Source organism: Dasypus novemcinctus, chromosome Y (assembly GCF_030445035.2).
Source record: "Dasypus novemcinctus isolate mDasNov1 chromosome Y, mDasNov1.1.hap2, whole genome shotgun sequence".
Taxonomy (NCBI): Eukaryota; Metazoa; Chordata; class Mammalia; order Cingulata; family Dasypodidae; genus Dasypus; species Dasypus novemcinctus.
The window spans coordinates 23796226-23868314 of NC_092216.1; the positions used below are offsets into that span (position 1 = coordinate 23796226).

A 72089-nucleotide genomic window follows, 5' to 3' on the forward strand; every position below is an offset into this window, starting at 1 on the left:
AATTCCAATGTCCTGAAAATGCCACCATATTACACCTATCCTTCTCTCTACCATCCCTCAGAACTTCTGGTGGCCACTGCCCTTACATCAATGAAAAGAGTTCTTCCATTGCTGTAATAATAATATGTCTGTAGAAGACTAATAAGTCTATTTTAGTCCATTGTGCATTCCCCAGTCTAGAGGATTTGGAGATGGTGATACCCACTCTACTTCTAGTTAAGACCTCTTAGGGTGAATGGATGGGACTATCTTTCTTGCAGTTGCAGACGCTCTCTTTCCTTGGGATAGTCATTGTCCATCATAATATCTTTGTTGTTTGTTCTTGGTGAGTCCAATGAGTAAGTGTTGCAACTGCTGAAATTTACACTCCACTGGCCAATGGATCCAAAGATTTCAGTCTCTGAAACATATATTTATCAAGTGTAGTGCTAATTATAGTTTCAACTAAAAGGAGCAGAAGAGTCATATGTAGAGGATCTAAAAATGAATCTAACTGTTATACTGAGGGACATAAATTCCAAAGTAAGGCTCACTGATGGGGTGCTGAATTCCTGAGCTGTTTGCCCTGCTATAGTTTCTGGATATCTCAAGAGCTGTCAGACACCCAGCTATTTAAGGTACTGTTGATTGTGATAGTCACTTTCTTCCATTGCCAGAATAGTAATGCCTACCTCAGTACATAGTTGCATTTCCATATTTTTGCTTTTTAATAAATATTTTGTCTTTCTTTTTTCTCAGCAGGATTCATTTCAAGAGATTTTTCTTTGAATTTACTAATTCTGTCTTCTTCCCCATCCAGCCAAGTCCTGAATCTCCTGGGAACTTTTCATTTCATGTATTTTAGTATTCAGCTCCAGTAGTTCTTTCAGCACCTGTTAAGATTTTCTCTTTTTACTAAGATTCTCATATCAGTTATTAATTCTTTTCCCAATATCTGTTAGTTATTTCTCAGATTTCCTTTTATCTCCTTGAGCACTTTTAATATTATTTATTAGAGGCTTTGCTCAGTATGTACAAATTCTTGTCTTTTTCTTCAATGTTTTCTGAATTAGTATCCTTTTCCCTATATGGGCCATGATTTCCTGTTTTTTGGGGGGGTGTTTTGGTATGTATTTGTCATATAGTCTTTTCTACGCACTGTATATTTAATATTTTAAAAGCTTAACTCTAGAGTTCATCTCATGAAATGTCTGTTTCTTGCTGAAACTACTGCCAGTAAGATATTTTCCTGAGCTTCACCCTTTCTATCAGAAAAGTCTGCCCAAGGCAAATGTAGTGTGCATGTTTCCCCCTGCCAGTCTGGACACTGTCTTCTTATAGGGGTTGCTTGTTTGTTAGTTTGCAGCTTCCAAGGAGGTAGAATCCTCTCTCTTCTGAGTTTGAAGCTGCAGGCCTTTGCCCTGCAGCTCTCTGCCTCTGTAATTTCTTATATTCCTTTCATTGTCTCAAGCTTTTTTGCCTGGATGACAAATTCTGGGAAAAGGGGTATGCCAGAGAAAACTTTCTCAAGTCAGTCTTTACCAACTGAAACAGAGACTGATCTCCACCCAAAGGTAATATATTAGCTTCAACATGCCTTGGGGAGAGGATCAGGAAGGCCACCAAATATCTCCTCGGAAGCCTTGAGGAAGCTCAGTATCATCATGGCTCTACTGCATCCACCCCAGTCTAGGGCAGATTTAAACAATAATTGCCACTACTCTGGTTCTGTCATACTGAAGCAATGCTGTCTCAGATCTCAAACCCCAGTGATCCAAAATCTCTAATCAAACGATTAGATAGTTCAGTGGTTAGTGTTGCCTACCTCTGTTCTTAGGGAAGAGGAATTTTATGTCTCTTGCTATCACCAGTAGCACTCCAGGGGCTGAGCCTCCTAGTGGCCTGCCATAAGAGGAGGATGCATGCCAGGAGTCACCACACCTGGAAAAAATAAATCTATAATTATTCTTCTCTGGGTTTCATTTTAATATTTTAGGAAGACAAAGGATTCTACACCAAAAATGATAAAACTGGCTTTTAAAACTTACCTACATATGCCTTTGAGTTACTCTCTAACATAATTTCATTTCACCAACAAGAACTTCCTTTAGCAATTTTGTAGTATAGGTCTCTCGTATTTTTTTTATTTTATAGAGGAATATGTTATTTTGTCCTTCAGCCGTGGAAGATAGTTTTGCCAGTCGTAGAATTCTTGGTTCACATTTTATTTTTCTTTCAGCACTTTAAATATGTTATCCTGCTGTCTCTGGATTCCCCCATTTCTGATGAGAAATTGGCAATTATAAGTCAATTACAAGGGTAATCCAGCTTGATATCACCTTTACTGAATGTATAAAACTATTAGATTGCAAATCAGCAAGGAAATAGAAGACTTGAATATCCCAAGTAGACATAAAAGACATGCACATAATGGGATCAAATTTGTCTGGTGGTAACTTGAGGGACTTGCTGTCCCAGAAGTTGCCTTGCATATGGAATATTGGTAGGACAGTCAAGTGGCCACCAGTGACAAGGGATTTCTGGCTGCAGGACAGATAGCGCATTTTTTGATTTAGTACAATTATCAATATTCAATAAAACAACTTTTTTATCTCCTCAAGAGAAATTGCACCCATTCCACTGTAACCCCCTCTTCCATAGCCCTTTTCCACCTCTAATATTATTTCTTTGAAATTTGTTCTATGCTTTTTATAACTCAATATCACACAATAACATCTTTTTGTGTCAATCTTATTTCAACTTGATGTCTTGAAGGCTCATCCATATGCTACTATGTTTCAGAACATCATTCCCTTTAATTGCTGAATTATAGTGTATTGTGGAGATACGCCATATATTGTTTATCCATTATTTATTATATATCCATTCATCTGTAGCTTCCACATTTTGGTTATTGTTAATAATATTGTCAGTAACTTTAATTTACTAACATGTTATTGAGGACCTTGCTTTTAATTACTTGATGCATATAACAAGAAATTGGATCACCAGGTCATATGTTAATCACACACAAAATTTTCTGAGGAAATGCTACACTGTTTTACACAGCTACTACACCATTTTATAGTCTTACAAACAAAAAAATGAATGTTCTTATTTCTCCAAATCCTCTCCTACATTTCTAATTTTCTAATTTTTTATAGTACCCATTTCAGTGAGTATGTAATGGCATGTCATTGTGTTTTTTCTTTTTCTTTTAAATGTTACATTAAAAAAATATGAGGTCACCATATACCCCCAAGCCTCCCTACCCCACTCTTCCCACATCAACAACCTTTTCCATCATGGTGGCACACTCACTGCACCTGGTGAATACATTTTGGAGCACGGCTGCACCATGTGGACAGTGTCTACATTGTAGTCTATAATCACCCCATTCCACCCAGTGGGCCATGGCAGGACAAACAAGGCCCAGAAACTGTCCCTGCTGCACCACCTGGGACAACCCCAAATCCTGAAAATGTACCCACATCATATCTCTTCTTCCCTCTCCCTACCATCAGTAGCTACCTTGGCCAGTTTCTCCACATCAATATTACAATTTCTTCCCTTACTAATCACAATAGTTCCCCAGCAGAACACCAGTAAGTCCACTCTAGTCTACAATCTATTTCTCCATCCTGTGGACCCTGGGATGGTTAAGCCCAGTCCCCCTCTACATCAAGAGAGGGATTAGATTCCACGTGGATGAGGATGCAATTCTGCATGCAATTGTAGGCACTCTTGGCTCCCCGGTGTGATGGTTGATCTTTTTCACCTCCTTGTTAGCTGGCCAGATGATAGGAGTTGCAAGTCTGCTGTTGCTCAGGGTCTGGTTGGGCCCATAAAGATATGATATTGAGCATACGATATTGAGTATGGGTGTATACTCATTGTGCTTTTGATTTTCAAGGATCTAATAGTTATGATATTGAGCATATTTGTATGTGCAGTTTGAAATTTGTTCATCTTTTTGAAAATGTCTGTTAAAATATTTTGCCCATTTTAAAATGGGTTGTCTTCCTGTTGTTAAGTTGCTGATTTTTATATATTGTAGATATTTAACTCCTATGGACTATGTGATTTCCCAATATATTCTCCCATTGAATAGGCTATGTTTTTACTTTTATGATAAAGTCCTTTGATGCACAAGTATTTTAAATTTTGTAGAGGTCATATATATTCATTTTTCCTTTTGTTTGTCTTTTTAATGTTTAGTAAAGAAACCATTGCCTAAAACAAGATCCTAAACAAGCTTTCTTATTCTTTCTTCCTGGGGTTCTAATGTTCTGGTTCTTAAATTTTGGGTCTTCAAATAATTCTTATTTAATTTTTCTATATAGTATAAGGAAAGGATTCATTTTCATTCATTTGTTCATGAATATCCAATTTTCCAAGTACTATGTGTTGAAGAGATGACTCTATACCAATTGAGTGGATTTCCCACCCTTATCCAAATGAGGTGACATAAAAGTAGGGGTTAGTTTCTGAACAGTTGATTTATTTCTCTGGGCTATATATCTTTCCCTCTGCTTGTATGATGGTATTTTGATTACTATTTCCCCTTTTATTTATTAAAGAAGTTGTATAATCATGTGTAATATACAGAATTCCCATACCACTCCACTACCACCTTGCCTTATTGTGGAATATTTTTTTATAATTTGAAAGCATATTCTCAAAACATTACTGCAAACTATAACCTACAGCTTACATTTGGTGCATTTTTCCCATAAAACACCCTATTATTGCCACCATGTATTAGTATTATATATTTGTTTTAGTTCATGAGAGAATGTTCTCATGTATGTATTTTCAGCCAAAGTTCATCATCAACCATACGGTTCACTGTGTTATACAGCCTCCAGCCTGGAATAACCTATAATAACCTATCCAAAGTCTGCACTCAGTGGTGCCTAGTGTCATTTTACAGAATTGCTTCTGTCATTACCTCAGTCAATTTTAGAGCATTTTCCTTACTCAATTAGGAAAAAAAATCCTATCCCATACTCCCTTACTCCCTTATAGCTCACTACTGTTGACTCTCAGCATTGATATAATAGTTTTTTGCCATTGCTGCAAATATATTACAATATTACTGCTACTATAGTCCATAACTTACATTAATTGTATTTTTCATGCAGTACCATATTCTTAAGAGCTTGTAATAGTGGCATGTATGTGTTCTATTTCATAGAAGAACATTCTTGGACTTGTGCTATTAATCAAATCCTCATCCACCACTGAGTTCTCTGTGTTAGTTCCTAGATTACTCTCTAGTTTTCTTTCAATTGGCATTTATATCCCTTGACTACCCTTTGAGCCACAATCACATTTACAAATCAGCAGTGATAGTTATAATCACTGTACATTACCATCAACTCTATCCATTGTCACACATTTACAGTCAACCTTATTAAAAATTCTACATACATTATCAACTCACTCTTCTCAACCTTTACCTTCTAGGAACCTCTACCCTAGATTTTAACTCCATAATTTTAATCCTTGTATTTAATTTATATTAATTAGACCATACATCTTTTGTTCTTATATGTCTGATTTGTTTCACTCAATATGATTAAGGTTCATCCATATTATCATTGGTGTCCTGACTCCATTTCTTCTTACAGGTGAATAGTTTTCCATCATATGCCTATACCACAAATCATTTACCCATTCATTGGTTGATGGACACTTGGCTTGCTTCATTCATTTAGCAATTGTGAATAATGCCACTGCAACTATTGATGTACAAATAGCTCACTACACTGCTTCCAGTTTTCCTGAATATAATCCCAATAGTGAGGCAGTTTGACCATAAGGCAGTTCTGCATTTAGCTTCCTGAGGAACCACCAAACTGTCTTCCACAGAGGCTGCATCATTGTACATCCCTAACAAGAATGAGTGTTCCTATTGCTCTACATCATCTCCAGCACTGTAGTTCTTCGTTTCTTCAATAATGGTCATTCTATATGTTCTGAATGATAATTTTGTAGTTTTTCCCTATTTTTTCAATTTGAAAAGTTAAAGTTGTAAATTAAGTAAACAGTCATGTACAATTTACAGGATTCTCATACTTTTCCCCACAAGCACCTTACATTGTTGTGACACTTTTATTACAAATGACTCAAGAACAGCTTCAAAATATTACCATCTCTATAGTTCATAGCTTATATTTGGTGTATTTCCACACAAAACATCCTAATATAAAGGCCATGTAATCATACTGAATTTTTGTTGTTGTTCATGAGAGATTGTTTTCATATTTTTACTCTTAACCTCAAGGTTCATTGTTTTGTACAGTACCCTGTATTGTCCAATCCATCCAAAGTATACATACACTCAGTGACTCTCAGTACCATCACAGACCTTTCCTATTATTAACACAGAATGTTTTCCTTACTCCAAAAGGAAAACTCCTGTATCATCTTACATCCCTCATTATTGGCTATTAGCATTGATGGAGTACCTTCTTTACTATTGGTGTAAAAATATTACAAAACTACTGTTAATTTTATACATTACATTAGATGCATTTTTCGAATATATGTCCATTTTCTTAACACCTTGAAACAGAGGAACACACTTGTATTTGTACTGTTAACCACAATCATCCTTCACCCCTGAAGTCATGTTTCATAGTCCCTGGATTATCCTCTAGCTTCCATTCAATTGATGGCAACCTTCATAGACTAGCACTTTCAGCCAAAATCACATACACTTTATCACGTTGAGATATTTCCTTCTATTCCCATCTTTGAAGTGTTTTTCTATAAATAAAGGGTCCTATATTTTGTCAAGTACCTTTAATGCCTCAATCAAAAGGATCATGTGATTTTTCTTCTTCAGTTTTTTAATGTGCTGAATTACACTGATTGATTTTCTTTGTGGTAAACCACCCTTGCAAGCCTGGGGTAAAATCTAGTTGATCACTATGACCAGTCCTTCTGTTATGCTGCTGGATTCTTTTGGCAATAAATTGGAAAGGATTTTTGCATCTGTATTTATTTGGGAAATGAATATGTAATTTTCCTCTATCATAATATCTTTATCTGGCCTTGGCATTAGGATAATTGTTGGATTCCTAGATTGAGTTTGGTAGCATTAACTTTATTGAATGTTGGGAGAAGACTTAAAGCAAGATTGTATAAAATAATCTTCGAATGTTGGCTAGTATTCAGCTTTGAGGCCCTTTGGTCATTGGTCTTTTATTTTTTTATATTTTTTATGACTTTCAATCTGTTTACTTGTGAAAACATTTTTAAGTCATGTATTATCTTCTAGAGTCAGTGTAGGTTGTTCATGGATTTCTGGGAACATGTCCATTTCATCTACAGTGTCTCGTTTGTTGGCATACATTTGTTTGTAGTACCCTTTTAGGTCTTTTTACTTCATTTTTCTCATATAATACATTTTATTTTTTAAAAAGTTTTAGATTACAGAAAAGTTTCATGAAAAATATAGGGGATTCCAATATACTCCACTTCTACCCCTTCACATTTTTCCCTATTAATAATACCTTACATCAATTGATAAGCAAATTTTGAAACATTGCTACTAACTAAAGTCTATAATTTACTTTATGGTTTACAATTTGCAGTGTACAATTTTATAAGTTTTGACAAAATGTAAATAGCCTGTAACAGTCATTGCAATGTAACAAAGAACAATTCCAATACCCTCAAGCATGCCCTATATTCCAATTACTTTTCCCTTGCTCTCCTCTCAGCACTGTCTTTATATCAATGTTATAGGTTCTTCTATTACTACAACGATAATTCTACTTTGGTCTGTGGTTGCATTCCTCCCTTATATTTATTCATTCCTCAATCTTGAGGATATTTTCTCCCATTAAGTAGGCCTCCTTTTCACTTCCTTGACAAACTCCTTTGAAGCATAAGAGTTTACATTTTGAGGAGGTCCTTTTTATCTGTGTTTTCTTTCATTGCTTGTAATTTCAGTTTAAAATTTATAAAACCATTTTCTATTACAAGATCACATAGATGTCTCCCTACATTATCTTCTAGCATCTGTATAGTCTTGCTTCTTATATTTGGGTCTTTGATACATATGTAGTTAAGTTTTGTATAAGGCATGAGATATTGATCCTCTTTTATTATTTTGGGCATGGCTATCCAATTCTCCAAATACCAATTAGCTGATGACATTATTCTGCATCAGTTAGTGGGCTTAGTGGCTTATTGAATATCAGTTGGCCATATATGTATGGGTCTATATCTGAACTCTCAGTTTGGTTCCATTGGCCAGTATGTCCATCTTTTGCCAGTATCATGTGGTTTTGACCACTGCAGCTTTACAGTATGCTTTAAGTCAGGTGGAATGTTTCCTCCAATTTTGCTTTTCCTTTCAACTTGTTTTGGCTAATTTGAGGGTGACTTACCTATCCTTCCAAATAAATTTGATAATTGTCTTATCCAGTTTGTAAAATGTGCTATTGGAACTTTATTAGGATTGTGTTGAATGTGGAAATCATTTACATAAGATGACATCATACTGATATTTAGCCTTCCCATTCATTCACATGGAATATATTTCCATTTATTTCAATCTTCTTTGATTTCCTTTAGCAATGTAGTGTCATTTTCTATACTCAAGTCCTTAACATCATGAGTTAAGTTTATTTTTTGATATACAATTATTTATTTGCTACTGTATATTAATTTTTTTCTTGATTTCCTACTCAGATTGCTCATTTTCAAGGTAAAGAAATAATACTGAATTTTGTGTGTTAATCTTTTTTCCTGGCTACTTTGCCAAACTCATTTATGAGTTCTAGAAACTTTGTTGTAGATTTTCTGTGACTTTCTAAGTATATAATTATGTCATCTGCAAATACTGAAAGTTTTACTTCTTCCTTTGGATTCACTTTATTTGTGAATTTGGATTCACTTTACTGCTTTTTCTTACCTGAGTGCTTGAATAAATACTTTTAATGCAATGTTAAATAAGAGAGGTGACAATGGGCAACCTTGATCTTAGAGGGAAAGCCTTTAGCATTTCACCATTGAGTATGATGTGAAATGCTAAATGATATGTCCTTTAATATGTTGAGAAAACTACCTTCTAATCCTGTCTTTAGAGGTGCTTTTATCAAGAAAGGATGCTGTCTCTTGTCAAATTCCTTTTTTGCATCGATAAAGATGATAATGTGATTTTTCCTGCAGTCAAATGATATATTACATTAATTGATTTTGTTGAACCACTCTTAAATACCTGGAATAAAATTCACTTGATCCTGGTATCTAATTCAATTGATGTGTTATTGAATATGATAGCAAGTATTTTTTGAGGATATTTGCATCTAAGTCCTTTAAAGAGATTGGTGTGTAGTTTTCTTTCCTAGTAGCATATCTATGTAGCTTTTGTATTAGGGTGATGTTGACACCATAGATTGAGTTAGATAGTGTTCCCTCCTCTTCTTTTTGAAAGCGTTTGAGCAGGATTGGTTTTAGTTCTTTCTGGAATGATTGGTAGAATTCATCTGTGAAGGCAACTGATCTTAGGCTCTTCTTATTGGAGAGGTTTCTGGTGATCAATTCAATTTTGTACCTGTGATTTGTCTGATGAATTTATCAATTTCTTCTTTCATCAAAGTAAGCTGCTTGTATATTTCTAGAAATTAGCCCATTTCATCTACATTGTTCACATTGTTGGCATTTAATTTTTCAAGTATGATGCTCTATTTCTGTGGGATCCATGGTAATATCCACTCTTGTTTCTGACTTTCTTTGCATCTTCTCTCTTTTTTTCATGTTTGTCTAGGTAAATGTTTGTCAATTTTATTAATCCTCTCAGAGAACCAGCTTTTGTTTCATTAATTCTAATTGTTTTTTATTCTCAGTTTCATTTGTTTGGATTCTAATCTTTGTTATTTCCTTCTTTCTTCTTGCTTTGGGATTAGGTATTTTTTTTTCCCCCTCTAAGTGTGTAGCAAGGTTCTTGATATTAGATATTTTCTATTTTTTCATCTCAGCATTTAGGGTATAAATTTCCCTTTCAGCACTGATTTACCTGCATACCATTAGTTTTGATATGTTTTGTTTTCATTTTCACTTTTGTGAAGTAATTACTGATTCTCTTTAATTTCCTTCTTGACTTACTGCTTATGTTAGAGTTTGCCTAGTCTAGTTTGGCCTATTCTAGTTTTCCATCCTTTTTAAATTTATAGCTGCATTCTATTGTGTTCAGAACAAGATTTTTGTATAATTTCAATTTTCCTAAATTCACTGAGATTTTGTCTTATGACCCAGCATGTGATCTATCATGCAGAATGATCCATGAGCATTCAAGGAAAATGTATAAGCATTTGTTTTGTGATATAATCTTGTGTGTAAGTAAGTCAGGTTTAGTTTCTCTAACATACTATTCAAAGTATCTGATTTTTCATTTAGCATTGGTCCCAATGTTCTGTCCAATGGTGATAATGGTGTATTGAGCTATGATTGTAGAGTCAACTATTTTTCATCTTCGTTTTCCCAATATTTGCATCATGTAATTGGGGGTCCCTGGTTAGGTACATAAAAATTTAGGATTGTTCTTTCTCCTTGGTCGAGTACACATTTTATTAGCTTATATTTTCTTGCTTTGTCTTTTACAACTTTTTTGCATTTAAAATTTATTTTGTTCTATATTAGTATAGATAAGCCTGCTCATTTTGGGTTAATATTTGTATATAATATTGTTTTCCATTCTTTTACTTGCAACCTTCTTTTGTCCCCGATTGTAAGGTTAATTTCAAGTAGAAAGCATGTAGATGGGTCTTATTATCCTATGTATTCAGCCAACCTGTTCTTTGATTGGAGAGATTAATGCATTAACATTCAGTGTTATTATACTATAAAGGCAGTACTTACTTTAGTCATTTTTCTTTAGGGTTATATGGGTCATAGTTTATTTTCATTTCTATTATCCTTTTAGTTAATCTTACCCATAATCTTCCTTTATACACTGTAGGAGTTTGAGATTATTTATGAATCCCTATAAGAGAAAAATATTGTCTGTAAACTAATCTATTCCTCTCGGTATGTTACCCTTTGATTATGTTAAATTCATTTGAGACATCTCTGGTTAGGTTACCTGTTGTGTTTGCTTTGAGGAACACAAACAGGTTGTGAGTGAAAGGTTGGAATGATTTCACATACAAAGAGTAACCAAAACAAGAAAAAAAGGCAAACGTAACCATACTATCACTTCCTGCAAGCTAAACCAACAAGTTTTGAGAGATCTGTATGAAGAAAACCACTGTCAGCCTGGACTAAAGGGGACAGGGAGGAGAAGGATGGAAAGGAAAATGGCTTTCAGAGGAAAACTGGAAGCTGAGGTCTAGAATTAAGACATTTCCTTAGGCCATGAGACGACCCCCCCCCCCCATGTGATTGGAGAGGGTGATTTTCCCTCTAATTTTGATAACGGTAGCTATTCCAGCCCACTCTTCACAGATTTTTTGAAGGACAGTCTACAGAGAGTTTGTTGCAGATTCCCTGGTGGTTGGGGAGAGTTAAGTCACCACCCCACTTCTCTGATGTTGCCGGGCCTAATCCCTACAGGCAGGGGATTGGGGTCACTACCCTACTGCTCTGTGGGTTATGACCTCTTACCCATAGATTGGGAGAGTGAGGTGTCCACCCCACAGCTCTGAGCGGGTTGGGCTTGTATGCCAGAGATTAGGGAGAATATTGACATCTCCTCACTCTAATAAGGTTGTTGAGACTGTATCCTGGAGATTGGCAAAGAGTGACTATCGCCCCAATATTATTGGAGGGTGATATTTGGAGCCCAGTCACCACCCAGATGCTTAATGAGTGTGGAATAAAAATCATGGCCACTGGGCAAGCCTGTAGAAAGGGTGGGCCATCATGAGGCCCCAAGGAGTAGAAGAAACCATCATCTTATTATGACGCTCAGATTTTGTTTCTGTCTGTTACTTCTACTGTGATTTCAGATGTGCTGTCTTCTATGTTTTTAAGTCTTTCCTCTATCTGATCAAATCTGCTGTTAAGTGCTTCTAGTGTATTTTTAGTTTCTTGCATCATGCTTCTCATCATCATCAGCTCTGTTATCTTTTTATGTATGTTTACAATTTCTTCTGTAGGCCATGCAGGTTTTCAAACTGTTAGGGATCTGGGATGCATGTTTCCTTCCCAAATTATCCTTGTGAAAATGCAAATGTTTATTCTATATCTGTACCCTATTTGTTTATTGGAAGCATATAATTTGTCAAGCTCCACAGATCTAGAACTAGAGGTAATTAGGACCCAAAGAAAACTGTTCATGCAACTGATTTTATGTGACTTTTTAGGCAGTATTACCACTGAAATTATGTACAGATATTTGGAAAATTATAACATCTTTTGGGGATTCCCTAGGTGGAGTGTGGCAGTAGGAGATTATTTTTAATCCCAAAAGGAAAAATATTATGTGTGTATGTTAATCTTTTAATATTTCTCTGGTTGTGATATCCTTTGATTATATTAAATTCAGTTGAGGTGCACTTGATTATATTATCTGACATAATTGCATCGAGGACCTCTTGATTCAACCACATCAGTAAGTTAGTCTGATATAAATGGACACTCACACAGACATATAGAGAAGAGAGAGCTCTGTCATTTCTGATCTGGCCATGTGACATTATGAAGAAAGTTCAAACACCTGAAGCCCTGGGGACAAATGAAAAATTTTACCTGATAACTTACAATTAACCTTGGGCAGAGAGTGGTAAAAGACATAAAGCTGAAATCAAGAAGAAGTGGAGCTGCTGAACCTGAGAGTGGAAGCCCAAAGGGGAAGACTGATACCCCTCAGAGAGCACCTGCTATCTTGCTTCAACATGTGGTGGCTGACTTTGATGAAAAAATACCTCTTATGGTACTTTGAGTTGGACTTTCTATTGTCTTGGGGCTGTGTTGCATCATAACCTGAAATCTGCCCACTTCCCTAGCAACAGCTAACAGCACAAAACCACAAGTCCGCCCACAAGTTTCTGCCAATCCCCAGCCACCCCATAGCCCTCACTCCTCCTGCTCTACCCCGCCCTCCTCATTCTCTATATAACCCACTGCACTTCCTTAATAAACCGGACTTGCATACCAGACCTGGTCTGCCGCAGCCTCAGACGCCTTTGCGGCCAGCTGACCCCTCCAACCCCCCCCCGTCAGCGTCGGGGTGCAAGCCGCCCCAGCCACAACTGGCGCCCAACGTGGGGCAGTTCAAGTCCGGTCCGACGTGACCACTGCCTCACCCCCGTGGGACCTCGCTCCCACCCCTTCGCCGCGCTCTCAAGGTAAGGACCCCCGTTATCAGCCCCTGGCAGAAAAATGGGTGGGCGTCTATCTTCCCGCCAAGCGCCGCAAGTCAGAGCGCTTGCTGGCCTCCTAGACACTAATGGCATTAGGGTTTCCCTCCGCCACCTGCAAAAGTACTGGGATCTCGTCCTGCCTTTCAATCTGTGGCTGGCCACCTGCCACCTTTGGAGCCCAGACACTTACTCGCATCTCATTGACCACGTCACCTCCTCTATGGAGCATGAGGGCAGGTCGTTTCCCCCTGGCCTCCTGCCCACGCTTGTGGCCATCCGCGCCTGCCTCCTTGGCGCGCCTGCCCTGAAAGATGCTTACCAGGTTTCCACCGGGGCTGCTGCGCGGCCGCTCGACTGCGACCCTGATAAGGGGGACACTCCCGACTTAGATACTGAGTCCTTATCTAGTCAGCTCAATGCCGACCTTGAGCTCCATCCTCTTCGGGACGACCATTATCAGGATGGCGAACTTCCTCTTTCCTCTCCGCCTGAGGGGGGGAGGTCCCTGCCTGGTCGCCAGGATGGCGAACTTCCTCCTTCTTCTTCGCTTGAAAGGGGGAAGTTCCTGCCTGGCCACCAAGATGGCACACTTCCTCCTTCTTCTTCGCCTGAAGGGAGGAAGTATGGGCCCTCAGGCGGAAATCCCACCTCTCTTTACCCGCCTCTTCCGGTCACTCCGCCATCTTGGCACAGACCGGAAGGAGAGCGTCCGCCATCTTGGCGCAAACCGGAAGGAGAGCCTCCGCCATCTTGGCGCAAACCGGAAGGGGAGCCTCCGCCATCTTGGCGCAGGGCGGAAGGAGAGCCTCCGCCATCTTATAAATCACTGGAAGCCTTGCCGCGGACATTTTGTCCGCCGGAAACTTCTCCGCAGCCATCTTGTTTGCAACCGGAAGGAGAGCCCCCACCATCTTGTTTGCAACCGGAAACTCCTCTGCGTCCATCTTGTCCCCCCTCTCAGACAACATGGCCGCCACCTCCTCCTCCATTGGCCGCTCCACCGGCACCAGCGTCCAGGCCTTGGACCAGTTCAGACACATGGCTGGGCCATTCCGGCCCACCCATGACAGGGGCCACCCCTCACCTCTTCCCTTTGAACCCAGTACCCTCTCAAGCGCGCCCCCAGCAATGGCTCCCTTTCACCACTGATGAAATTAAAAACCTTAGACGCGCAGTTAAAGAGGATGGCATCGGGAGTCCGTACGCCCAACAGCTGCTCGAGGAACTTCGGGCACAACTTGTTCTCCCCTATGATTGGATTTCACTTGCCCGGGCCATTCTGGCCCCAGGACAGTTCGTGGAATGGAGATGCCACTTCCAGGCAGAGGCTGAGAGGCACATCGCCGAGAATGCCAGAGCAGGTATCCAGGACCCCCCAGAGGCATACACAGGCATTGGTACTTTCACCGATCCTGTGCAGTACTGCAATGCGCCCACTGGTTTTTGGCTCCGGCTTAGAGAACTAGCCCTGCGATCCTTCCGCAATGTCTCCGCCACGAGACCTCAAAAGCTCGCCCAGATGACCCAGGGCAAAGACGAAGATTTTGCTACCTTTGTCGCCCGCGTCATCGAGGCCTGCCAGCGTAAGGTCCACGGAGAGGAGGCCCAGGTCGCTCTCGCCAAAGATCTCATCGTTGAAGGATGCCTCGATGCTTGCCAGCAGATTATCCTCACCATGCGGGATAAGGGCATCCATGACTGGGTTTTGGCTTGCCGCAACCTTGACCCGCAGGCCACTAGCCTCGCCAAAGCCATCGCCACGGCCCTAGCCATTTCTTCCAGATGCTTCAGATGCGGTGAGATGGGCCACTTCGCCCGAGACTGCCCACAATTGCAGACCAAGAGACCATCCCTCCCAGCATCTGGCAGCCACCCTCCATCCCGCCCGAGAGGGCCTTCCACCCCATGCCCTTGATGCAGAAAAGGATATCATTGGGCCCGCAACTGCCGCTCCGCTCAAAGCCCTCGCCAACCTTTAAACTCCCAGCGGGGCAAGCCTCAGCCCTCCCCAAAGAGGCCACCCACCAGAGAGCCCCCAAGCCTTGATGTGGACGGTTCCCATCAGAAGCTCCTCCAAGCCTGTCATGGAGCTCAAAATCGAAGGGCAATGGTTAGAGGGACTGCTCGACTCCGGTGCAGAGGTCTCCTGCATTCCGTTTGAAATCGCCGCCTTCAACCACTGGGCTCTTGAGCAGGGGCCTCAGGTAATTGGGCCACAGGCTCCGCCGAGTCCTGGAGATGCGCCACTCCTATCAAATGGGAGGACCGAGAGGGCTGGCATGGTCGCTTCTGCCCCCTCATCCTCTCCACCATTGGTGGTATTCTCTGGGGAAGATATCCTCAGCCAAATGGGAGCCATCCTCACTACTGAGGCCCTCTCGCTCAGCCTGCCCCCCCCCCCATAGCGGGGGCCACTGCTCCCATCACAACGCCTGACCCTATCCCTCTGGAATGGGACACAGAGGAGCCCATCTGGGTCGAGCAGTGGCCCTTGCCATCTTACAAACTGCAAGCCCTCTCCACTCTCGTCGAAGAGCAGTTACGGGCAGGACACATTGAACCTTCCACTAGTCTCTACAATTCACCTGTCTTTGTTATTACCAAGAAAAGCAGTGGCAAATATCACCTTCTCCATGACCTATGTGAGGTCAACAAGCACATCAAGCCAATGGGATCGCCGCAGCCAGGGTGCCCGCACCCCACCACTGTCCCTCAGCACATGCACGCGGCCATCATCGACATCAAGGACTGCTTCTTCTCCATTCCTCTCCATCCACGAGACTGCCCACGGTTCGCCTTCACGGTGCCTCAAACAAACCATCGAGGTGCAGCCCAGCATTACCAATGGAGAGTCCTCCCTCAAGGAATGCACAACAGCCCGGCCATCTGCCAACTCTTTGTCGATCGCGCAGTCGATCCACTCCGCAAGAAGGCCCACAGGCGCACCCACATCATCCACTACATGGACGATCTGCTCATTGCCGCTAAGGATCCTCGTGAGCTGGAAACTCTCGTCTCGGAGCTTCTCCACAATCTCTCACAGATCGGACTTACTGTTCAGCCTGACAAGATTCGCCTTCAATCCCCCTTTCAATTTTTGGGGTTTCACTTTCACCACCATGTTAAGCCAGTAGCACCAAAGCTACAGGTGTCGCCCAAGATGTCTCTAACGGAGCTACAGCAGCTCTGCGGCCAAATCAATTGGCTTCGGTCAGTGCTCCCCATCACCACGGCTCAACTTCAGCCTCTTTTCGAGCTTCTCCAGACTAAGGATCTTCCAGCCGACGCAGTCACCCGCCCCATTGTCATCACTCCAGCAGCCCAAGCGGCTGTGCAGGATGTCAACGAGGCCCTTCAGGCCTGCCGCCTCGAGCGCTACGCCCCAGGACTGCCAATCCTCGCATTGGTTCTTCCCACGCCAGTAACGCCCACTGGACTCCTCTGGCAAGATGGGCCACTGCTCTGGCTACACTCTTCCAAGAGTAAGCTCCCAAAAATCTGCCCCTTCACAAGGGCATGGATCACCCTCGCCTCCAACCTTGTAGGGCTATGTGTGCATACCTACGGAGTTCCTCCTTCCACAATCGTCTGGCCCTTTGACTCCAAGGCTACTACCAACCTGCTCATCCATGATGTGGACATGCAAGTGCTCGCTGAAACTTTCAGAGGCTCTTTCGACAACCACTATCCTCATCACCGACTTCTCCAAGGCCTCTTGCGACTCGCATTCTCCACTCCGTTCCATCCATTGCCGGCCAGGAAACCTCTTCCACACGCAGTAACGGCCTTTACAGATGCCTCAAAGACCTCCTATGCTGCGGTCATCTATTCACCTGGTTCCCCAACACCACGAACCCTTGTGTTTTCGAACGCGTTCTCCGTCCAAGTCGGAGAACTGCTCGCAGTCGCTGTTGCTCTGCACACCTGCCCCAACCAGCCGCTCAATATCTTCACAGACAGTTTATACACCCTGCAGGTGTGCCATGCCTTGCCTCTTGCCACCTTCTTCCCTACAGATACAGCCACCGATACGGCGCTTCAGTTCCTCCAGCACCAATTAGAAGCCAGAGACCACCCTTGGTTCATCACTCACATCAGAAGTCACAGCGGCCTCCCTGGCCCGCTAACCACTGGAAATCAAGCCGCCGACCGCGCTGTCCAGCCATCACCAGCTCAGGCGTCACCAGCACAGCACGCTGCGCTCGCCTGCCACAGCATGCCTTGCACATGCCAACCACGGCACACCGCACTTGCCAACCACAGCGTGCCCTGGCCGCTTTATCTTGGGGACGTTGTCAACCAGGCCAAGCTACTGCATGCGCAGTTCCACTTCTCAGCGCGCTCAATTCATAAGCTCTTTCCCAATCTGCCCATGGAAACCTGTAAGCACCTCGTGCGCTCTTGCCGCACCTGCGCGCCTCTCTTACCCCTCGGCCCATTACAGCCACAGGGCGTCAACCCGCAAGGTCTTCGCCCAAACTCCCGATGGCAAATGGACGTTACTCATGTCAACTCTTTTGGAAGACTCAAGTTCCTGCATGTTGCCGTCGACACCTTCTCGCACATGTGCTACGCTCTGCCCCTTCCAGGAGAAACAGCCAAACACGCCATCCGTGCGCTACGCCAAGCCATCCTTTTTATGGGCGTTCCATGGGACCTCAAAACAGACAATGGCCCCGCTTATCGGTGCTCCGCCTTTGCTGCCTTCCTACAAATGTACAAGATCACACATCATTTCGGGGTTCCCTACAACCCACAAGGACAAGGCATCGTCGAGCGCATTAACCAACAGCTCAAGCTCCTTATTCACAAAGAGCAAAACGAAGCTCCTCTAAAGCCACCAGGAGACGTTGTTACCGCCTGCTTAATTCACTTGAACTTGCTCACATTTGACAAGAAAGGCCTTTCTCCCACCCACAAGCATTGGGGCCCCATGTGGCGTCCCACCCAAGCCCCTCTTGTCCATTGGAAAGACCCCCAAACTAACCGCTGGCAACGACCAGCCCCCCTCCTTGCCCAAGGGTGAGGTTTTGCTTGTGTCTTTCCAGATTCTGAGCCGCAGCCCCTGTGGATCCCAGCTCGTCTGATCCGTCCTGCCACAGTGCCTGCAATGGACCACACCCCTTCACCCGACGATCTGGCACCCTTCACCGCCGTCCGATGCACGCCGGTGCCAGCACCTCCAGAGAACGCTGCGCCTGCGCCATCAAGCAACGGTCCACCACCGAGCACCCCCTCTTCATTCGCCCCCCGAGATGACTACGCCAATGGAGCAGAGGACTGAAGCTCGTCTGTACCCAGTCCTTCTCCTCCTCCTTCCTCTTCTCCTGCCTATCTTCTCCAACCCCTCACACCAACCCTTCAACTGGACGCTCACCCTTTGGCAGCAGGAAAAGCTCCTCACTGTAAATGTCACTGCAAGTGCTCCTTCCTTCACCGTGCACATCTGTAATCTCACCAACCTAGCTTACACGTCCAGTTATAGCAGTGCCTTCGATAGCTGCTCCCTTCATTGCTATACTTCACCCCCATCGTGCCGCAGCAGGCGTACCCCTGCAGCCACGTATGGTGCGGGCCTCCCCAAAAAGTGCCGTGGCCCCAATGATAACCATTTCTCAGGTTTCTACATCTGTCCATCCACCGCCAGAGGATGCCATGACCCTGCACACTATTACTGCCCTTCCTGGGGGTGCGAGACCATCGCCTACGGATGGTCCGGTGCCCCTAACAAAGACCCCTATATTAAGCTCATCCACAGTGGTGCAAACTGGCGCTCTGTCACCCTACGAGTCAAAAATCCCCTAGATCCAGTCTGGCTGTCTGGCCGCACGTGGGGAGTCCACCTGTATGCAACCGGCTACGACTACGGTGCCTTTATCATTATTAAAAAAGAGCCGATTCCCACACGTTCCATCCCAGTGGGCCCAAATCAGGTTCTCAATCCTCCACAGGCACAGCCTCCCTCTCCCCCCCACTCTGCCTCACCCTCTCCCTCGCCCAGCACCCCCCTCGCTACTGCTCCCCTTACCTCCCACAACCCCAAGTCTCGCTTACCCCCTACTCAGTATTCTAGCCCTCTCATTAACCTAATTAGAGCCTCCTACATCTCTCTGAATATCTCCCACCCCAACCTAACTGCAAACTGCTGGCTTTGTCTCTCTCCCTCTCTTCCTCTATATGAGCCCGTTGCCACTAACCTCGCCTTCACTGAATCCTCTGAACATAATCCTGCTGAATGCAATTGGAACGCCTCTTCTATCCCCTTAACCTTTCAATCTGTTTCCTCCACAGGGCGCTGTGTTCATTCTCACCAAGGTCCCCATCCCCTCCTAAATGCCTGCTCCAACTACTCCTCTCCCAACATTTCCGCCAAATTCTTAATCCCCCTTAACACCTCCCAATGGCTTTGCACCTCCACCGGACTAACCCCCTGCCTCACCGTCGCTACCCTCAACGCCACCAATGAAACCTGTCTACTCATTCTCCTAGCCCCTCGAGTCCTTTTCCACAGTGATGAAGAGTTCTTCTCCACCCTTCAGAGTCACAAACTCCCTGCTCACCTCCAGAAGAGAGAACCCTTCACCATCCTCACAGTTGCTACCCTTCTAGGTCTCGCCGGGGCAAGCACGGGAATTGCCGCTCTTACCACACAATCCTCTTCCCTTTCCTCCCTCAGGCAAGCTGTCGACAGTGATATCTCCCACCTCCAAGTCGCTATCTCCCATCTTAAAAACTCTCTCAATTCCCTTTCTGAGGTAGTTCTCCAAAACCGTCGGGGCCTTGACCTTCTCCTCCTCAAGGAGGGAGGCCTTTGTGCCGCCCTTGGAGAAGAGTGCTGTATATACGCCAATTCTACTGGGCTTGCCGAGGACAGCCTAAGAAAGGTCCGAGAAGGACTAGAGCGGCGCCAAAAAGAGCGTGAAGCCGCTAACTATTTTTCCGGAGTCTTCCATACCCTCCTGCCATACCTCCTCCCTCTCCTAGGCCCGCTAATAATAATTCTCCTAGCTCTTACCATAGGGCCCTGGGCTGTCAAGAAGATCATCCAGCTCGCCAAGGACCAAACCAACGCAATCCTCACGTCCTTCATGGGCATTCAGTACCATCAGCTCGCCACTGAAGACAGCCCCCCCAACGAGCCCTGCTCAGCCCGCCCCAAGAAGAAATCAAGAACAACCCAACACCTAAAAACCCCGCAACGCATCCCATTGCTCCCCCAGCCCGCACGTTCCCCACCTTAACAGCCAACTTCACTCCCCTCCCCAGCTGCCGCCACCCTAGAACTGCTTAACAATCAATAGGGAGCAGGGGGCGGGGCAGGCCCGAGTCTGAATGGCAAGCGTAGCCGCACCTAGTGGGGGAAGTGCGCAGCCCACCACTCACGTGTAGCACAGCTGGTCTGTTCTGCTTGCCTGCCACTCTTTGGACTTGCCACTCGCCCCCTGTTAGCGGCCAACATAGCCAGCACACGTCCATAAGTACACACCCAAGTAAACCTCTCACCTATACCCCCCCTAATAAAAAAGAGAAAAAGGGGCAAATGTTGCATCATAACCTGAAATCTGCCCACTTCCCTAGCAACAGCTAACAGCACAAAACCACAAGTCTGCCCACAAGTTTCTGCCAATCCCAGCCGCCCTGTAGCCCTCACTCCTCCTGCTCTACCCCGCCCTCCTCATTCTCTATATAACCCACTGCACTTCCTTAATAAACCGGACTTGCGTACCAGACCTGGTCTCCGCTGCATTCTTTCTCCCCTCGCTGCACGTCCTCCATGCCTGAGAGCCCCTCTGAGGCTGTCTGCTGCAGCCTCAGACGACTTTGCAGCCAGCTGACCCCTCCAAACCCCCCCGTCAGCGTCGGGGTGCAAGCCGCCCCAGCCGCAGGGCTGTATGCTTTTACCCCAAATAAATATTCTTTTAAAAAACCAACAAATTTCTGGTACTTTGAAACAGCATTCCTTTGACTGACTAATACATACACTCTCTTCCATCCCCCTCTCTCTTGTTTTTATGTGTTTTGTTTTGTCTTGTTTTTCATCTCAACCTACAGAACTTCTTTTAGTATTTCTTGAAAAGCAGGATCACTGCTGACAATTTTTCTCAATTTCTGTACTTGTGAATATTTTCATCTCTCCCTCATTTTTGAAGGACAATTTTTCTAGATATGGGATTCTTGTCTGGTAACTGTTTTCTTTAAACAGTTTAACTACATTATACCACTGCCTTCTCACTTCCATGGTTTCAAATAAGAAATCAGCACTTAATCTTATCAAAATTATGTAGGATGGATCTCTTTTCTTTTGCTGCTTTCAGTATTTTGTTTTCATCTTGAACTTTTGACAATCTGGTGAGCATGTGTCCTAGGGAAGGTCTGCTAGGATTTATTGCCTTTGGAATTTTGCTGTGCTTCCTGAACATGAGTTGGGAAATTTTTTTTATCATTATTTCCTTCAACACACCTACTGCCTCTTTTACCTTCTCTTAAGGCCTGGGATACACATATGCATATGTTTTCATTTTGTGTTATTCAATTCCCTATGCCCTTATTGATTTTTTTCCATGATTTGTTTTTCTATCACTTCTACTATCTGTGTGATTTCAGATGTACTATCTTCAATGCTGCCTATTCTTTCCTGTGCCTGCTCAAATCTGATGTTATGTGCTTCTAGTATATTTTTAATTTCTTGTATTGGGGCTTTTATCATCATCAACTCTGTTATCTTTTTAAGTATGTTTACAATTTATTCTGCATGTTCCCCCCATATCTTCTTGATATCCTTTATTTTTCCTTTGTTTCTTCAATTTTGTTAAGGATATTTGTTTGGACATCCATAGTTAGCTGTTCCATGTTTTGCATCTCCTCTCTCCATTTTAGTTTGTTCCTTAGACTGGTCCATTACTTCTTGTTTCTTAGTTTGGCTTGTCATTTTTTTTCTGATGTCTAGGCATCTGTTTATATTCATGTGCTTACTCAGTTGGTTATTTTCTCTTTCTAGTCTAGGATTTTATGCCATGATATTTAGAGCGAGGAATCTATCATTGATATCCATGAAAAGACAAGTTATGACTAAATGACACCAGGAGCTTGCATTCAGAATATAGTTACAATAGTACCATACTGAATACAATGAGGAAGAAAGAATTGATATAAAAAAAGTGAAGTGATGAGAGTTTACATAATCGAGACTTGTTTCTATGTTGTGTAAGAATCAGACCATTGTTTTAAGAGTCAGGAAGATAGAATCCATATGTATAGAAAGAGGAGAAGTAGTTTCATTAAGCAGAGAGCTTTCATCTACATCCTAATAAGAAATAGGCTATAAGTAGTTACAGAAAACTACTATCAAAATGCAAAGAAGTATTATGCCATATATATTACAGCAAGAATTTACATTCTTATCCCAGGAGAGGAGGTCAGTATTCATAAATCCTGAATATATTTCTTAGTAAGCCTGAATACCTAAAATTGATTGTTACAGTTTCTACCATATCTACAAAGGCGGGGGGGAGGCAGCACATGGTTCATCAATCCTAGATCCTGAATTTTTTTTCCAATACATAAACACAGATTGCTTCAACCAATGATAAAGTATATGTATCTAAGGACAACAGAGAGTTGATAGCCTATTACCATTAAGAAATAGACCATTGACCATACATAGGATGATGTTATTTATGATGCTCCACAGGGATCCATCATCCATATCCAAGGAAAGATAAGGTCAGTGTACATAAAGCTGTTAGAGTCAGCATAGAACCTTTAAAGAGAATAACCTTCATTGTTAGAATCAGAAAATTAGTATAAAATCCAAGGAGAGGAGTTAGCATTCCTGAAATAATATTCTAGTATAGATTAATGTGCCTTTCTTAGCCATCAGGAGGTGAACTCCATATCAATAGAGATAGGTGGACAGAGATTACAGACCCAAGATGCTCAATTTAAATTTTAGTAATCAGATAGTAGAAATAGATTTTGGTTGTTACATACAGAATCTATATCCTAAAATGGTGGTCTTTCTTCCCTGAGTTGCAGAATGATAGCATCTATATCTTAAAATGGTGGTCATTGTTCCCTGAGTTAGAAGACTGACATCATTTTCTAATAGAAAATCTTGGCCACAGCCAGGATGCTATCAACCATATTCAAATAAAGAGGAGTTTAACTTCTTTAAGCCTGGACCTGGAATTCATACATGAAAGAGATATAGGATGATTTGTTCAGCTAAGAAATTAAGATCAATTCTAAGAGAAAGGGAGGGCAAGATTCAGATATCTGTTGACTAAGTTTATATCCTAGTAAACAATGAGAGGCATGGTTATTACAGAATGGAGGTTACCATCGATACCCAGAAATTTAATAGGTCAGAGTGCATAAAGCCAATACCTTCATCAACATTCTGTTATGGAGTGGAAGCTGTCATCAATATCAAAAGAGAGATGAAGTGAAATTTCACAGAACTAGAAGCATGAATCCATATCCTAGTAATAACTAGGCAATAATTTTTACAGCTCAGAAACAAGAATCCTAACCAAAGAAATATGCAGTATTCGTAGCACAAAAAAAAAATGATACAAATTCTAATAAGTAAATATTAAAAAGTAAAAGGCTAAGAATTACAGCCAGTGAGGTTCCATCTATATACAAGAGGAGAGAAAAAGTTCATATATCCAGAAAGCTAAATCTATATCATAGTAAACATAGTGTTATGAATGTTACAGTCATGGAGATAGTAACAACAATAATGAAATTCCATGCTAGGATTTATAAAATGTGGGTATTGAATAAATATCCTAGTAAGAAATAAGCCATGTTCTTACTTATATCCAAAGTGAGAGCATCCGTAACTATTAAAAAAGAGAAATCAAGGATTGCGTTCACAGACCCTAAATCCTGGTATCTTAGGTTCAGATATTTCAAAGTCCATACTCATTTCTGATGCCAACTCAAGGTCAAGGATCCCAAGACCACCCTTCCTGACACAAACTGCAAATTAAGGAGCCTTCTGATACCAGTTGCTAGTTCAGGAGTCTCCAAGAGAAACTTAGGGTTTCATAATTTACTAGAAGGACTCACTGAACACAGTGACACCTCTTGTATTTATGGCTATAGTTTCTCATGACAAAAGAAGGCAGCTTAATATCAACCAAAAGAAGACATATATAAGATGGCATTCATGAGAGTTCTAAGCTTGGTATTCCAGTTGTCCACTGCTGGTGAAGTCATGACAACACTAACTTGTATCTCAATTATGTGTGATAATACACTTGCTGTAGTACTAATCAGGGAAGCTCACCTGTTCTGGTATCCAGAAATTTTTTTTAAAATTTCATTAGAGAAGTTGTAGGTTTACAGAAAAATTCTACAAAAAACTACAACCCTCCTATATATCCCCTATTGATGAGGCTTTGTATTCACTTGGTACTTTTGTTAAAGTTGATGAAAGAATATTTTTGTCCTATTAATTATAGCTCACAGTTCACTAGGTGTATTTTTCCCACATATTACTTTATTATTAACATTTTGTTTTAGTGTCATAAATTTGTTATAATTAATGAAAAGTTTTTGCTATATTTGTACTGAGATCCATTTTCTACAATAGAATCTAGAGTTATACAGCCCTATACGTTTTATCATTTAACTTTTACCCTGATAACATATATGACCTAAATTTTCCTCTTTTAACCACATTAAAGTACATAATTCTAGGTTGTTAATTATATTTGCAATAATGTACTACCATTACTACCATACATTTTCAAAATTTTACAATCAACTTAAATAGAAATTCTGTACAAATTAAGCATTACCTCCCCATTCTCTAACCACAAATCCATACCTCAGTAATCTACATTCTAGACTATATGGGTTTGCTTATTACAATTAGCACATATCGGTGAAGTCAAACAATATTTGTCATTTTCTGTCTGCCTTATTTCACTCACCATAATGTCCTTATGGTTCATCCACATTATCACATACTTCATTCCTTATGCTTGAATACTATCCCATTGTATGTATAAGCCATATTTTATCTATCCATTGGTTAATGGATACTTGTGTTGTTTCCATTTTGTGGCAATTATGAATAATACCACTATTCATACCAGTTTGCTACTATATATTTTTTATTTTAATTAAATTTTTTGAAGATACATACATCACAAAAAATGTTACATTAAAAAATATGAATATATCCCACACCTAATACCCCCATTCCTCACACATCAACAACCTCTTTCATCGCTGTGGTACATTCATTGCATTTGGTGAATACATTTTGGAGCACTGCTGCACTGCATGGATAATAGTTTATGTTGTAGTTTACACGCTCACCTAGTATATTCAGTGGTTATGGCAGGATATATAATGTCCAGCAACTATTCTTGCAATACCATTTAGAATAACTCCAAGACCGGGAAATGCCCCCAGGTGACATCTCGTCTTCCCTCTCCCTGCCTTCAGCAACTACCATTTTCATTTTCTTCACATCAGTGTTACAATTTCTTCCATTACTAGTCACAATATTCCTATACTAGAATACCAGTAATCCCACTCTAATCCATATTTTATTCTTCCATCCTGTGGACCCTCTGATGGTGATGTCCACTTCATCTCTATTATGTTATTAGTACCTGCTTTCAATTCCTTTGTGTATTAGTGGATTGCCAGGTCATTTGGTAATTCTATATTTAGCTTCCTAAGAAACCTCCAAACTCTTCCATAGTAGCTGCATCATTTTAAACTGCCACCAGAAAGAAGTTCCCATATCTCCACATCTTACCAACCCTTGTAATTTTCCTTTTTAAATAGCAGCCATTTTAGTAGGTATGAAATGATATCTCATTGTGGTTTTGATGTGCATTTCCTAAGAGCTGTGATGCTGAGCATCTTTCTTTAAGCAATTTACAGATACCATTTGAAGAAATGTCTATTCCAGTTTTTGTACCTTTTAAAATTGGGTTTGTTTGTCTTTTTATTGTGTAGAAGGATTTACTTATAGGTTATGAGCCCCTTTTTGGAAATAAGGTTTGCAAATATTTTCTCCCATTGAGTAGGTTGTCTCTTCAGTTTTGTCAGATATGACTTTGATGCAGTTTAAAAAATTTTTTTGAATAGATACTACTTACCTATTTTTTTTCTTTTGTTGCTTGTGATTTGCATGTAAAATCTAAGGAACCATTACTTAGCACAATATCCTGAAGATGCGTCCCTACATTTCTTGCATTTTTATAGTCCTGGTTCTTGTATTTAGATCTTTGATCCATTTTGAGTTAAGTTTTAATATCGAGTGAGATAGGGTCCTCTTTAAATCTTTGCATATGGATATCCAGTTCTCCCAGAACCACTTATTAGAGGCTAGTCTTTCCCAATGGAAAAGTCTTGGCAACCTTATTAGAAATCAACTGGCCACAAATATGTGGGTCTATTTCTGAAATCTAAATTCCATTTCATTTGTCATTTTATGTCTGTTTGTATACCAGTGTCACTCTGTTTTCACCACTGTACCTATAGCTTTGTAATAAGATTTAAAGTGAGGAAGTATGAGTTCTCCAACTTTGTTCTGTTTTAAGGTGTTTTTGGCTATTCAGGGACCATAAGACTTCCAAATAACTTTGATAATTGACTCTGCCATTTTTGCAAAGTAAACTTTTGGGATTTTGACTGAGATTGCATTGAATCTGTAAACTAAATTGCATAGAAACCACATTGTGTGAGCCTAGGACCTGGGCTACCCCTCCTTAAATGAAACCCAGCCTGAAGCAAGTAGCCACCAGTGTAAACTGGACACTTACTAATTAAAAAATAGCATACTTCCCTGAGGAAAGAAAGTACAAATGGTCCTACAAACTTTAAGCCCTTCAAGGCTGTATACTGTCTTCTTGTGGTAACATCACCAAACACCCCATTCATGAATCTTGTGTAACTTTTGCAGAATATCCATTCTCATACCCTATGGAATATCCTTGTCCTTAGACCCGTATATTCCCTTTCCTCTTCTTTCTTTGAGCTGCCGCCATTGAAAAGTCTTTCCTGTTTGAAAGTCCTGATAAAGCTCATCTCTAATAATTTGTCAGGAGCATTCTTTGGACTTGTGGCTGCCCAGACTCATGCCTTCTGGAGTTCAGTTGGAACAGCTGGTGAGCCAGCCAGCAGTGAGACCAAAGGACCACCAGCAATATCAGGCATGAACTCTGGGAAGGGGAACCCATACAAGACATCCTGAGTTGACCTATAATGTCCCTATGGGGATACATGGCTGCCCTCCTGGACAAGTGGAAAATACTGAGAGAATACGGGATGCCCTGAAGACTTGGGTGGTTATACGATTGTGTTGCAGCAAGTGGCAAAGCACTGCATTTAAATAAGAAAAGGTGAGACCGCCAGATAGCAGAGGCCTTTATTAGGAGTCTTGCAAGCTACCAAGGTAGAACAGATTGCAAAAGCCTCTGTGTACCACCTAGAGGAGGGATTAAAGTAGTAAGAGATCTGTGCTAACACGGGCAGAGATAAAAGACTCTTTTTTTTTTTTACTTTTTTTAATTGATTTTGTAATAATATTACATTAAAAATATATATGTGAGGTCCCATTCAACCCCACCCCCCCACTCCACCTCTCCCCCCCCCCCCCCAGCAACACTCGTTCCCATCATCATGACACATCCATTGGATTTGGTAAGTACATCTTTGGTCACCTCTGCACCTCATAGTCAATGGTCCACATCATGGCCCATACTCTCCTCCATTCCATCCAGTGGGCCCTGTGAGGATTTACAATGTCCGGTGATTGCCTCTGAAGCACCATCCAGGGCAGCTCCATGTCCCAAAGACGCCTCCACCTCTCATCTCTTCCTGCCTTTCCCCATACCCATCAGCCACCATGTCCACTTTTCCCAATCCAATGCCACCTCTTCTATGTGGACATTGGATTGGTTGTGTCCATTGCACCTCTATGTCAAGAGGAGGCTCAGATTCCACATGGATGTTGGATGCAATCCTCCCACTTTCAGTTGTAATCACTCTAACTGATAACCTATGCCAAGCTGACGATCAATTTGAAACCTTAGATGGCAGATATGTTCATGCTAGAAGCTATAGGTTGCCTCAGGTTCAAATCTAGGTGATATTAACCACTGCTGGGTGGGACTCCTGGGCATGGGATCCTATGGATTCCTCCTCACATGAGAAAAAGGAGGAGGAATGTGGGAGGTGGAAAAAGATGAGAAGTCCCCTTAGGTGCATCCCCTAAGACAACAGAAGTGGAAGGCATTACAGGACCATCTTCTGCAGCCCTGCAGTTCTGACCTCCCAAGCAAAAATTGCATGTTACTATGAAAGGCTACACCATTGCTGAGTTAGATGATTTAGGGCAGAAGTACCGGCAGAAATCTAAAGGCTTCCTACCTAATTGGATTCTAAGGTCATGGGACCCTGGAGCAGAAGTAGTAGTATCTCAGGTGGAGATGAACAAGTTATCCTCTATTACCACTCATCATTCTCTGCATCAGCATCAACATACTGCTTGAAAAAAGGCAAAAAGGGTATGGTTGCTAGTTTGATTAGTTGTAAATGTAAAGCTGCCTGGCTAGCGAAGGAGATATACTCCACCCCACCCCTCTTTGGCAATGCATGGAAGAGTTACAGGATAATTTACAGCTTGGGATAAAGTAAGCTTTTTATGCTGCCAACTTCAGGGGGCCTGATGCTAAAACATTTGCCACAGGAGTGAAAGAGACTGCGCTGCATTCTGTCTCCAAACATGGACCACTGGTGTTTTAGGAATTGACATTCTCCAGAATGGTACATTGCAGACTACCATAGCAGAATTCTGCTCCCAATGCTGAGTAATAAAAGCAGTGCTAGGGGGACAAGCTAAATGGTGCCAGTGAAGGTGCCCTCACTTTAAAGAACTGGGGCAATCAAACAACAAGATCCCTGAGGGGCACCAGGAAACTCTTGCAACAATTAAGGAATTAGGGGGGAAAGTGGGAATAATAATTACTACCCATAGTCTTTTCAATAGTCTGGTATGGCCAGTATGAAAACCTGATGGAATATGGCCTTTAATGCTATATTTAGCTTAGATACTAAAGCCACTGCCTGTGCTAATCAGGAAAACTCATGCATGGGAATGGAGGACCCCGAGTAGGCTGCTCTTAAGAAGTCAAAAGGGCAAAACACAGGCTCAAGCACTAAGGGGGGTGGACTCTGACTTACTCTGTGAATTGGATGTGGCCAGCATTGATATTAGCTTTGGGGGGGTTTCTGGCAAAGGCAACTTTCTAAGCAAGTACCTGTTGTGTTTGGTCACAATTGTGAAAGAGGCCAAGTTACTATATAGCTCCCTAGAGTAGTAACTATGTGCAGCATACCACACCATGTTGCAAGTGGAGGGCTTAACCCCAAAGTGTCTGGTCCCTGAGGACTGCCATCCCTATCCAAGGGTGGACTGCAGATACTGGGGATAAGACAGGAAACATGGACTGCTGTGACTGCTCTCTGTGGGGGATGTGTGCAAGGACATCTGGGACTCCTGCCAGTGATAAGAGGTAACTATCAAGTCCCCACCCACTCCTCTAACACTCCTGGGAATGTTGAGGCAGATGACCTCGTGAAGGTCCAGAGCCATACCACTGAGAACCAAGAAGTAGCAGTGTGGAAGCACAGAAAAGTACATGTTGTGGCTATCACAATTTGACACCAAGCCCAGTAGCTCCTGTCAGTCACCAGCAGCTTGTGGTCATCACCCATGAGTGTCCATGCTCACTCCCATGACCATGAAAATTACCTCACTAGATGGGACATAGTGACCAAGCACAGACCCCAGAAACATGACAGCAAATTGATTACATCAGTTCCATGCACAGTTAGAAGGGCAAGAATTGCTATCATTGCCAGGGAACTCCTTCCCAGTAGGAAATGCCAAAGAGCCGACTACTGTTTGCTGCCTAGGAAAAGTAAGTGTCCTATTGGGGTACCAGCCCAAGGGACTCCACTGACCATCAACTCATGCAATCTTGGGCTATGGGCCAGCATATTGTCTGGACTTTCCATCTCACTTATGCACCCCACCAGTGCAGGTTTTAGGGGAAGGATGAACAGCCTGTTAAAGGGGCACATCAAAGGCCATAAGGAATCTCTGCAACATGGACTAAGAGGCTGTATCCAGGCTTGACCCATTTAAATCAGCACCCCTGCTCTAGTCAAAATGCCAATACAGGACTCCTGCAGGCCCGGAGAATACATGTTAAAGGCACAACTGCCCTGCAGCCCAAGAAAGGGAAGTAAAAATGATCTGTTGTTGAGGATGCCTTAAATCATACAAACTGGCGAAATGAGGCCCTTTGGCCATGGTACTGGCCTATGTAGCTGGGACATAATCCCATCCCCTAAAGGATGGCTGTGGACTTGCAGGAAAAATGAGTGGGCATATTTACCCTGTAACTGGACAAGACGATGCATGTGGGGACAGTTGTATGTTCTTGGTCCCCTATATGACTCATCACCCTGTACCCTCAGTCAGTGGGAAATGATAAAGGCTAGATATAAGGTGAAACACCCTCCTGGTGGTTCTTTCCATTGACTACTTTTGTGCCAGTTGGTGCTAAATCATCCCTGAAAAACACTAACTGCTTTAGTCTTCCCTCCACTCAAGTACTTAAGGATTCCAAGACAGCAATTTCCTACTAAAAAGAAGAACCTACCCAACTGTGAAGGGTAGTTTTGCAAAGTAGAATGTTTTCAGATATTCTTACTGTATCACAGGTAGGACCTGATCCTTCTGAATGTTCAATGTTGTTTGTGTAGTCCTGATCATTCCCATATATTTCACAAGCTCTAAAGTATATGTGAAGACATACCGCACATCGATAACTACTGACCCCTATCTTACTGGTTAAATTCCCCTTTCTCACCTTGCCAGTAGGTTTTCACAGGTCTACTTGGTTTGCATGGAGGATTCTTATTATTCTGTTGTCTGCTTTACTGTTGCTGTGGAATATGGATACATTGTGTCCTATGGCCAATGCTGGCTGCTGCAGGGTACTGACTGTGGGAGCCCAGGGTCCACAGCACAGCACTACCTGTATAGCCTGGACATGAGTTTAAAAGTATCAGACCTCCCCAGAGGAAAAAGAATGCACAGATGGTATCATAAGCTATAATCTTCTCAAGGCTGTACTCATCCTTCCTACAATAAGAGCACCAGATGTATCTGTTTTTCACAGGATCCTAGCAGAAATGAAGTTTTACACCATATGAAAGTCTCTTCTGAGAATTTTTGTGTCACCCTCATTTTTCCATCTCTTTGTGGAGCACTACCTTCATTCTCCGGACACCGTACCAGAGATTCTCTTGTCTGTAGGTCCTAATAAACTTATGTATGACCCAGTGACATCGAAAGGGGGGTTATATTCCACATGGGTGATCGATGCAATTCTCCTACTTGCAGTTGTAGGCACTCTTGCCTCCCTGGTGTGGTGGTTGACCCTCTTCACCTCCCTGTTCACTGGCTGGGGTAAGTCCAATAAACCAGAGGATAGGAGTTGGAAGTCTGCTGAGGCTCAGGCCCTGGCTGTCACATGGACAGTCCAGAGATTCAGGTCTCCTGAGTATGCACTAACCAAGTGCCAGCCACAAAAGCAGCAAGAGTGACAGAAGAGGCATCTGTAGATAGGTCACATCTGAGTCCAACTCCATCAAACACAAAAACACAAACTCCATAGAGGGTCAGCTGACATGGCACTGAACTCCAGAGCCATCTACCATGGCCATAGAACATGTGGGTCACTGTAGCCCTCAGGAGAACCAGTACCTGAGTTTGTATCTACTTTGGTTGTCGCTGGGACCCTCCTGAGGTGTGCATAGCATAACTCCTCTGATGACCTCCCAACTCTTTTTTTGGAGACTCACAGCCATATAAACTCATTTGTCCTTTCCATTTCCCCCTTTTAGTCAAGTCAAAAAAGCAGTTTTTAACACCTGATATTACATGAAGGCTGAGATATTCTGCTGGTCTGAGTTGACACTTTTATTCAAGGTCTTTTTCTAGTGACTTCATCAGCTGGTGCTTGGTAGTAATCCCTCGGCACTAGGAAGGCTCATCCCTGGGTGTCATGTACCACCCTGGGGAGAAGAAAATGCATTTACAGGGTGAGTTTGGCTTAGAGAGTGGCCACATTTGAGCAACATGAAGGCTTTCAGGATGTAACCCTAAGACACCATGCAGTTGTAAGCCTAGTTCATATTTCAGGCACATAGGCTCATAAACATAGTCACCAGTATCAAGGGCTCATTGTTGGGCCATCCTTCTTTATTAGTCTTTGCCATTGCACTTGGGGGATTGTTGCTGTTCCATTGGGGAATGTAATAGAGCTCCCCTAGCTAGGAACTCGGGACTCCCTTAGTTGGCATATTTAATTGTAACCACTATGAAAATATCCAAACATTTTAATGTACCCTGTATACATGCCCTGGAGAACTTCCTCCCAGCCATGTGCCCCCCATCAATAACACCCCACATCAGTGTTCCTCGGCTGCCATAGATGAACTACCCTATGGTCCAAAACTTCTTCAAAAATGAAGCCTAATTTCTTGCCATGTTCCATTAATAGAAAAATGGAATATAGTGATGGGTTTAAAGATACAGAATACATACTAATTTAGAAAAATTAAATGAAGTAAAAATAAATTTTGGTATGGAAAAATGAAATAGCTTTTTTTTTTTTACACTTTGCTTTCATCACTGCAATAGATGTTGCCCTGTATGTACAGTGGCAAGGCAATTTCTTTCATTTCTTCCTCATTGTCTATACCCTTTCTTCTTTTCTTCTAATTATTACTTTCATCTTCACAAAAGTTTTAGCTCACAGTACTTCACATATACAACATATGGTACTCCCACATATCCACATCAAACACTTTGTCCCTTCCCCAGGAATGATAATTTTTACATGTCCATATTATATTTGCTGCAGTGGATGTACAGATATTGAAACATAACTTTCACTCAAAGTTCCATTTTGGTTTCCATTTTAGACTATAGACTTTTATAATTTTTTGGTATAATTTAACATGTCCTATATTATCATTGCATGATCTGTGGAACACTTCCATTGCCCCACAGTTACCCTGATTCCATCTATTCAGTACTCCTCTCCCCCTCCCCACAGAGCCCACAGTGATGATCTTCATTATTTGAAGGACCATATTCACAGATACTTGAAACAATGTTGAGGGTCTTGATATATTCTACTGCCTTAACCCATTGGGAGCTACCAATTCTCTTGAGAGAAACAATTCCCTCTGTTTGAGAACAGCAGTCCTTCCCAGGATGTGGGTATACCTTCACTCTCATCATATGGGTCTCCACCCAATGATATAACCCACTATGACAAAATGAGCACTCACACATGCCCTAGAAGCCTGCCCTGTGGCAGATGTTCCCCCTTAAGCATCTTAAACAGGTAAACTTCCTTATTATATTTTTTAACGAATTTTCTCAGCATTATAGTTTCAACCACATACCTGACAACCTCCCATGTCCAAATGTTTCCCCACTCTCCCCCCAATTTCTTGGGCCATCTGACCCATCTTCCTGACCCAGGTCCCCCTCAAGCCCTTAAAGCTCCATGCAAAGTTATCCCTATGCCCCCATTTTATCCTTTCCCTCTACAAATACTTACCTCCAGCTTATCATAGATTTCACCCAAGTAGGTGTCAGCTCACAATCTTCCTCTCCCCCCAAATTTCTTTAAGCCTATCATCCAGTCTCTAGCTCTGATCAAACTTGGTTTACATATTGCATATCAGAGATGTCATGTAGTATTTGTCCTTCAATTCCTGGCTTGCTTCATTCAACAAAATGTTCTCAAGATTCATTCATGTTTCAAGCCATTATTTCCTCCAATACCCCTTCTGTTCCCTTTCTTTTCTCTTCTCCTTTGGGAGCCTATACTGTATATATTTGTACATTTTGCATTGTCATTCAGGTCCCTAATCCATGCTAGATTTTTTTCTAGCTTTTTATCTGTCAATTCTACTATCTATCTGATTGATTTCAGATGTACTGTCTTCCATATCACTAATTCTTCAAACCTGCTTTTATTTGCTGAGATTGTATTTTTTATTTCTTGGATTCACCTGTTCATCCCCATCATATACATTATCTTTTTGTGCATGATTTCAATTTCTTCTGTATGCCCTCCAACTGTTTTCTTCATATTCTTAATCTCTTCCTCCACTTCATTAAGTTGGTCCCTAATATATATTTTGAGGGCATTAATTACTTCCTCAATGTTCTGCTCCTCTTCCTGGTTTTTAGTTTGTTCATTCGACTGGCCCATGTTTCACTGATTATTGGTTTGATTTGTAGTTTTTTGTGGCTGCCTGGTCATCATTTTATCTTGGTGAGTTTATTCAATTAATGAGCTTTTATGTCTAGCCTCAGAGTTTAATTAGTTGTTGTGTGTGTTAAATCTTCTATTTGTCATTTTGTTCTTCTTATTTTACTTCCTTGTTGTTGGCTAAGTCCACTTGAAGGAAAATATTAGGGCAAGAGAAAACCAAAGGAATAAGAAAAGAAAAAATGTAATTGTAGTATTGACATAACAGAAGAACCATGTGAGATCTAGGAGAATGGATATTAGACTCATGTAAGCTGTGTAGAGTTATAACAGTTAGAAAAGTGGAGTACCTATCATGAGATAGTAAGCTGAACATGAGGAATAGAGTATGAATTAAAAGAGAGTTTGGTCAGGATAGAGGGAAAAAGAAGAGAAAGAACAATAATAGAGTGAGTGAATAAAAGACAGAAAACAGTACAGAGATATTAGAAATAAAAAGTCAAAAAAATTGGGGTCTAAACAAAGAGAGGTGGGATGTAAGAGAAATAATAAGTGATGGAAGATGGAAAGATGTAGAGGAAAAGGTATAGCACTGGTAGCCAAAATCAGTACATGCAGAAAAGAGGAAATTGAGGATGAGGAAACACAGCAAATGTGAAATCCTCCCTCCGGTACCTAATATAAAAAATATAAAAAAGAAGAGAAAGAAAGAAAAATCAGGGGAAAAAGTTGGGTGGAGAGCAAGCAAGAGAAAGAAAGAAAGAAGGAGAAGGAGAAGAAGGACGAGAAGGAGAAGAAAGAAGAAGAAGAAAGAAAGAAAGAAGAAGAGGAAGAAGAAGAAGAGGAAGAAAAGAGAAGAAGAAGAAGAAAGAAGAAGAAGGAAGAAGAAGAAGAAGAAGAAGAAGAAGAAGAAGAAGAAGAAGAAGAAGAAGAAGAAGAAGAAGAAAGAAGGAAGAAGAAGAAAGAAGAAGGAGAAAGAGAAGGAGAAGGAGAAGAAGCCATGGGGCGATAAAGTGGAAGGAAAAACAAGAAAACTCACCAACAAAACAGACCAGACAAAGTTTCAAGTAAGGAAACCTCTTTGCAGTTAAATAAAATGCTTAGGAGTCTGACTTTCCCCCTTTCTCCCTTTCTCAGTTCCCTCTCTCCCAGGGCAATTAAGGTAATCACCGGACATTGTAAATCCTCACAGGGCCTACATGATGGAATAGAGGAGAGTATGGGCCATGATGTGAACCAATGTATATGAGGTGCAGAGGTGCCCAAAGATGTACTTACCAAATCCAATGGATGTGTCATGATGATGGGAACGAGTGTTGTTGGGGGGGGGGGGGAGAGGGGGGGTGGGGGGGTTGAATGGGACCTCACATATATATTTTTAATGTAATATTATTACAAAGTCAATAAAAAATTAAAAAATTAAAAAAAAAAAAAAAAAAAAAAAGCTGTATGAGGGGCCCAGTAGGAGATTCACGTGGGTCCTTGGTAAACAAAATCACCAGAGAAAACAATGACTCTTAATATCCAAAAAGAGAGCACCCACACCTCACCAGGCGCCAAAAATATGCTATTGGAAGTTTTCAAAACACGTTTTACCATCCTCTTCCTTAGATGTGCCCCAGGAGGGCTAGCTGATTTTCTGACTCCACCTTTTCCCAGACCAAGTTTCCTATCTTAGTGTGTTTAGGTAAATTGGACTCTCTCAGCAGATTCACCTTTCCTTTCATCCCCAGCTCTCCCCAAGCCAGGTGGTGTGCTCTGTCAAGCTCAAAAAAAATTTTTTAGAAAGGGTGGGGGGACCAGAAGATTGAACCCACACTAGTTTGGCCCCTCTGCACCTCCCACCAAATTCCTCCAGCTCAGCTAGTCAGTCCAAAACTGGATGGTTATGGTAATCCCATACCTCAGGGAGTGCTGGGTTTGGGAGAGGGAATTCTGGAATATTGCGGATTTGGTGTATGTGGGTCTTTGGAACGTGGGCTATGGCGACTGAGGGGTCATGGACCTGGGGACCACGCTTCTGGGGAACACAGGGCTTGTGAGTGCCACCACACTACCAACAATTCTGAGAATGCTATGGCCACTAGCCCTAGGGGAAGAGTCCCACCTCCCCACAACTTCCAACTTCAGTGCTAGAAACCCACAATTCTACATTTAGTAAGCACTACTTCTGTCACAGTCTCTCCAAATCGATATCCAAACATCTCCTGCCTTGCAAGTGCCTGAAACAGCCCAGTCTGGAGATACGCCAACCCAACTCAGCCGGTCCTTTGTGGGAGTGATTATCAAGTGCACTCACTCAGACGCCATCTTGTCCCACCTCACTCCATATAGTTTTTATATGTATTACACAAAGCGAAAGACTGAGGTTTCCATCTATTATTGTAGAATTGCTAACTTTACACAACTTATATGTTACATTTTATTTCAAGTATTCTGAAACTCTCTTTATGTGTGCATATAGGTTTATAACATTATACCTTTGGGGAGATTGGCCTTTTTTCTTTCATTGGCAAATACAATACTATTATATTTCACTTCTCTGTAGATCTAATGATATATTTTAAATATGGATTTTATAGTAATGCCTTTTAAAACAGTGAACTTAGCAAAATATACATTAAAAGGTATCCATTAACATTACATAATACACTTGTATCTCTTACTTCTCCTTTCTCAAATTATTGATTAGACCATGCCTCCTGATTAGGGGGCAATTAATACCTGCCATATACTCTGCATTCATACAGCTTGGAGAATATTTTGTTCAACAGTTATAGACCTGTAATATTTCCTCTGTTTTCTGTTATGGTAATGTATATAAGAATATTCAAAAAGGGGGATATTGGGTCCAGCACATATAAGGAAATTAAGGGAGGAGTCTGGGTTTTATACCAAGGGAGCTTCTTGCTCAAGGGCATTTCCTTGACCTTTCTTTATTTCTTTTGTAAAAACAATAGTACTTCATTTAACAGACAACTGTTCTCTCCTCTTTCCAAATCTTTGTGGTGGCAGGACTTTTTGTGTCCCAAGAGATACTATACATGCTCTACCTGTGTAAGCCTCAATCTACCTAGAGTGGTAATTTCCAGGCAGCAAATTAAAAACCCAAAGCCAATTGTATTTATTTCACTGAATTAATTTCCCAAACTAGCACAGAAGCTGATATAGACACTTCATGTAATGTTTATCTCTTTCCCATTATCCTGTATATCATTCTCTGTATCTTTCACCACTTTCTTCTTTCTTCATTTCATTTTGCTCTAGAACCACTGTGACCATTTATTTCATGGCTATGAAGGAATTTCTGACCCTTCATAGTTGTATTTGATGCTCTGTCATCTCTATATTAAAGTTTTCTGAAAGTGTCCTGGAACACACAAATGTTCCCCTGTATAACATAGATGTACTCAGTTTTAGTTTCCCAATACATGACTCTTTAATCCCTTCTATAATTAGGATTAGGGTTCATACATGTACATCCAAGAGACTAAAATCATTGGACTGTCCATATGCCAGCCAGGCTCTGAATTTCAACAGAGTTGCAACACCTACTCTCCTATTCATTGGATCCAACAGCACAAAGAGCAAGGGGATGATGATGCACAAAAACCATCCCAAGGAACAGAGAGAGTCTGCCATTGCAAGCAAGATAGTCCCATCCATCTGTCCCCTGGGATCTAAGGCCCTCTCAATTGGACGTGTAATGGATATCATCATACCAGAATCGTTAGGGTTGGGGAATAATTATGGACTAAAATAGACATTTTGATTCTAGTAATGGAAGAAATTATATATGGATGTGGAAGTAGAGATTCTGAGGGGAGGTAGAGGGACACACAAGTACAATATGGGAGCATTTTCAGGACTTGGGAATTGCCCTGAATGACATTGCAATGACAGATCAAGATCTTACATATCTTGCCATAACCCACACAATTGTGCAGAGGAACGTGAAAACTAAAATGAAAACTATAATCCATGCTTAGTGGCAAGTCTCCAAAATTTGTTGACCAAGTGTAACAAATGAAGGATGTTGTTAATGTGGGAAAATGTGGGAGGTGTAGGGAGCAGAGCACATGGGAATCCCCTATATTTTTATGGAACATTTATGTAATCTAAGTTATATATATTACATTATATATATAATATAATAAATATGTATAAATATTTTTAATTGGAGAACTTTGATCATTGATATAAAGGAAGTAAACAACATTCTGTGGGCAGGGAGAGGGAAGAATAGCTGTAATATGGGGCATCTTTGAGAGTTTGGAATTATCTTTCATGACATTGCAATGATGGATATAAACCATTAGGCATTTTGTCATAACCTACAAAATTTTGTGGGATAGAGTCTAAATTATAAAGTAAACTATAGCCACAGTTAGTAGCAATGCTTCAAGGTGTTCATCAATATTAGCATGTGTACCACCATAATGAATTTTGTTGGTGTTGGGAAGTGTGGGAGGTGGAAGGAATTGGGCATAAGGGAATTCCCTCTATTTTTAATGTAACATTTATGTAATCTAAAGCTTCTTTGAAAAAAAAATAAACATTAAAAAATTGTGTTTTCTCCGAAAAATAAAGATTTTATTAATTCAAAAAAGATCCTTCATTGGGATTACTTTATCTTTCCCTTTTGTGATATCTTAAATTTTCTTTCTCATGAGTTCAAAATTATTCTGCACAATGTGTGCACTTTCGCCTCTACTCTCATATGCCATTAGTGGTCAAGGACATAGTTATGAAAACTCAAAGATGATCAGAAAATATAATTGCTGGGACCCTAGACTGAGAAAGTCAGTAGAGTTCTTTGTAGATTCTATGCCTTAGGCTGTACTGTTCCTCAATGTAGAGGATAAGTGAGGCTGATACCACTGAAATAATAGTACAGAGAAGTGGAGATAATGATACATCTTTACATCTAAGTGTCCTTGCCTGGTCACAGTGCCTTAATTATTAAAACTTCCCTAACCAAAACCTGTTTTTCTTTACTATTCTCCAGCATTCCTGATTCAGAGTTACACTCTGGGTGATCTGTCTTACATTTTTCCTCATTTCCTCCACCAGAGAAATGAGTGTCTCACATTACTGACAACATACATTTCATCCTGTAAATGATATATAACTAATTTTCCTGTAGTGTCAGATAAGTTGGTTTGATAGATCAGATAATACTTGGGAAATTATGATAAAATGAGTAGGAAGATGAAAACAAAAGGGCCCAATAAACTGGTGTAGTGGAGCACCCACACAGAAACCAGGGAGGACACCCAGTTCATGGGCAAGAGCTCTGTAAATTTCAGGTTGGATACAGAACTCAAATGAGATCTGATTTCAGGGTACCAAGTCACCCCTGGCATCATTAAAAACAAAACTGTTGAAATGTGGTCTTAGGGAGGAAGAGTTTCAAAACTTCAAAGACAGGTATGGCTACAAATTAGGTGAAAATCAGACTGCCTGGCAGGCACATCTGTGTCAGGAAGGTACCCTACAAACTCTAATGTCCTGAGTCAATTGGGAGCAGTATAGGTAAAATGACACTTACTCTCTTATTGCAGTGCACATTCACTGGTATGGGAGCAGGGCAGCCACTAGAATAAAGACTATGATGAAGACTATGTCACTTTTGGTTTTGGTGCTGGGTATTATGTGTCTCACCACAGGAGACTTTCTCAAAAGCAGGACATTATTGAAGACAGTACAAGAGTTATTACTGCCCTACATACTAAGGCCATCGATGCTTGGCTTAATGTCCTTGCCCTAGCAGAGGATGAAGATGAAGTGTTCCTGTCCAAGCAGGTGTTAGGAACCTACAGTAGGCAGGCTTTGTCTCTTCCCCCACATTGAAAAACACTGTGGGCCCTCTTGCTCTCCCTTTCTGTGACTGAAGGATAGATGAAAAAGTTACATTGCAGTGTAACACTCTAAGGTTAGCCACCACGTCTAGGAGAAAGGGAACCAATGGATGAGAGAAGGAAAGGGGACTGTCCCCTAAGGGCCAAACAAGGAAATAAAAATAGGGAACCATTTTGGTTACTGAAAGAAGATATAGACAAGACAGAAAGAGGAGGCTCCCCATAGAGCACTTCCAACAATGTTTCAAGGATAGAGGTCAAGGCTTTGTTGCATGTCCTTAAAGAGCACGGGGAGTAAAATGACAAAGCTTGACTCCTCTAGTGTTTTTTTTTTTTTGGAATCTTCTGGTCATTTTGCCTAAAACTCTGGTTTATTATTAAAGGCCAGATTTGTCTTATTAATACAAATCATGAGCATAAGATGTATAACTACAAAATTCTAGGAAGTAATATGAGGAAAAATCTTCAAGACCTTGGAGTTCACGGTGGTTCCTTAAATATGTTACAAATAGAAAAACAAGAAATGAAGAAGATAGATGATTGGATTTTATCAAAATTAACTATTTTGTGCATCAAGGACAGCATCATGGAAATGAAAAGACAACACACAGAATGAAAGAAAAATGTTTGCCAATCACAAATTTGTAGTGGGTCTAAAATCCAGAGCATAGTTTTAAAAACTTTAATCTCAAAAACTAAAAGACAATAACTGAATTGAAAAAACAGCAAGGTGCAGAAGACACATTTCTCCAATAAAGATCTTCAGAGAAGATGCACAGTTATATGATCAGTGATATTAGTCAGATGGCAAAATGCAACTCAAGCAACAATATGATACCCCTTTAGACACACTCAGTTGACTATTGTTTTTTAGAGAAGGGAAAATACTTGTTGAGGAGGATACAAATTGAAATTCTTATATAATACAGGTAGAAGTGGAATATGAGTTTCATGGTTCTTTTAAACCAAAATGCCTTCTTGGATCTTAGGGTTATAAAAATAATGTAACCACTGGTAGCCAGCATTTTTGTTATGATAAAGAATCAGTATATACTCTCCTTTGGTTTTTCTTCATTTGGGATGTTAATTTAATTGTGCATTCTGCTGGTTCATTGTTCTAAATTTTGAAGTAAACTTTCCAGCTCAGTAAACCCTACATCCATTTTACCCATCAGTGAATATTATATTCTGCATGTATAACCCAGGATTTCCATTTTTAATTCTAAATTCTCTACTACATAAATGCTGATATCCTTCTCCAGAAATGTACACTTTTTGCCCTGGAATTATTCATTTTGTCATAGCTGTGGGCAATCTTTACATAACATGCCTTCTCCCTAGAATTAGTTATAGTATTATTTCCCCCTAGAAACAATTTCTGGCTTTATAAGTCTTTAGTCATCTTTCTTGGGATGTGCTGCAAAGTGTTTCATTGTGGAAACTTGAGTTCTTTTCTTGTAGTTGTTGTTAAGAGTGTGAAGTCTCCTAAAGTACTAGTTCTGGGCTTCTCCTTTGTGTAATATACATCTGGAATTCTAGCAATGGCATCCTAACCTCAAGTTATATGCATGTGAAAGTCTCCTTCAGCCTGTTAAAAACCTGGATTTTTTGTTATGGTTATTATATTTCACCTGATTTTCCATTTCTAGAAAGTGGACAGGATTTGCCATCTGTATAAATCTTGAACCCTTTATATACCATGATGCATAATCCTTCACCTCTTTCCTTCTTATGTAAAAATGCAAATTTACTGACTATAAAAGATGAGGGTGACTTCTTGCATGGATGTGGGCTTTTGATTTTAAGATCCAAGTGTTCTTGCTCTGCATGCATTACTCTTGCATAAATTCTGATTCTTTCAAACTACAATGTGGATATAATCTAAAGCCACACCAGAGTTGCCTGCTACTCCCCTTGCTATTCATGTGTAAACCTTGCATCTAAATATCTTGTTGTTGGGAACAAACATAGATCAAGAACTTGAGTGCCAGCTTCCCACATATGAGATTCTATGTTCAATAAAAATATAAAAATAAAAAAAATAAAAATAAAAAAAACAACTGACGGACAAAGAAGCCAAAAACACCAATCCTTTCAGTAAACATGCTCTACTTATGGTGGATCAAGCCAATTTACCCCATGGAAATGCATGCAGAGTTTGGACTCCATCTCCTTCTGCCCTCAGGTTCAATAATGTACACAAACTTCTTATCTGTATAAACCTTATTGACCTTCATTCTCTATGTCAGATTCTCATCAATATAAATTCTACACTTCATGCTCATTGGAAATTAGGAAGATCCTTCTTTATAACCTGATCTTCCTTCTCTTCATCCTCAAATAAAATATGGGTTTCCCATTAGAATAAATACTGTCCACTTACTTCTTTGGATATGACTAAAGGTTAGCTATCCAAATTATAGCCACTAATGTTTTTGACATTTGATAGGTTTATGTGTTATCAGGGTGTTCAACCTTTCATTTGTATATCAATGCAAAATTCAAGATTCCATTTTTATACCCATACTTATCCTATAACGGGGAAGTGTCTTGCCAACATGAGTATAAACTTTCTTTTTGTGTGGACAGTGATGATTGTTTCCAGTGAAAATAAACTCTTACATCATAACTTATGCAATATGAGTACAGTCTTATAACTGCTTTCTCATATAGGAGAAAGAGGGTTAAAGTGTTAACAACTTCTACCTTGAATGTGAATGTGAGTGCTCCAAATACCAAAGGGTTTATTTTTTACCTTGAATTCAAATGAAACTTTTACAGTTGTGTAAAACCTAACTTCCCTTTTTATTGATTTTGGTTGTAAGCATTCTACATGTATGCATGTGCTTAAATTGTAGGTAGAAAAAGGTAAATAGATAATAGAGACACACTATGAATGTAGATATATTGCTTTGTATCTATACCTATATCTGTTTATAAAAACTGATGCCTTTCTTTGAAAATAGATGGAAACTTGATGGTCATGCAAACCATGGCCTTCTCTGTCTTGTATATTCATGAGTATGTGCTTTCTAGCTCTACAAATTAAGTACAATTTGTTCCCTGGCTAGGAATTTATTCTTTCTACTTTGTAACTTTCTCATTTTCAGTATGCCTTCACTGATATGAACAATGTGTTATTCTCAGTAGATTATGGATATAAATGATCAAAATAGATTAACCCCTGACTGACCATTTCTTCATAAAGATCAGTGGCTCTAAAGGTATGGAAACATGTAATTCCTCCTTCTTCAGGAAGCACGTGGATTTCCAATCTATGTAAACTACGCCCTTTGCTTTCCTTTTGATGTGGATGCATTCTGGATGCCAAAAAACACAATGACTACTTCCAATAGATATGGATGCTCTTTCTTCCATTTCTAACCCAGGTTTCCTTCTGACATGGATATAGGCATGTATTTCCCACCTCTTAAACTCTCACTTCCATTACCATAAATGTCAGTACTATGTGGTAGATTGTGGCCTTTATGGATTCCAGAGGAATCATGTCTTTAGAGCTAATCCCCTCCTGTGGATGTAAAGCTACTGCAGGTGGTACCCTTCGATTAGATTGCCTCAGTAAGGCATGACCAGGGTGCATCTTAAACTTTTACTGGCATCCTTTATAAGTGGGATGAATATGGGTAGATAAGCAGAGAGAAAGCCGCAGGAGCAGAGAGAAAGCCACAGGAGGCCAGAAGCTGCAACATGGAAACCCAGAAAAGAAGGGAGACCAGCAAATGCTGCCATGTACCTTGCCATTTGACGGAGGAGTCCAGGAGGACATTCAGGCAATCTTCAGGGACAAAACCTTTCCTAATGAGCCTTGATTTGGATGTTTTCATGGCCTCAGAACTGTAACCTGTAAGTTCCCCTTGTAAAAGAAGACCCATTCCTGGCACATTGCATTCTGGCAGCCTAGCAAACCAAAACACACAAGGTACAGTGAAGTCTGCATTTTGCAGTTTAAAAATTGTCTGGCTATAGATATAGAATTCCAAAATGCACAAATATGCACATTATTGGTGTCCAAGAAGGAGAAGAGAATGGAAAAGGGACAGAAGAATATTTGAGGAAATAATGACCAGAAACTGCCCATCTCTTATGAAAAACATAAATATCAATATCCAAGAAGGATAATGCATCCCGAAACAATAACTCTGGACAGACCTACATGGAGACACATTCTATTTGGAATGACAATTCTCAGAGGTAAAAAGAGGATTCTGAAAGTAGCAAGAGAAAAGCAAAATATCACATAGAACAGAACCTCAATAACATTGTGTTGATCTTTTGTCATAAACAATGGAGAAGAGAGAAAAGTGGTATGATGTATTTAAAGCACAAAAAGAGGAAAAACTGCTAGCCAAGATTCTATATCTGGAAAAGCTGTCCAAAAGTGGGGATGATTTCAAACAATTCACAAACAAACAAAAATTGAATGAGTATCTTACCAAAGGACAAGAAATACATGAGATACTTAAGGGTGTGCTGTAGCACAAGTAAGCAATGTCTTTACAACTACAGCATTGAACGTTAGTAGCTTGAACTCCCTGATCAAAAGACATAGGCTGAGAGAATGGAATGAAAAGCAAGGAGCCATGTATATGTAGTCTATAAGACACTCTCCTCCGACATGAGGATTCAACCAGGTTAAGGGTAAAAGGGTGGAAAATGATGTTCCACGCAAAGAGTTAACAAAAAAAAAAATTGAAGGTGTGTGGCAAGATGGCTTTAGAGTAAGAGCACCCATACCAATGCTCCTACAAAAATGGCTCAGTGGGGATAAAATCCTGCCTGAGTGAGCTGTTTTGGGAACCCACAGAGCAGGAGGCTGCTGGACATCAATTTGGAAAGAGCTCAATAAGAAGAGTGATAGTTCAAGGTATAACCATGGGTTTCTGCCCATTTCCCAAGGTTAGAAACCTGGGCTAGAAACCCTGACTTTCCTGAAACTCACTGGTCACAAAGCCAGAGGAAAAACACTCCACAAGTGTGACAGATCTGGTAAAGAGTGAAGAAGGGACCTATGATTGCAGGCTCAATTGTCTGGACCCCCTTTTTGAGCTTTGAGGAGCATATCCGTTGGCTTGTAGAGAAACCAGACAGAGGGGAGAGGCAAATCTGCTGAGGTAGACTGATTTACATAACTTCTGAGGGTCACCTCTTGGAGAAGGTGGATTCATACAATTAATTAATCCTTTGCAGCACACCTAAGGGAGGGGGACAGTAGGAAGTGCTTGGTAGATTTCCAAGAGCTTATTTAGGGTTCCCAGCAATGTGTGGGTGCTCTCTCTCAAAGAGGCTGAGAACCATTGTTTTTGGTGTTGATTTGGTTCACCAAGATCCCATTCGAATTTTGGAGGGTGCTCTCACACAGGCTGCACTGAGAGAGAGGGAAGTGAGGAAGGGAGAAAGGAGGAAGGGCAGATGCCCAATCAGTTTATTCAATTGAAAAGACTCTATCCTGTCCCTGGAAGGAGACTCTTTTTGAGGAGCAGGTTGACCCTAAAGGAGGGTTTGACTCAGTGGAGAAGTTTCAACCTTGAATGTACAAGGTCTCTGGTTCAGTTCACAGCTCCTCTTAGAGTAGTGATCCACTGGGATATTAGCTAATATTTTGAGACAGGGAAAACAGAGATAAAATCCTTTTATTATCTTCTTTTGGATCTCTTATTTTCCCTAAACATAAGCTTAAGGGGGAAGGGTTTTGATTTGTTTTGTTTTTCCGTTTGACTGACTCCTTGCTTCAGGGCTTGTGTGTTTTTATTTTTCTTGTTACCTTGTCTTTTTTTCCTCTTCATCCCACCACCATTTTTCTTCCTTTTTTCTTTTCTCCTTCTTTCTTTTTTCATTTCTTTTAATTTTTTAAACTTTTTTCAATTAGGTACTGCTGGCTTGTTTATTGCTTGCAGTGCTTCCTCATCCTCAACCTCCTCTTTTATGTGTATACTGATTTGGGCTACCAATGCTATCTCTTTTCCTTTCTACACCTTTCTACCCTCCACCTTCTGCTGTAGCTCTAACATTCCCTCTTTTGCTCAGCCCCCAATTGTTCTGGGTTTCTTTTCTAACACTTTTATTCTGTTTTATATCTTTTATTAACTCTTTATCTTATTGTCCTTTCTTTTCTCTTTTCCCTCTCTCATGATCACATTAGCCTTTTCTTTCATGCCATATTCTTCTCCATATTCAGCTTCCCATTTCACTGTAGGCACTCCACTTTCTTATTCCTGTAACTATACACTGCTTACATGAGTTAAATATATATTTTTCTAGGACTTATATGGTTCTTCTGCTAACATTTACTACCAATGTTACTATTATACTTTTCTGTTTTTTACCTATTTTGTTTTCCCTCTCTCTAGTCTTTTTCCTTAGAAGTAATGTAGACCACAACAAGGTAATAGGATAAGAAGGAAAAAGTGTCAAAGAGAAAACCAAACAGACACAAACAAAAACAGCACCTAAAAAATTCTGAGACTAGACGGAGAAGCAAATCTAGTGAACAAACCCAACAGGATGAAATGATAACCAGACAGCAAAAACAAAAACAACAAAAATACAAATCAAACCAATAATCAGGAAGACATGGCCTGAAAATACCCCAAACAATATTTCCTCTTCTGTCACGCAGCAGACCCTTGGCTGTTTTACTTTTTTTCTGGGCACACGCACTGCTTTTTAAACGTAACCACTTGTTGGACTTACCCTGGCCAGCTGACAGGGAAGTGAAGAGGGTCAACCACTACACCAGCGAGCCAAAAGTGCCTACAACTTCAAGCAGAATTGTATCCATCATCCATGTGAAATCTAAGGCCCTCTTGATGTAGAGGGTGACTGGACATAACTATCCCAGGGTCCACAGGAAGGAGGAATAGAGTATTGATTAGAGTGGACTTACTAGTGTGCTGCTGGGAACTAGTGTGATTAGTAAGGGAAGAAATTGTAATATAGATGTGAAGAGGGTGGCCATGGTGGCTGCTGATAGTAGGGACACAGAAGAAGAAATATTGTTTGGAGTATTTTCAGGCTTTAGAGTTGTCCTGGGTGGTGCTGCATGGATGGATGCTGGACATTGTGTGTCCTGCTATGGCCCACTGGGTGGACTGGGGAAGAGTGTGGACTACAATGTGGACCACTGTCCATGTGGTGCAGCGGTGCTCCAGAATGCTTTCACCAGGTGCAGTGAATGTGTCATGATGATTGAAGAGATTGTTGATGTGGGAGGGGTGCAGTGCATGGGATGAAGGGTATATGGGGACCTCGTATTTTTTGAATGTAACATTTAAAAGAAAATAAAGAAGGAAAAAAAATGAGGTTCCCATATACACTACTCCCCACCACCCCAACTCCTACCATATCAACAACCTCTTTCATCAGCATGGCACATTCACTGCAATTGGGGAATACATTTTGGAACACCACTACACTGCACTACACTACACTACACTAAAATTTACCCTGTAGTCTACTCTCTCTCCTAGCCCATCCATTAGGACATGGCACAACACAAAATGCCCCGCATCTGTCCCTGTAATACCATTCAGGGCAATTCCAAATCACAAAAATGGCCCTGTATCACACATCATCCTCTCTCTCCCTTCCCTCAGCCACACTCATGCTCACTGTCTCCACATCAATGACACAATTTATGCCATTGTTGGAGTCACAATAGATCTACATCATAATACCAACAAGTCCACTCCAATCCATAGTCTATTCCTCCATCCTGAGGACCATGGATGGCAATGTCCACTCCAACTCAAATCAAGAGGGAGTATAGATCCCACATGGCTGATGGAATTGATTCTCCACCTTGCCGTTGTAGACTATCTCAGTTCCCTGATGTAGTGGTTGAGCAAACTCACCTCCTGCTGACATGAATAAGTCCAATGAACTGGAGAAAAGGTGTTTCAACTCTGCTGAGCCTCAGGGCCCAGCTGGCATCTGGGCAGTCCATAGACCCAGGCCTCCTCAGCACACACAACCACAGTACCAACCACAGGTTCAGTAAAAGTGACAGAAGAGGCATATGAATAGAGGTTACATCTGAGTTCAACTCTGTCACACTCAGGAGCACAAACTTCAAAGTAGGGTCCACTGGCAAGGTACTGAACTCTAGAGACATCAGCCATAATGTAGAATCTGTGTGTCTCCATAGTCCTCAGGAGCACCAGTATATGGGGTTGTATCTACTTTGGCTGTCTCTGGGATCCTGCTGAGATGTGCATAAGTATGACCCCTCTGATGATATCATGACTCACGTTGAAGTCTCTTAGCCATATAAACTCATTTGTCTTTACAATTTCACCCTTTCATTCAAGCTCTTTATCTAGTTGCATTACCATCTCATGATTGCTAGTAATCCCTTGGTGCCAGGGAAGCTTATTCCTGGAGTCATGTCCCAGGCTGGGGGGAAAGTAAAGTATTTACATGCTGAGTTTGGCTTAGGGGGTGGTCATATTTGAGCAAAATGGAGGCTCTCAGGAAGTAATGATTAGGCACACTGCAGCTCTAGGCCCAGTTGAAATTTCAAGCATACAGCCTCATAGGTATAGTCATCAGTATCAAGGGTCCATCACTGAACCATCCTTCTTCATTCGTCTTTGCCCTTGTGCTTGGGGGATTGTTGCTATTCCATTGGAGAATATGACAGAACTCCCTCAGGCAAGAAACTCAGCACTCCCTCAATTGTTCATGTGTAACTCTTCCTACTATGACAATACTGAATATCCAAACATGTCTTTATAGCCTATATACATGCCCTGGAGAACTCCCTCCCACCCATGCATTCCCCACCAATGACACCCAACACCAGTGCTCTCCCCTGCCACAGTCAAAGACCCTATGATCCATAACTTCTTCAAAAATGAAGTCTAATATATTGCTGAATTCAACCAGTAAGAAAATGAAATAGTAATGATACATTCAAAGATTAGAAATATAATATAATAATTCAGAAAAACTAATAAAAATTTTAAACCTTGAGGTATTAGAAAAATGACAAGTATCATAAACCGGTTTTTTTTTTTTTTTTTTAATGTTTTGCCTTTCCTCACTGTTGGAAGTTACCCTCTATGTACAGTGGCCAGCCAATCTCTTCCATTTCTTCCTCAGTGTCTACAACATTTTTTTCTTAATTTTTAATTCTATCTTTAAAATTGTTTTAGAGCACAGTAAAGTCACATATATAATACAGGGGACTTCAATATAGCCAACATCAAACCTTTCCCCCTCTTCCCCATCAATGATCCTTTTACATGTGGCTGTTACATTTCTACAGCTTCTGCACAGACATAGAGACATAGCTACCAACCATAGTTCCATTATGATTCATATTATGGCTTACATTTTAGACTGTATACTTTTCTGAAATTTTGGTTGCATTATGGATTACATTTAAGACAATTCATTTATAAATTTCTGGTGACATTTAACATGGACTATATCCATTGTTGCATGATGTTGTGGAACACGTCTATTACCCCCCAGTTTCACAATTTCCATCTATTCAATTCCTCTTTCCTCCTCCCCTTGGGGACAATAGTGACAACCAGGATGCACTGCTTGAAGGACAAGCTTCATAGACATTGCAACAATGCTGAGGGCTTGACACACTAGTCTGTCCTTCCACATTGGAAGCCAGTCATGCTCTTGAGAGACATCCTTCCCTCTGTTTGAGAACATTAGGTCTCCCCAGGATGAGAGTTCAACACCATCCTGCTCATTGTTTGGGTCTCCACCCACTGATAAAACACACTATGACAAGATGAGCACGCATAAACTCCCTAGAAACCTGCCCCAGGTGCACCGTGGGCCAGATGTCCCCTGTCAAACACCTTAAACACGTAACCCTTCCTTATTATATTTTCTGAAGAGTTTTCTCAACACTATAGTTTCAGCCATGTACTTGGCAATCTCCTGTGTTTGTGCGGTACCCCAATGGCCCCTACTTCCATACACCGTATGACCCATCCTTCCAACCCTAGCCCCCTCAAGACTGCAAAGCCCCCCCCAATAGTATCTTCTATGCTCCCATCTTATCATTTCACTGCACAACTGCTTACCTCCACTTTAATAGATTTCACCTGTGTAGGCATCAGCTCACAACTTTCCTCTCCCCACCCCATCTCAGTAAGCCTATCAGGCAGTCCTTAGCTCTCTGAGACAGCTTGATTTGCTAGGGACTGGATGAGAACCTTATAGGAAATAGGTGGGGAGTAGAAGGTTGTGAGCTAAAGTCCACACAGGCAAAATCTATGATAAATTGGTGGTAAGTAATTGTGCAGTGAAGGGATAAGATGAGAGTATAGGGATATTTTTGGGTGGGGCTTTGCAGACTTTAGGGGCCTAGGGTTGGGAGGATGGGTCAGATGGTCCATGGAATTGGGGAGAGGTTAGGGGAAAGCAAGTAATTATGAGAGGTTGTCAGGTACATGGTTGAAATTGTAATGTTGAGAAAACTCTTTAGAAAATATAAGGAAGGGTTACTTATTTTAAAATCACAAATGCTGTAGGATTGAGTTATGTGAATTAAATATATTATGTAAACTCATGGAAATATTAATTAGAACATAGGTCACCAGAAATTAGAATGAGGGTAGGGAATAGAATGCTGATGGGAAATCTGTGCAGATTGGGTTAAAAAGTTCTTTGTAAATCTTTGGAAATGAAGGGAAATGATGAGAGACTATCATTGGGTTAGTGACTAGAAGAGGTATTATATGGATATGACATTGGTTGAAAGCAAAAGTCTGAAGTCATGTATATTGCTAGAAGGAAAGCTGAAAAAGGTAACATGGACTGTATGACATAGTGAAACCTGATGTAAAATACAAATATGGGTGATATTCCATTCATATGACCATTTTTAGAAAATATAAATTCATATGAACTAGAAAGAAGGAAACAGAAAAGCAGCTATATATGGTAGGGAAGCAAAGAAAGATTGATTGTGATGAGTTTTTTCCTTCTGTTTTTGTTTGTTACTAGATTATTATTATTACTGGAATACTGAAAATGATTTAAGTGATTGTATAGAATGTATAACAGTGATTATACTGAATACCAATGATTGTGCATATTAGATGGTTTTATGGTATATTAACATGTATCTTTATAAAATTTATTTGTTAAACCCTAATGGAAATGACAAAAGCTCAAGGCACTTGATTATTTTTATCTTTTCTAGGTGCTAAGCTTTCTCAGTTTCGAAACATTTGAACCCCTTTATCTTTTGGAAGTCAAACTTAAAATTAAAAGGTAGGTGTCATCTGCATTGGTGGACTATGGGAGAAGGGGGTAAGAACTTTTCTTTCTGGTATAATGAAAACATTTTAAATTAGACTGATTTAAATTACACTTGGGATGGATTTCACAAATCATGGGACTGTATAACACAGTAAATGCTGTAGTAAGATGATATATTGTGGTTTACCATATAATTATGTGAACTTTCTCACATGAATAACAGCAAATATCCAATAAAAATACATGCTGTTAATAATAGGGTGTGTTATGGGGAAAATACACCTAATCTAAACTATAGACTGTAGTTAAAAGATGTCCTTTTATCAATTGTAACAAATGTTCTACAACAATGCAAAGGGTTTTTGTTGTGGTGATATATAGAAATCCTGTGTTTTGCATCATTGTGTTCTAAATTCATAATTTCTTTTATAAGTACCAAAGAAGTAAGAGAGGACATAATCATCCCAGGGTTTACAGGACGGAGGAATAGAGTATGGATTAGAGTGGACTCAGTGATATTCTATCATGGAACTATTGTGATTAGTAATGGAAGAAATTGTAGCATTGATGTGGAGAAAGAGACCACAGTAGCTGCTGAGGGTAGGGAGAGGGAAAAAGAGATATGATGTGGGGTCATTTTCAGGACTTGGGTTGTCCTGGATGGTACTGCAAAGACAGATGCTGGACATTGTATGTCCTGCCATGGCCCACTGGGTGGACTGAGGGAGAGTGTAAAGTACAATGTAAACCATTATCCATGTGGTGCAGCAGTGCTCCAAAATGTAGTCACAAAACGCAAAGAATGTCCCATGATGATGAAAGAGGTTGGTGATGTGGGAGGAGTGAGGTGAGGAGTATGGGGGTGTGTGGGGTACTTCTTATATTTTTTGAATGTAACATTTAAAATAAAATAGAGAGAAAACTGTGGGAGGAAGGGCACCCGGCTTGCCACAGTAGCAAACGGTGCGGCAAGAAGTGATACCGCCTCTGCCCACTGGGCCTAGATAAGGTGACCACGCCTGACTAGGCCTTTGCTGCTAGCGGCTGGCCGGCGCTGCCCTCCCCCTTTCTATCTCCCGCCTAGCCCAACATCCGGCCAGCTCTCACTCCCCCTTTCCCCTCCCCTATTCCAAACCTCTCAGCTAGCCCTCCCTATATCTTACTCCTCCCTCTACCCAACCCTATATAACCAAGTGTACTTCCGTAATAAAGCAGACCTGTTCTTGCGCTCAAGCGGTCTCTGTGGTTTTTCCCCGACCATGCGTCCCCCACGCCTGGAGAACCGGTGCTCCCTCTTGGGGCACCCCCCGCCAGTGGTTTGGCAGGAGCAAGCCCCCCCGACTCTTGGGCCTGAGCGAGGACGAGACCCTCACGCTCAGCCACAACTGGCGCCCAACGTGGGAGCTCTTCCCCCGGCCCCTCTCTGCTGCTGCTGCTGCTGTGAATCGGATGGCCCATCCTCGTTCTCCAGGTAGGGACCCCTCGCCGTCGTCCCACTCCTATCCCGACACGGGTGCCTCTTTATCAATGCGTCAGGCGCCACAAGTCAGGGCCCTTGCTGCCCTGCTCGATACCAATGGAGTCCGCGTTTCCCTGCGGCAGCTCCAAAAATACTGGGACCTCTTGCTCCCTTTTAATCCATGGCTCGCCGCATGTCAACTCTGGTAGACCAGACACCCATGAACCCCAGCCAGCTTTTCCCCTGTCTCCTTCTCTCACCTCTCTGCGTGTTGTTCCTAGCTCTCCTCTTCGGCAGTTCCCGCCCTCTAGTCACTTTCGTCCTTTTCCTCGCGTTCCTATTTGCTCTCCCCCTCCCCTTTCTACTCTTCTAAATGGGAGTCTCTTTCTCCAGCCAGCAGGCCCCGCAAGTTTGGGCAGTTGCTGGCCTACTAGCCTGCCACCAATGCAAAGTTTCGGGCATCAGCTCCAGGCTTACTAGGATCTACTAGCCCCCTTCAACCCCTGGCTTTCACTGCCAATCTCTCGGACCCTGATACCTATCTGAAATTGGCCCCGCCTATCAACAAGGCCAGCCACAAGCCCGAAAATCCACACAAGCTTATAAGGCAATCAACTCTGTTCAAACAAATGCCCGCCCACCCTTTTCACAACTCCTCAAGCTCCCTACTATCTACATGACAATGTAGCTATGAGAGAAAAACATGGCAACATTTGTGTTTGTTTTATTTCCATGCTAATTCTAATTAGACTTATTTAACCAAGATAATAAAATGAGTACAAAATTTTTATAAAGGTCTAAAAGGAATTTTCAGTTTTAAATCAATAATTATCTCCAGAACTTCAAGTCTCAGTATAGTCTTACAGTAATTATCCAAAAATGTGTGCTAATGGTCTGCCTAACTGCTGCTCGGGTTTTTTAGCTGATTGCTGATAACTGATAGGAATGTTTCCGAGCACAAGCTTGCATGTTACAGGCAACATGGATTCCAGAGGAAATCTTAATAAGAACTTAAAAGCAGCTATACCAAGAAAGTAACAATTATGAGTTAATTGTAAACTGTATGTTTCTGTTACTGTGTTGTGATTGTTCTGTGTTTGTCTGTTCGTTCAATGTCAGTGTATATTTTGATACCTCCGGATGGTAAATATAAATTAATAAAAATTTATAAAAGAGCTCTATCCAAATGGCCAAAAATTAAATAAGCGCTTATATTAATACTTAAGTTTATTATATCAATACATGAGCTTAAATGTTAATAAGATATCTACAATAATAGAAATTGTAAGTCTTGATTGACAAGATTAACTGTACGTGTTCATAAAAGGTTGTTCTTGCCCAGATTAAAATGAATAACTTATTTTTCTTCACAGGATAATATAAAGAATGTAAAGCTTAAATGAATATTAAAAAAGGTTAAAAGTTTGTGAAAATGCTAACTGAAATGTAATAAGTTTTGCAAAAAGGTGTATTTTGTCCTAAAGTAGGATGGCTAATTTTCATAAACTCTTGAAACTTAATTTGCAGATGGCAAGCTGTAAAAGGTATTGTGATAACTTTAAGTAAGGGAATGTGTTCTATAAACATAAAATTTGTCTTCAATAGTCTATATGGTTATAAATAAAAGGTTTAATAAAGCATTGTTTACATTAAAGTATTAAATGGCTAATTCCAAAAGGTCATTCTTAAATATATATAAAACTGAATTGATGATGATAATAATAAAAGGTAATTTTATAACAGGAAAGATTGGCAGCAACCAGCCTCCCCTGCCAACTTACTTCTAGGAAACTGTTTCTAATATTGCATGCTACTAAGTATTTAAAGAAAAGTTCATTATTTTAACAAGCTTGTTTAATGTTCACAGTATTGTTATAAGAGGTTTGCTTGATAACTTTGATGTAGGCTACATGGAATGTGTTTTTATTATTAAGGAAACAGAAGATGATTTTGTCCTGAGATAAAATGATTGATTATTGGAAAGAGTAGAGTGTGAGACAAAACCTGACTGAATACTGAAAGTGCAGAAGGTTGGTGGAAAAGGAATTTTTACAGTTAAAGTTAAATAAAATTTAATGGGTCTATCTATAAAATTTTACAGGCTTTGGTGTCGGGTAGTATGCTGATGCAAAGTTGAAAATTTTTGTTCTTTCTCAAGGCCTCTCACCATTAATCTGTTTTGATAAAAGTTCTTATCCTCAGTCAGTATACAGAGAAAGTCTATCTAATGTTTCTTGTGCTTATCGTTTCCTTTCCTCTGTGTTCCAAGAAAGAAAGCTTTATCTCTTAAAGGAACATAACGTTCAAAACTGCTTTCTCAAGACCTAATCCTGAACAGTGGCCTTTTGTTCCAAACTAATTATAAGAGATTTGTTCTTTTACCTTGAAAGAAAAATTAAAGTAATACTTAAGTTCATTTAATATGTTATAAGCTAAATAAAGGTGTTTTACAGTGTTATAAAATTAACAACTTTTTCTTCCCTTAAACCCTCTATTAATTAAAGTCATATGGATAAAAAGTTTCTATGAATGTTTAAAAGTGTATAAAGTTACCAATATTTCAGCATAATATTAAAGAAAAGTACAATATGGTTAATTATAGTTTTAATTATTATAAAAGAGTATATGTCACAAAAACAACCCCTTACCATAGATTAAAGTAACAACACTAGTGTGCAGCAATCCCAAATACTGCTAGTTTGTTGCAAAAAGTTAAAGTCCAGCTGTATTGCTATCACTTTGTTTTAAAACTTGCTGAGACTCTCTTTAGTGTCTTACACAAATCAAGCCAACTGCATTCATTTATCTGTAAAGAACCCAACAATAAATTTTTGCAGTGCTTTTCAAGGCTATGTGCATAGCCCAACCATCTTGTACAGTATTTACTGATAGTAATAGTAATGAAAAAGCAGCATAAAAAAAAAAAAAACAGCATGTGTTACTTTCCAAAAAGAACAGGTTTAGCCAACTCCTTATTCATCTGCTCAATGCACAGAGCTTTGAGCCATCATTAAAGTTTTACAAATGTTTTAAGAGTCCTTGAATATTGTCTCTGATTCTGAATATGTATGCCTTACTGACAAGCACACCACTGCCCTTTTCTCCGAAAACCCCCGTGCTCAAATTCTTCTAGAAATCTTCCACGGGACCTTTGACTGCCATTACCCCCCACACACAAGTTGCTCCAAGGCCTCACAAGGCTCCCCCTCTCCCCACTATACCACCCTTTCCCTGGCTCCAAGCCTCTCTCCAACTTCACGGACTCCTCTAAGACCAAGTTTACTTATATTGCCTACTCTCCCAGCCGTGACTTGCCAACCGTTTACTGCCAAACCCATCCCGGATTGGTTCAGGTGGGCGAGCTACTAGCCATCCTCACTGCCTTCCAACACCACGGCAATGAGCCCGTCAACATCTTCACTGATAGTACGCCCTGCAAGTTTGTTCAGTTATTGCCCACGCTGTTTTCTTTCCATGTGACATGCCCATTGATCAAGCACTCCGTGCCTTTCAGCGAGAGCTCAAGCTCCGCACACAGCCATGGTACATTTCTCATATTCGCAGCCATTTAGGGCTGCCCGGGCCTCTAGCCATGGGTAATTCTGCTGCCAACCAAGCCGTCTCCACCCATACAATAGCCACTGTCGGAGACTTGGTCAATCAAGCCAAACTTCTCCATTCTAAGTTCCACTTTTCAGCGGCCTCACTTCAACATCTTTTGCCGGGCCTCCCCAAGGAAACGTGCAAGCATTTGGTGCACGCCTGTAAAACATGCGCCCCCTTCTTGCTGCTTGGACCGTTGCAGCCACAAGGGGTCAACCCCCGCGGCCTCAAGCCAAACTCCCGATGGCAAATAGACGTCACCCATGTGCCATCATTTGGGCGCTTCAAGTATGTCCATGTCACAGTCGACACCTTTTCTCACCTTTGCTACACTGTCCCCTTACCGGGGGAAACAGCCAAGCATGGCATTAAAGCATTGCGGCAAGTCATCTTATTCATGGGGGTTCCTTGGGATGTTAAAACCAATAATAGGCCTAGGTATCGCAGCTCCTCATTCGCTACATTTCTCCAGCTCTACAACATTACTCACCACTTCGGCATTCCATACAACCCCCAGGGGCAGGCTATAGTAGAATGCATCCACCACCATCTCAAAGTGCAAATTCAATAAGAGAAGGATCTACGCCCACATAGTCAACCAGGCGACATTATCACTGCCTGCCTCATTCACATAAACCTCCTCTCCTTTGATAAAAACGGTCTTTCCCCCCTCCATAAGCATTGGGGCCCCTCCTATGCACCAACAGTTGCCCCGATGGTGTTTTGGAAGGACCCAGAAACAAACAATTGGCAGGGACCCAGTCCCCTTCTCACCCAAGGCAGAGGGTTTGCTTGTGTCTTTCCAGAAAATGCCTCCCAGCCGCTCTGGATCCCCGAAAAAAAAAAAAAAAAAAACAAAAAACGTCAAACCCGCCACCGGCCAGCAGCAGGTTCCAACGACGGATGATGAGAGCACTCGCCCATCGGATGGAGAGGCTAAATATGGCCGCAGATCTAGCTCATGACACCCTCCTCCTTGGACAGCTAGTACAGCTTGCTGTCCGCGCCTTAGCTTCAAACAAAAAACCTAAAAATCTACACTCTCTCCTGCTTTTCATGTTAGCTCTGCTCCCCTCCACTATGGACCAGGCTAGTATAAGCCATCAGCCCTTTAACTGGACACTCTCTCTTTGGCAGCAGGAAAAGTTCCTCGCTAATAACATTACTGCGGGTGCTCCCTCCTTCACAGTGCACATATGTAATCTTGCCAACCTTCCTTTCGCCAGTGGTGGTTCCCTTCAAGACATTACACACAATACTCACTGGTGTTGGTACAGCTCACTTACAGGCCTTAATGGCCCCTATAATCATGAAGTCTCAGGCTTCTCTATTTGTCCTTCCACAGCCAGAGGCTGCCATGACCCAGCGCGCTATTACTGCCCCTCCTGGGGGTGCAAAACCATGGCCCACGGATGGTCGGGAGCTCCCAATAGGGACCCCTATCTCTCCTTTTCTTTTAAAGATAAAGGTCACTAGGGCAGCATCACACTCACTGTCAAAAACCCTAAAAATGCAGGCTGGCTACAGGGCCGCACCTGGGGAGCCCGACTTTACATGAGCAACTATGATTACGGTGCCTTTTTCATTATAAAGAAAAATTCAATCCGCACACAATCCGCCGCCGTGGGCCCAAATCAAGTTCTCAATCCTCCCCACGCACGGCCTCCCCCTCCTCCCTCTGTTTCTCCTTCTCCTCCTGCTACCACCCTAAATCCTTCCATCACTAGGTATCCTCCCCACCGCCAAACCCTGCCACCCCCCAACCCTCTTGTAGCCCTCCTCAATGCATCATTTATCTCCTTAAACTTATCCCAGCCCAACCTTACACAACGTTGCTGGCTCTGCTTCTCCGCCGCGGCTCCCTTCTATGAAGCCTTAGCTACCAACAGCGCCTATCGCGCCTCCCCAGACTCCACTGGTACCTCTTGCAATTGGAACCAAACAAAAAGAGGACTCACCCTCCAATCAGTTTCCCAGACTGGACTCTGTATAATAAAAATTGGCGGCAAAGTTCTCCCCTCCATGCGGTCCCTCTGCAGCCTAACTCACACCCCTAATGCAGCCGCCAAGTTCCTAATTCCCCCTAATAACACCAAATGGCTATTTCTTCCTCCGGCCTCACTCCATGTCTCAATGTTCAAACCCTTAACTCCACCAGCGACACCTGTGTGCTCATACTCATTGCCCCCCGCGTTCTCTTTTATACTGATAACCAATTCTTTGACTCCTGGCAGCACTTCAGCTCCCGGCAGCACGAGCAGAAACGGGAAGTCTTCACCGCCATCACAATTGCCACCCTTCTAGGTCTTGCTGGTGCAGCCACTGGAGCTGCAGCTCTCAGCCTCCAAGATAATTCCTTTTCAACCCTTAGGCAAGCTGTCGATGCAGACATCGCCCGCCTTGAGACTTCCATGGCCCACCTTGAAACATCTCTCAACTCCCTGTCCAAGGTCGTTCTCCAAAACCACAGGGGCCTAAACCTCCTCCTCCTAAAAGAAGGGGGGCTCTGCACAGCATTAGAAGAAGAATGCTGCTTCTATGCTAGCCACTCTGGCCTCATTCGAGATAACCTCGTACAAGTTAGGGAGGGCCTCCACAAGAGAAAGCAGGAACGTGAAGCCGGATGGTCTTTCCCTTGGGGGCTGCCCAATGGAATCCTTTCTTACTTTCTCCCCTTTCTAGGCCCGCTCCTCACCCTTGTCCTCCTATTAGCCCTAGGACCCTGGATCATCAGGTGAACTGTCCAGCTTGTCAAAAATCAAGTTAACTCTGTCCTTAGTAAGCCCATCCAGGTCCGGTACCAGCGAATCCGCACCACCGACAAAGACGCACCAGGAGTCTCCATTAATTGCCGTCCTCCCCAAATGGCCAGCCGCCTCTCAACGCACCCAAGCCCCAGCTCCCCTGCCCCTACCCCTTCTCACCGCCCATCCTAACCCCTTACCCTTACCCTTTCCCCTCCCCCGCCCTGTTTATCTAAGGCCGCCAACATTCCATCGAGGCGCTGGACTGGTTAGCCAATGACGGGCAACCGGATCGGCCCGCCAGTCAACCTAAGGCAGGGACACGGCCTTTTGCTGCCGCGCTTCCCCATGACGGGTAAGACTGGCCACCTGTGTGGCACGGGCATTGCCCGGCTGGCGCAATCCCGACCTAAGACAGGCACAGTCCCCCTCCCTCCTCAAATCAAGCTTTTTGGAGGAGCTTAATAAAAACAAAGGGGGAAATGTGGGAGGAAGGGCACCCGGCTTGCCACAGTAGCAAACGGTGCGGCAAGAAGTGATACCGCCTCTGCCCACTGGGCCTAGATAAGGTGACCACGCCTGACTAGGCCTTTGCTGCTAGCGGCTGGCCGGCGCTGCCCTCCCCCTTTCTATCTCCCGCCTAGCCCAACATCCGGCCAGCTCTCACTCCCCCTTTCCCCTCCCCTATTCCAAACCTCTCAGCTAGCCCTCCCTATATCTTACTCCTCCCTCTACCCAACCCTATATAACCAAGTGTACTTCCGTAATAAAGCAGACCTGTTCTTGCGCTCAAGCGGTCTCCGTGGTTTTTCCCCAACCACGCGTCCCCCACGCCTGGAGAACCGGTGCTCCCTCTTGGGGCACCCCCCGCCGGTGGTTTGGCAGGAACAAGCCCCCCCGACTCTTGGGCCCGAGCGAGGATGAGACCCTCACGCTCAGCCACAGAAAACAAAAAAAGAAATTAGTGCACTAAAACCTGATATCTGATTAATGTTTTTATCTTAAAAAGATGACAAGTATGATATGTAGTATGTTATTGACTTTTTTTTGATTGCTGGATCTGTGTATTCAAATTTCCAATTATAATTTTATTTTGATTAATTTTTCTTTGCATTTTTTGAGGTTTTTTCCTATGTATGTGACAGGAAGTATATATTTCATCTATTTTATTTTGTATTTTAGCATTTTATACCCTTCCTTTTTTTTTCTTTCAATTCTTTGGGCCTATGAAATGTGACTTACATATTATTAACACTGCCATTATATACTTTGTTTGATTTTTTTTTTTTCCCTAAATGGTGCCTAACCCTTTTATCTTGATTTCTTCTTTTTTCAATGTATGCTTACTTCAAATATAATAAATAGATTTTTAGGATCCCAAGTGATTTGTAATTTACTAAGGAAATTGGAAACCTAAAAACCAAAGAGGTCTCACTCACACCCTCAAGAGCAAGCAGGGTAGCCTTAGGCTGGCTCTCCGTACACCTGGGGGATGGCTGAAGGAAACCCACTCCCAGGTGAACTCTGTCAGCGGACGACCGTGGCTTAGAAAACATTGTGGGGGAATTCTTTTGGCAACAGTGGCAGGTGAGAGTCCCTAGCACAGGGTGCCCATGGCGGGGGGATGTGTGGGGATGGGTGCACCTGGGACATGCTGCTAGGGAATAGGAATGTGTTCATGTGGTCACTGGGTGTTGTCTCAGTGGGCGGACATGCACGAAATACCAAAGGAAAAAAGGCAAAGAAAAGAGGTCTCGGTGTAAAATATGGGTTTCAAATTTCTGGAGCAAATTTCCATAGCCACTTCTTTGGATATTTGTATAAGTTTCTCAGTTGTGTAGCCCTGGCCTCCTTCTCATTTCAGTAAGTTTGAAAGGTCTCATGTGTATAAACCCCGGCCTACTTCCTCCTTGCACATGGGTATAAGCTTCCTAGATAAACAAATCATGTTTCTTTCTGTGCATTTGGTGTACCTTCCTAGCTGAATATTTCTGGGGTTCCATTATTCTTGAATATAACTGCATTCCAATTCTTTGCCTGTGAATGTGAGCACATAAATTCAGGCTTTTTTCTTAACTGGATATAATGCTAGTTTTCCTGCTATATAAACCTAACTTGAATGAACCTTATACTCAAGTGCGAGCTTCTTAGGCTGATGAGGTCTTGAATATTGATCACTGTTATTTGATATAGACTTCCAGAATATATAAACCCTGAATTATATTTTTGTATATGGCTGTGAGCTTCCAGCTACTCAAATGCAGGCTTCTGTATTTCCTAAACTAGTATTCTTTTTTTTTTCCTTTTTCTTTACTTTGAAGAAGCTTTAGATTACATAAATGTTACATCAAAAATCTGGAGGATTCCATATACTCTACTCCTTCCCCTCCCATGCTTTCCCCCATTAACACCAGCTTTCCTTAGTGTGGAACATTTGATAAAATTGATGAACACATATAGAAGCATTGCTACTAACCATGGACTACAGTTTGCATCATAGTTTACACTTTGCCCTGCATAGTTTTATAGATTATGATGAAATATATGAAGGACTCTATTCATCATTACAATGTCATGCAGGACAATTTCAATGTTGCCCAAATGCCCAGTGTTACATCTATTCCCCCCTCTCCCTTCCCTCTGAACCTCTGGTGACAACTGTCTTTATGTCACTGTTACAAGTTCTTCCATTTCTGGAATAGTAATGACTAGTCCATAGATGCATTCCCATCTTATGTTCTGTTTGTTCCTCAATCTTCAGGATTTGGGGATGGTGATGCCCACTCTCCTTCCAATTGTGGGGGCTTAGATCCCATGGGGTAGATGAAGGGGACCATCTTGCGCGCAGTTGTAGGTGGGCATTGTCCATCATTCACCTTGTGTTAGCTGTCCTTGGTGAGTGCAATGAACTGTAACTCTGCTGAGATTCAGGGCTCAACCTATGAACAGCTAGGAGGTTTAAGTCTCTGGGACACAGATTAAATGGGTATAGCACTAACTGTGGGTTCAAGTGTAAGGGGTAGAAGAACCATATAGGAAAACTATAAGTGAGTCTAATTCTGAAACCCTGGACAAAAGGGCCATCATATATTCCAAGGAAAGGCCCAACAACAGCATGCCAATTCTCTGGGATTGTCTGCCCTGCCTATAGTGTCAAGATGTCTCCAGAACCTTCAGGAGCTCCTGTGCTTTGGGCACAGTTTGCTGTGACATTCAGTGAGAGCCTCCTGAGACATGCATAACCATAAGCTCTGGAATGAACTCTCGATTCCATTTGAAATAATACCTTAGCCATATAAAAAACTCATATGCATTTAATATTTCCCCCTTCCACAGTCTTTTTCCCAAGCATTCCTAGTAGTCACTTGCTTATAATCTCTCAGTGCCAGGGAGACTCACCACCAGGAACCATTCACTGTTGGAGATTTGAACCTGAAGGGTATCGGGAATGAAAGAAAGAGAAAAAAGAGAGTGAAATAAAGAGAAAGAAAGGAAGAAAAAGAACGAACGAGAGAGCTAGGAGCAGGGTGTCTGCTAGTAGAGACTCATCAGACAATTTGTTGTTTACAAGGGGCTGTCTATATACCCCAGTCTATGTGACAAGCAGCAACACTTAGCCTACATGACAATAAGCAGCAACAGGCACTTAACTATCAGCATTACTCATAGTCTAAGGAATTCAAAAAAATCTTATCTCAAGGTACAAAGTCTAAGTGTTCTATTTACTTCAAAAGGTATGTGCTCATCTTTTCTTTCAGCCTTTAACAGCTTCATCCTATTTGCCAGGAACTCTTAATTACTGCATTCCTTAGGTTGCAAGCGTAGCCATGGAAACAGCAGTGTCTCCCTGTGAGACCACTATGCCTCAGTTTGCAACAATGCACCAGCCTGGGGGAAGATACTGAGTTTATATGCTGAGTTTGGCCAAACAGGAGGCCATATTTGAGCAACAAGGAGGCTTTCAGAGGGTAACTCTTAGGCAATATGTATCACCAGCTAAGTTTCCATTTCACAAGAAAAGGTTCATCCCTGTAAGCATCAATATCAAGAGGTTGGTGTATTGGTCTGTCCTCCTTTGCAAGGCACTGCCCATGTAATGTACTCTAGAGACTCTTGCCACTCTATTAGAGAAAGAAACACAGCTACCAGATGGGAATCCAATATTTCTTCAGTTATTGTAAGGATCTCATCCACCAAGACAACAACCCATGAGCACTTGAACACATTCATGTTCCATAGAGGCATGCCCCCACCACCGCCCCCCACCAGTAATCCTCCCCTGCACATTTGCAACCCATCTGCAGTCCAAAATCTCCCCCAAAACAAGGCCAAATAAAGAAATAAAATAAAATAATTTTAAAAAAATTAAAAACAAATATTGCTTCGTTTCTTTCATCATTGTAAGATGTTCCCTTAGAACCTATTCTCCTGCATATGAATGCAATCTTCCTAAACTTTATAATCCCTGGACCTTTATTTCTTGATTCCGAGTGAGGTAGTCTATGTCGTTATTCTAAGCAATTTCCTCTTTGGGTGGACCTGGGCACTCCCTGTGGTACAGACACAGGCTGCTTTTGCCTTGTATCTAGATGTGAGTTTTAGAGGCTATGCTCTATCCCAGACTCCTTTATCATGGATGCTCCTAGCATCCTGGCCTGCACACTTATAAAAGGCCAAATCATAGAGGCAAACAAAAGGGTACCGACAGCTTATCTGCATGGCTGTTTAGCACAGTGGGCATGCAACTGTGTAGGTACATGCAGAATATTAATGGGTATACCAATAAAATGCATTTGTCTTTCTAGAACACCCTTCCCAAAGCATCAGAATTGGAGTACTCCCATCTCCACAGTTCAGATATTACTGAAAAGCTAGAGTAATCTGCAAGAGGCGTCACCCATCAAAAACCTGGCTTGCCTAGGTTTTTGCCAGACTCCACCCTCAGCTCATGGTATTGTGTTCCTCAGGGCACACCCCTGTGTTGTTAGAATTGGCGAGTGTAACCTGGAGGCAGGGACTTCTAGTCCACGGTACACACCCTGATGGAGCTGCTGGTCAGCTATTTGACCGTCAACAAGACTTACTCACCTCTCAGCCTCTCCTCTCTTCTCTGTAACCTGAAGACTGAAACTTATGTCTTCTGCATACCTAGATGTGTCAGCGATGCTCTGAGAGCCCCAGGAAACCACGAGGCCAAGAGGTTCAGCTCCTGCTAGTTTGCACAGAGAACGACACGTTCTATGTAGCTCCTGCCCACACCCCCAGCCCAGCAATCATTCTGGACATCGTATTTAGTGGGTACCCCAGCACTGCTCTGAGCCCCACCTAGTCCTAAGCCTAATGGATATTCAAGCCCATGGAAAAGCAAAGCAGTTTCCATGAAATAGAGACAAAGCCCCAGGGTGCAGCCCCAGAAAGGCGTCCCAAAGCCAGCCACAGTGTTTCAGCAAGAGCTTTTTGTTTTCATTTTTTGCATCCTAAGAGAAAGGCAGTGGGGATCCAGGCAGGTCCCACCCTCTCTCAAGGAAGAGGACGGCAACCGGCAAACAGGATTGGCCAGGCTGCCCACTTGTGAGAACAAGGGGCAAAAGGTCCCCGTCGTGGCAGGGCTGGTAATGGCCACAACATCAGATACTCAGAAAACGTCTGGGGAGGGGAAGGGCAGGCAGCAGGCACGCCCTGTCAACTTCGGGAGGGTACTGGACTAAGTGTGGCTTCCGAGGCTTTGCCTCTGGCCCCGCCCAGGACTTCTCTCTGAAAGCCTGCCGCGTCCTCTCCATGAGGAGGGCGAGGGACGCGGGCGATCACCTGGGGATCCCCCGTGAACTCGGCGGTCGCTGTGAGGACCAGAAGTTGTGGGAACCTGGCCTGCTGGGGTGTGTCTTCCAGCCATGCAGCTGGATTCGCGTGCTTCATCTGTGCGGCGTGATGAGGACCCCAGATGCAGGCCGACCCTGCGGATTAGGTGGGAGGTTAGAGAGGTGCCTTGCCTGGGTGGAGGGTTCCTGGTCTAGCCTGGGGCCTGGGCGGCCCGGGCGCCGCAGGGAGCCCAGAGACCTGGGATTGGACGGCAAGGGAGGTGCAGCGCGTTCACTGCGTCCATGTCGGCTGTCTTGGGGCTCCCTGCCGGCTGCGCCTTCTCGACGGCCCCTCGCCGCGCCGTCCAGGATCCACCTGCCGCACGCGCGCGGCACGGGAGGTCCACGCCCCAGGCGTCAGCCAGGTGCCCAGCAGCAGCTGAGAGAGATGGCGTGAGCTCGCTGGTCCCAGCGCACGCCGGCTTGCTGCCGGTGCTGCGCGGTCTGCGGGAAGTGGAAGCGGAAGTCAGCACTTCGAATCCTCGTCTGCGGGCCTCAAGGGCGCTGGAGAAGTTGGCCTCCACAACGCCTTCCCACGACGCAGGCGGGCGGCCCCGGGCTAGCGCTCCCGCGGCAGAAAGCCCGCGGACAAGTCTGAGCCAGCGGCTCGGCGGTGTCCACACCAGCAGGCAGGGCGCGGGCAGCACGCGGCTCAGACCACCCAACACCCTCCGCAGGGTCTCCCTGTAGCTCCGCCAGGACCCCCGGCCGTACCTGGACAGGTCCCAGAGGCAGGCGCTCATGACGGCCACGTCGGGGGCGTGCTCGCCCCGTCGCAGGTGGTCCAGGACGCTCTCCGCGCACCGGGCGCACACGCGGTGAGGAAGAAGAAGCGTACCCGGTGGCGGCCAGAGCGGACCTGGCGGACCTCGCGGTAGTGGGTCCCGTGGTGCAAGCGGCCCCGCCTGCAGCCTTCCAGCCGCCTGTCCGGCTCAAAGCTCCGCTCGCCCTTGGCCTCCAGCTGCCTGAGAGAGCAGGCAGTCCTTCTGCAGCAGGAGCACCGTTACCGGGTGCTTGTACACTGACTCTGGACCGAGTCGCCCGTTACACCCCAAACTTGTTATACAGCAGCTGCGGGACGTCGCAGGCTCGTAGGGAGGCCACGGAGGCTGAGGGCGGATGGCCTTGCGCCCAGCCTGCCTCGCAGTAGGAGGTCTGACCGCTGAGGCGAGGAAGTAAGGGCGAGGTTAGACGGTGCGGGAAGGGCGAGGCCCACTCCTAGGTCTCACTGCCTTCCTTGTTGCAGGCTGCTCCTGGAGCGCTTGCCTCCTCTTCTGGGGAATTGCTCTCTTGTTGCCTGGTTCTCCTGCAGAGCCACGAGTTGCTGTCCTGGAGCTTGAGGGAGGACTGTCTTTGTTAAGGGGAACGCTGACTGGGTTCCCGTCTGCTGCCAGGATTTCCAAGCAGCGATGGGAAGTACACTGCAGCCTCAGCGAACGCCAGCAGTTCAGATGTATTGTTTTCGTTTAATTAACTCTATAGTCACCTCCTTGTGGATTCACGTGCGCCAGTGAGCGAATCCAAAGCCGTTGGACCCGTTACTGTCTCCCACAGGTAATATCTGGTTAAAAGAAAAACTCTAGCACAATACCACAACCACAGGACATTTTCACCCCCCCCCCCCCCACACACACACACACTTAGACATAAAAGCTGTTTTTAGAAATGTTTACAGAAAATTGGCACTGGAAATACCGGGAATTCCTGCCCCATCCTCCTTACACACCCACACACAGATTCCCCTACGTGGCACATACCACAGCAAAGAGCCGTACCACCTCCTTCTCATCCTACCCTTAACACAGGGACATGAAAACATCTCAATTCCATAATTTTGCCCGACGCAGGATTTTGTAAACATGGAGTCACGCATCATCTCTAACATGGGGCATGTCATTTGGTCCCTCTGGCGCTGGTCTGTACAGAGTCATCCTCAGCCCCTGGAGATGCAGCACAAATGGCCACTTTAAGCTCTGCTCACCTGCTTAACTGAATTTCCAAAGTGAGGTTTCTGGCTGTGGGACTAAGGGGTCAATACATTATTTCCTTTCTTTGCTGATTACTCTTCCATGATATTAGGTGCCATGGCACTTTGAAGCAGTCATCATTCAAAAAATCTTGGAGTTCTTTCCAGTGTTTGGCTTTTCAAAAATAACGTGCTATGACATACCTGTGCAGATTTATGGAAACATAGGTTTTCGCATGTCTAGGGTAAACTCCAGACTGCAATTGCTGGGTCGTACGATATTTGCATATTAAGACATTTAACAGAAGCCAAGACTGTTTTTTAGAGAGGTGCATATTTTACATATGTGAGTGATCCCTTTCCTTTTCCCTAAAGTATAGATGTGTGTGAGTTTTCCAAGATAAAAACCCTGGAATCCTTCTGCATGGATATAGGCACGACTTCCTGGTTATATGGACCCTGTTTAGCCTATATCCTTTTCCAGGCATCCTTCTTTATCTAGGATGTGCACATCTTGCCTGTACACACCCCAGACTCCTTGTCCCTGAATAGACAAGTGGGTTCTGCTTGAATCATCCCCCTGACCCCCCTCTATACTTCAAGGGATGTGAATTGGAATTTCTTGGCAGTATAAATCATGGGTGTTTTGTGTGTGTGTGTGTTTTCCTTTTTGGTAATAATGGAAATGGATGGACAGATACCAGGCATATAAACTCTAGTCTCTTTCTCTTTTGTACAGCACCAGAACCATTGGCCATAGGCGGGGCTGCAGTTCTTACTGTGTGCATGCACACATGGCTTATGCTGGAATTTTAAATTTTAGCAAGTTTACACAAACAGCCCAGATATTCGTGAAGAAACACACAGCCCCCACACGTAGCCCATATCAGTAGCATGGTAAGAACTGTAAAGGTCCCTTGAAATTTAAAGTTCCTGGAACTGGAAATGCCTCTGTCAGCCCTGTCTGTGGGGTGAGAAATAGGAACAGAAGCCAAAGATGATCTAGGCTTCTTTTTTAGAGGTTAAGCTTCCTCCTTTCAAAAAGGGGACATGAAATCTTCTAGAACGTCAAATTCATAGAAAAGGTGATGTCTAATGCTTGTTTGAGGGGCGGGGAAGATCCATGAATTCTGATATCAAATCCTGTGCCTTGACAGTGCTGCTGTGATCCAGAACATTAAATCTCCCATAAAACTGGCGGGGGACAGAGTTGATATAGAGCCAGCAATGTCAATATAGTTATGGCGATGACAGAGATGCTCATGTGGACTCTTACCTGATCATGGGGAGGAATTCCTGGGTGAAACAATGAATATCCATTTACAGTTATGGGCAGGGTCTCCCCTTTGTTGTTCCCATGGACTAGAGTTGCTTCTGGGAGGATATTACACTCTCAGGGAGGAACAGCTGAAGTGTCTGCCCTTGCTGAGGGAGTTTTCCCAGGTGTGGGTCTTTCTGCAGGAGACCGTCCCATTCTTTGAATTTAATGCATTATTAAATGACGACATAGGAAAGGACAGGACCACCAGATGCACAAGCACTGGTTGTGATAGCAACTGTGTGGTGCACCGTACAATAAGTAGGAGACTTCTAATAGAGGGTTTCATGGCCAAGAAGTGTATTCACAGAGGGCATAGAGACCCCACATTTTCCTATGAACCACCTACTGCTGGGCTTGGCACAACACTTAAGCCTGCCTGTAGACAAGAGAGCTATTAACAGAGGTAAAAATACCTGGTGTCATCACTAGGAATCCCTGGAGACAACCTTGCATCTGCATACTTGCCATTCCACCTTCTATCCCCAATGGAGAGGCCTGAGTAAAACAAGGAATTCAGCTGAGCCCAGGCAATTATGAGCCAATCTGTTTCTTTCCTATAGATCCCCTTTCCATTAGTTACCAAGATCAATGGCACCTTTACCACCTCCTCTCAGGAATCTACATTTCCTGCATTTTTTGAGACATACCTTTTAAAAGATACTTAGATTATGTAAATGTTACATAAATGAGTGTAGACGATTCCCACATATCCCAATCCCTACCCATCCCACACTTTCCCAAATTAAAAACATCCTTCATTAGTGTGGTATTTATCTTACAATTGATGAAAACATACTGGAGCATGTACTAAGTGTGGATATAGTTTACATTATAGATTAAAATCTCCCCCACACATTTTTGTAAATTATGACAAGAAATAAAAATAGCCTGTTTCTGTCACTACAACATCATTAAGGACAATTTCAATGTCCTGAAAATGCCATCATATTACACCTTTTTTTTTAGATACTTAGGTTAAATGGTACATTAAAAAAATAGGGGATTCCCATATGACCCACTCTTCACACCTCCCTTTTTTCCACATAAACAATATCCTTCATTAGTGTGTTACATTCATTGCAACTGATGAACACGTTTTGGAGCATTGCCACTAAGCACAAATTAAAGTTTACATTGTAGACACATATTTTAAATACATGATCTCATTTAATCCTCACAGCTACTTCAAAAGGTAGGTATTGTTATGGTTCATTTTTCAGAAGTGAGAAGACTCAGTTTAAAAAGAGGTAAGTTTAGTCCAATAATTCCGAGTGTAGGAGTTGCAAGTCTGCATCCATGTGTAATCTAAGCCCCCCTCTCAATACAGAAGTAGAGTGAACATAAACATCCCAGGGTCCACAGGATGGAGGAATAGAGTGTGGATTAGAGTGGACTTACTGATATTCTACTATGGCAATATTGTGATTAGTAATGGAAGAAATTGTAGCATTGATGTGGAGAAAGAGGCCACAGCTGAGGGCAGGGAGAGGGAAGAAGAGTTGTGATGTGGGGGCATTTTCAGGACTTGGAGTTGTCCTGGGTGATATTGCAGGGACAGATGCTGGACATTGTATGTTCTGCCATGGCCCACTGGGTGGACTGGGGGAGAGTGTAAACTACAATGTAAACCATTATCCATGTGGTGCAGCTGTGCTCTAAAATGTATTCACCAAATGCAATGAATGTGCCAGGATGATGAAAGAGGTTGTTGATGTGGGAGGAGTGGGGCAAGGAGGTGGGGGATATTTAGGGACCTCTTAGAATTTTTTAATGTAACATTAAAAAAAAAAAAATAGAGAGAGAGGCAAGTTCACTTGCCTAAGCCTAGAATTGAATCACCAGTAGCCTGGCCCCAGAGCTTATTCAAACCATGATCCCATTGTTTCTGAAAGTGTGTTCTGCATAAACCCCCCCTGCATTACACTCACCTCATTATAACAATAAAGTGCTGGGCCTCACCCCAGCTGAACTGATTCAGTACTCGGGAGGTGGCACTCAGCAATATGCATTTTATCCAAGTATTTGAGATCAGACTCAATTTTGAGAATGTACATACTATACTTAAAAAATTCATGCTTACACACTATTATCTCCTATTGATGCAGGCACATAAATAAAAACGCATCATTAGCACATAATATATTTTTGTTGTAAGCTGCTGCCATTTTTGAGGTTGGTTGTATGCAACACTATTTCAGAAATAACTAATTAACAAAATCTACTTGTGTCCACAGAGTTAATCCAAATTTCAGACACTGACTCAGTAATCTTTAAATATATTGAAATGCCCAAACTATTGTTTAGAAACACTGATCTTGACAAGTTGCCCTATTTAGAACTGTGTTATTAATACAGATTTGAAAAACATTTTGTTTAGCAGTAAAGAGTTTTAAGATTTCCTCCATCTTGTATTTTGTTCATTCTCATAAGGATATTCAAAATGAAAGTATATTAAGTGAAACTTATCAAAAATTAGGCACATAAAGGTTTTACCAACTTGTGAGCTGCTTGTTCACTATAGCTTTTGTCTTCTCTTTCCCCTTGTAAAAATGATTACCTAAAATTAACTGGCCTCTCTTTACTCTCATCATTCCTAATCCATGAAATGGTAGGAAACACTGTGCCCTAAACTATAATTCCATGGCTGCTATATGCCCTCCCTCCACCATTAGAGACCCTGCTTTCCACAGATAAGTTATTTTTATGCAGCAATTTAAAAAAGACTAAAACAGGAATTCGTAACTTTTTGTGTTCCACGGACCCCTTGGCCAGTAAGGTGAAAACCATGGACGCCTCCTCAGAATGTAGTATCAGAGAGTTTTAAGACACTCCACCAGCATCAGGTCTAATAACTAAGGTAATTTCAAAGTGAGGACAATTATTAGTGATTTTTCAACTTATGCAACAACTGTCGTATGACATGAGATGAACACTACTGTAATCTTCTGCATACATTCAAAAGTGAAGGAAATGCTGGATTTCTGGTACAGGTCAGAGAAAATAAAGATAATTTGACAGTTTTCAAGTCAACCTCACGGATGCTCTGATTAAGAACCCCTGGCCTAAAGTGATGAGCTCTCCTCGTCATTGAGGGCACTTCTCACCTAACATACAAACACACATGCAGAGTGACACACTTGGCAGTGTTTATTTCTCTTTTACTAGTGTCATTCCAATTTTATCCAAACTCGTTCTTTGTTTTTTCACCATTTACTCCTTCCTTCCTTTCTCAGTTTTGCAAGAGAACCAAGTTGTCAATTTATCTCCTATAGCTGAAGTGGTCTCGTCCTACTTGTGTTAAATTTACTGCTCAATTTTCTGCAGGTCAAGAGGATAGGGTTCCCTGAAAAACACACACATGCATACACACAGACACAGA

The 72089-nt window shown here is 42.2% G+C and overlaps 1 long non-coding RNA gene across 1 annotated transcript; it reads left to right on the forward strand.

Annotated features, from left to right (window-relative positions):
- The first annotated feature begins 13231 nt into the window (after positions 1 to 13231).
- Positions 13232 to 60358, forward strand: LOC139438403 (uncharacterized). Its single transcript, XR_011648064.1, has 2 exons — positions 13232 to 13286; positions 59504 to 60358. It is a non-coding gene; the product is annotated as an uncharacterized lncRNA (long non-coding RNA).
- Positions 60359 to 72089: the final 11731 nt, after the last annotated feature.